Source organism: Cynocephalus volans, chromosome 4, assembly GCF_027409185.1.
Source record: "Cynocephalus volans isolate mCynVol1 chromosome 4, mCynVol1.pri, whole genome shotgun sequence".
NCBI classification, from domain to species: domain Eukaryota; kingdom Metazoa; phylum Chordata; class Mammalia; order Dermoptera; family Cynocephalidae; genus Cynocephalus; species Cynocephalus volans.
Genome location: NC_084463.1, coordinates 155,823,295 through 155,885,276, shown reverse-complemented (window position 1 = coordinate 155,885,276; position 61,982 = coordinate 155,823,295). Strand labels below are relative to the sequence as shown.

The 61,982-nt window shown below is 37.4% G+C and overlaps 2 protein-coding genes across 2 annotated transcripts; both read right to left on the bottom strand.

Annotated features, from left to right (window-relative positions):
- Window positions 1-15,750: 15,750 nt before the first annotated feature.
- Window positions 15,751-36,869, bottom strand: MS4A14 (membrane spanning 4-domains A14). The gene is made up of 5 exons (XM_063095146.1): window positions 36,732-36,869; window positions 35,202-35,330; window positions 30,645-30,794; window positions 28,080-28,178; window positions 15,751-17,853 (listed from the first exon to the last, which is right to left on the bottom strand). Exons 1-5 carry the CDS (start codon window positions 36,867-36,869, stop codon window positions 15,751-15,753), a joined length of 2,619 nt encoding a protein of 872 aa, XP_062951216.1.
- Window positions 36,870-36,930: 61 nt separating this feature from the next.
- Window positions 36,931-55,163, bottom strand: MS4A7 (membrane spanning 4-domains A7). The gene is made up of 7 exons (XM_063095145.1): window positions 55,017-55,163; window positions 50,837-50,971; window positions 48,845-48,901; window positions 46,195-46,401; window positions 43,257-43,358; window positions 42,386-42,447; window positions 36,931-36,994 (listed from the first exon to the last, which is right to left on the bottom strand). Exons 1-7 carry the CDS (start codon window positions 55,161-55,163, stop codon window positions 36,931-36,933), a joined length of 774 nt encoding a protein of 257 aa, XP_062951215.1.
- Between the last annotated feature and the right edge of the window lie 6,819 nt (window positions 55,164-61,982).

Here is a 61,982-nt window from a genome sequence, read left to right as displayed (position 1 = left end):
TGATGCAGTGGAAGACTGAATCTTTGGAGTCTAAAAACTTAGAATTAATTCCAAGTTAGGGGTCTAGGCTAAGTTATTTATTAACTTACATGTGTATTAAAACATTACATTTCTTATTTGGGAATAGTAATTGTTATCTTGTAGGATTATTGTGAAAGAATTATAAAGTATCTGGTATGGAGTAGATGCTAAATAAATTGTATTTAAATAAATAAATAATGAAAACAATAGCAATAAGTATTATTTCTCTTATTCTTTCCATTCTAATCATGGTTCAGATACTTTGTCTTGCTTTATGTTTGCATTATTTCCAGAGTTCACTTTTTTTTAATCAGCTAAATGTATTTCTATGAGCTTAGCCATAAGAACACTGGAAATGTCATACTGAGTTAATCCAAAAGTTATTTTACCCCATGTCTCCATTCCTGGGTGGCTGTTGAATTCCATGGCCACTGGCTAATAAATCCCCTAGCCCAGTTTAGACATCGATGACATGTATCTGTCTGTTACTTCTTAAAATTCCCCTATCTTTAGGTTTCTTCTTATTTTCTCATCTGCCAAAACCTACTTTTTTTCATGGGAATTACTCCAGCCTTAAGGTGGTTTATGGAATAATGTATAACATCCTTGTGTTACTCAGTGCTCCCAAATCAAGCTCTTATTTCAAGCTTCTTATTGCTGGCTATTCCAGGCAAGTTATGATGACCAAGGGATCAAAGTTCTCTGACCCACAGTCAATGGGATTAGGTCTCTCCTTCTCATAGCCTCTCCTCTGATTCCCTTGCTCGATAGTTCCAAGAAAGGCTCTTTGTGTTCTTTCCCTCATCTCTTTCTGCAGCTGAACTTCAATTCTAAAGTTTCTCATCTTCCTCTCTGTTGTGAAATCCCCCCCTTTTAAAAGATTTATATCCATACTCTAGAGAGTACAGCAGTAGCATTAAACTGGTGTGACTGGATGTCACCTGCTTAGGAGTCTTCAGGTTCTCTAGTTTTCTCTTGCTCTTTAAATTATAAATAATAATAATTCTAAATCTTATCCAATAGATGTTGATAAAACCCAGTTTCTCTCTCAATGTCTCCAGATATTTCTTGAAAGAAGAGGAGCCCCTGGGGTTTCTATTTTTGTCTAGAGGTCTCAGGTTCTGATTTTCTACATCTATTGAATTCTTAGTTCTCTCTGTGTATCTGGGCTTCTATGTATGATCACTCTTCCCCTAACTTCATTGTCCTGCTGGTTATCACCCTGATTCTTCACTACCCTAAAGTAGTACTAACACGATATTGCATGTATAACATACTTTCTAAAGATGATAATAGCAAACACTAATACAGCACTTACAAAGGCAGGCACTGGGGATTTCCCGCTGGCTGTAGCTTCTGACATAAACTCTCTAATTCTTATTCTTTGAATTATGCATAGATATTATATATTCCCTTTGTAACTATCCAGGGATTTTGTACTCAAAGAAATAAAAAAAGATACTTTGTTTCATGTGATCAGAGGTATTTTTTTTTTTTTAATGCCCTTACTCTCTTTCTCACCCTCCAAGAATAACAAAGGTATGTATTGGTCTGCTCAGGCGGCCATAACAAAGTACCATAGTCTGGGTGGTTTAAACAACAGAAATTGAATCCCCACAGTTCTGGAGTGTGGGAAGTCCAAGATGAAGTTGTCGACCAATTTGGTTCCTTGTGAAGATGCTTCCTGGCTTTCAGATGGCTGCTTTCTTGTTACATGACCTTTCCTCAGGCACACGCACACACACACACACACACACACACACACACACACACACACACACACACACAGAGAGAGAGAGAGAGAGAGAGAGAGAGAGAGAGAGAGAGAAAGAGAGAGAGAGTACACTGGTGTCTCTTCTTATAAGGTCTGTAATCCCACCATGAGGACTCCATCCTTATACCCTCATCTAAACCTAATACCTTCAAATATCATCACATTGAGAGTTAGGGCTTCCACATATTTTAGGAGGACAAAGTTTAGTCCATAGCATGAAGATAATTTGTATAATTCAAAATAGAGAGAGAGAGACTTTGCTGACATAACATATATGAAATTTATGCCATGAGAAGCAATACCTACAAGTAAAAGAATTAGTTTTATAAATGTTTCATTGTGGAAAAACTTGAACACCTATTGTGTTCCAGATATTTTTAAAATCACTATACAGGCATTAATTAGTCAATCTTCACAGCAATCCTGTTCTGGGTACTATTTCTTTTCATCTTTTATAGACCAGGAGACTAAAGCCCAGGGATTTTTAAAGGAAACTTTCTCAAAGTATTCTAGCTAGTAATGTTGCTGAGTCAGTTATGATCCATTTGGTTTAGATTTAGATTCCAGGGACTCAGTTTAATGCTTCAGTTTGATGCTTTCAATAAAACCTTAAGTTTCTGACCAGCAGCTCCACACTAGGACCCTAGGGGAGGTCAGAGTCAAAGAAAAATATCACAGGAACCCTAGGGAAAGAAAAGTATATGTGTGTGTGTATTAGTGGGGGCAAGCCGAGTGAGAGATGGGAATTCCTAAATGTCCAAAAATACCTTGCAGATTGATGAAGAATCTAAAGAATGGGAGATCTGCACTCTCCTCAGGACTCTTTGTTTTCGTTTGATTCACCAGCAATAAGATTATTCTTCTAGAAATGTAATGTACTTTCATGCCCTTCTAGGAATTATAACCACAAGTGAGGGATTACATAGATAAGGATGATTCTTTTCCAGACAGGATCTCTGTACCATATTAAAAAATAAAACATTTTTGTTCCTTGCTAGTGATATGTTTCTGTGAGGGCTTGGTGGTTATACATCTGTATTTCAGCAACTCCCTTGATTAATGCAGGTGATTTCCACTAAGGCCCTTTCCAGGCTGTGACCCCAAGAGAGTGAGCATAAACTAGATGAGACGGTTAATTTTATGTGTTAACTTGAATAGGCTACAGGGTGCCCAGATATTTGGTTTAGCGTTATCCTGGCTGTGTCTGTGAAGGTGTGTCTGGATGAGATTAACATTTGAAATAGTGAACTGAGTGAAGCAGATTTCTCTCCCCCATGTCGGTGGGCCCCATTTAATTCACTGAGGGCCTGAATAGAACAAAAGGCTGAGCAAGAAAGAATTTGCTTTCTCTGCCTGATGGTTTTTGACGTGGAAAATTGGTTTTCTGCTTTTAGACTCATTTGAAATGGAACTTACAATATTGGCTCTCCTGGTTCTCAGGAATTCAGACTCAGGCTGGAACTGTACCATCAGCTTTCCTGGGTTTTCAGCTAGCAGTTGTTGGGATTTCTCAGCCTGATAATCATGTGAGCCAAATCTTTATAAGAAATTTATCTATCTAACTCCTGTTGGTCTTGTTTTTTTGGAGAAACCTGATTAATACACTAGACGAGGAGGACTGACTAATCCCCTTACTCTTGCTCCAACCTGTGCCTCTTTGTTTTGTTAATGGTAATAACAAAAGAAATCTCTCAAGCTAGAACAGATAGTTTATTCTTTAACTTCCTCAATTCTACACCTCTAATTCCTTCCCCATCCTGACAGTTTTACTTCTGAATTATCTTTCAGTCTCTCCTCTTCTGTAGGTCCCTGGATCAGACACTCAGTACCTGTTCCTTCACTATTTCAGGAGTTTCCTAATTGACTCCCTGCCTCCTTCCTTCACCCTCCTTCCTATCCGTCCTCCACACTACAGTCAGAGTAATCTCTTAAAACACCAATTAAATTAGTTCTTGCTTTAAAAGTCAAATGTGTCTCAAAGAAATTAGTAAAGCAAAAAAAAAAAAAAAAAAAAAAACCCAAAAAACACCTGTGTATTTGTCCAATATGTACTATTTATGGAAAACTACCATCCTTCCTCCAAATCTGAATTTTCAACTGTTATAATTTTTCTTCATTTTAATGAACTTTGTGCAATGTTTCTTGAAATGCATATCTATTGGCAATGAATTCCCTAAAAGCCTTTATTTTTCCATCAGTCTTGAAGGATATCTTGATTGGATATATGCATTAGTCACCCCACTTCTGGTACCACGGCCTATATTAGTTTTCTATTATTGTGTAACCAAATACTATAAACTTGGTAGCTTAAAACAACATATACATTTACAATTCACAGTATATGTGGTCAGGGATCTAGACATGGTTGAAATGGGTCCTCTGCTTAGTGTCTTACAAGGCTGCAATCAATGTGTTAACCTGGCTGTGTTCTTATTTAGAGAAACAGGGAAGCACTCATGCTCTAATCCATATGGCTGTTGGAAGCATTCAGTTCCTTATGGCTGTAGGATTCATGAAAGCTAGCTTCTTCAAAGCCAGCAAAGAAAGACAGAGTGAGTCTGCCAGCAAGATGGAGTCATATCACATAATGTAACCAAGAGAGTGACATCCTATCACCTTTGTCATATTTCACTAGTTAGAAGCAAGTGACAATCAAGAGGAGGGGATTACATAGAGGGGTGAACACCAAAAGATGGTTATCACAAGGGCCACCTTAGAATCTGTCCTGTCTGCCTTGAAATACAATTCTATTTTACATTTATCTTTCTTTTAGAATTTTAGAAATATCGTTTCATTGTTTTCTGGCTTGCAATGTCTTTGCAAGAAGTCAGAAAGTTTTTTGTTTGTTTTAATTTTTTCTTCAGCTGCTTTCAGGATTTTCTCATTATCTTTGGTTCTCAGCTTGACTTTAATTTGCCTATGTATGGTTTTCCTTTTATCTATTGCTGGAGTTCATTGAGGTTCCTGGGGTTGTAGATTTATAGTTTTCATCAAATTTTAGAAGTATTTCTGCCAATAATTCTGTTTTAATTTTAAATTTTAAATTTTTAAATTTTTTTTTAATTGAAGCATAATTGATTATACATATCTTTAGGGCACAGTGTTAACTACCATCACCTGTGTGCAATATGTGATGATCAAATCAATACTATTAATATATTCATCACTACAAATCACAATCATTCTTCGTGCCCCTTACCCAATCTCTCCCCAACCCCCACTCTCCCTCCACCCTCCCACATCTAGAACCAAAAATGCGTTCTCTCCTTCTGAAAGTTCAATGTATTATTGGGGTTCTTCCTTCCTGCCTTGCTTCCCTTTTTTCTTAGCACCCACTTATGAGTGAGGACATGTAATATTTTTCTTTCTGTGCCTGGCTTACTTCACTTAACATTTTCTCCAAGCTCATCCCTGCTGCTGTGAATGGCAGAATTTCATTCTTTTTTTTATGGCACAGTAGTATTCTATTGTGTATATACACCACATTTTCCTTATCCAGTCATCCATCCATGGACATTTAGGTTCATTCCATAGCTTGATTATTGTAAATAGAGCTGTGATGAACATGGGGGTGCAGGTATCCCTTCAACATGATGATTTCCATTCTTTTGGGTATATAACTAGAAGTGGGATTGCTGGATCATATGGTAGTTCTGTCTTTAGCTGTTTGAGAAGCTTCCATACTATTTTACATAATGTCTGTACTATTTTACAGTCCCACTAACAGTGTAGAAGCGTTCCCCTTTCTCTGCATCTTTGCCAGCATCTGTTATTCCTGGTCTTTTTAATACTGGCCAGTTGAACTGGAGTGAGATGACATCTCAATGTGCTTTTGATTTGCCTTTTCCTGGTGATTAGTGATGTTGAACATTTTTTCATGTACCTGTTGACCATTTGTATGTCTTCTTTTGAAAAATATCTATTCATCTCCTTTACCCATTTTTTAATTGGATTATTTATTTATTTATTTACTGCAAAGTTAAGTCCCTTACATATTCTGGATATTAATCCCTTGTCAGATGTATAGTTTGCAAATATTTTCTCCTGTTCTGTAGGCTTTCTTTTTGCTCTGCTGATCATTTCCTTTGCTGTGGAGAACTTTTTAGTTGATATAGTCTCATTTGTTTTTCTTTTGTTGCTTATGTGTTTGGAGTCTTATTTGTAAGGTCTTTGCTCAGTTCCACTTCCTGAAGTGCTTCTCATATGTTTTCCTTCAGTAGTTTTAAGGTTTCAGGTTTATACTTAAGTCTTTAGTCCATATTTAGTTGATTTTGGAATATGGCAAGAAGTATGGGTTTAGTTTCATTCTTTTACAAATGGATACCAGATTTTCCAGTGCCATTTATTGAAGAGATGATCTTTTCCCCAATGTGTTCTCTTGTTGCCTTTGTCAAAGACCAGTTGGCTGTAAGTATGTGGGTTGATGTCCAGGTTCTCTATTCTTTTCCGTTCATCTAAGTGTCTGTTTTTATGCCAGTACCATGCTGTATTAGTTACAATAGCTTTGTAGTATGATTTAAAGTCAGGTAATGTAATGCCTCCAGCTTTATTTATTTTTTTGCTCAAGATTTCTTTGACTATTTGGGGTCTTTTGTTTTTCCATATGAATATTAGGATTTTTTTTTTCTGTAAAAATGTCATTGTACTTTACATTTTTTATGCCACTTTTTCTCTTGTCTTTTTGGGACAATAATGATATGTGCATTTATATTCTTTGAAATTATCCCACAAGTGACAGATACTTGGTTCAATCTTTTTCAACATTTTTTTTTCTTTCGTTTAGAATAATTTTTGATTGCCTTTAAGTTTAGAGTTCCTGTATTCTTTACCTCATATTCTACTGTCAAACCCCTCTAATACATGCTTTTTAAAATTTCAGGTTTTATATTGATCAGATCTGCAGTGTCTATTTAATTGGTTTTTATAGTGTCTGTTTAATTTTTTCCCATTCTTTCCATCTTTTTCTGAAATTCTTCAACTATATTTATAATAGTTTTTTTAAAGCTCTTTTTTTGTTAGTTTCAGTATCCGGGTCACTTATATGATGGTCTCTGTTAATGCTCTTTCTTTAACTATAGTTCTCATATTTATGTCTTTCTATTTATGATTTCATAAGGGATCTTACTTATAGAAAACCGGTGGAGATTGAAGAATATTACATTTTAGATTTGATTTTCCCAGAGAATGACAGTTCTTTTCTAAGCCTAGGGGCTAAAATGAGGAGGTGATTATTCAGATTTTATCAAAATGTTCAGTTGATCTGGAATTGATCTGCCACTTTAGGAAGACTGAGCTCACCACTGGTTGACCAACATGTACCTTACTTAATACTGCTGTGGCCAACACTGGCACTGCTGGTACTGCTGCAGCTACCTGGAAGCTAATATTTTTGTGGTGTCTGAGTCTGAATCTAGGAGAGTGATGGAGTGCAGTACTGACCTTATATTTAGTGGTTCCAAGCTCCATAAGAACCAGGTCTTTTCTCTTTTACCATCCCACCTTTGTCTTTTCTTAGCAAAATTAGAGGAAATATGGGGCAAGAATTAATTGTCATAGAAGAAAAGAAATATTGTTGCATTTGCCTTGTGCTCCAGATTCCAATCTATCTCACTTGCCTCTGCTGAAGCATATAGCTTGGCTAATCTCTTCTTGACTAGGTAAAGTTTTGTGGCCTAGAGCAGTCCTGCCCTTCTGCCCACCTGCACCCAGATTTAGCATTTGTCCCCAAAAGTTGGTGTTACTGGTGATCCCCTAAGAAATGCTTCTATCTCTGGAAATTAGCACATGGACACTTTCTTCCACCTTTTGCTTTCTGATAGTGCATAGCTTTGTGTGATTTAAATATTATTCAAAATTTTCTTTGAGAGAAAATTTCTTCTGTTCGTCATCCTAAATTGAAAGCAGAATCAGTTTCTGATTATTTTAACTCTGGACTAAAAGGGAAAACAAGATCATTATCTAGGACATCACACAGGTAAAAATGTACAATATATCAGAAATTTCAGATTTTTGGTATATTAAATTAGAAAGATAAGTGAAGCTACTGAAAACATTGAAGAAAAGATAAAATATTTGCTAAAACTGGTCTTCAGTTGTTTCAGAATTGTAATTATAGAACTGAAAATCTTAAGATTTTTTTGATCTCTTGGCTGATGAACTGAAGAGTGGTTTAGTCAATATTTTCCCACAGATTAAAGCTGCCATTTTTGTATATAGACAGTTCAAAGAGAAAGCAGAAAACTCTTTAAGTTTGTGAGAAATGCAAGGGGGTTCAGTTAAGATTCCCAATTTAATTTCTTTTCTAATCCGTTGATGTTCCTGGGCTGTACTTAGAATATTTTCTGTGTTTCACCACTCACCTCTATGTAATTCACTGAGGCAGCTTCAAATTTGTATTGGTTCCTGCATTAAGACATGATTTTCTATAGCTGGATCTCCAGGAAAATTTTTGCTGAATGGTCTTATGCTATTCGCACAATATGCCAGATAAGAAAACATATACTGCAATTATGCTTAGCGATATTTATTTCAATAAGTTGTGATTCTTTGTTTGGTATGTGTCTTAAGCACCAACTTATGTGCCCAGTACTTAGGTATTTCACATACAATGAGTAATTTATTTCTTACAGCATCTCTGTGGACTGTGCTTTATATTATAAAGAATCTTTTTTCTTGAAATAATTTTATTCAAACTATTCACATGCATGTTCAGCATTAGTGACTTTATCATTTTTAGAGCTACCTTAACTTTTATTTTATTTTTAATTGACTCTTGATTTGACTTTTGAGAATGCCTAACACATTGAAAACACATGTGTGATTTTATTCTTTCCTGACAACCCAGTAAAACTTCAGGATTTTTATAATAAAGGAATATTCCTATAATCACAGTGAGAATAGAAAATTAGATAAAATAGCAAAATAATTGCTGGAAGACAGATGGATGAGTAACAAACCTGATGAATCTGCATGTGAAACTAGCACTGAGAACACTGAGAACCAAACCAATTTATACTGCAGAGTCCTCAAAAGCCTCAGAAATTGAAGACATTAGTTATTTTGGGAAATAGGGGTTAAGATAAAGGAGTTGCTATGATAAAGAGGATTGGTCTTTTCTACCACTCTGTGCCCACCTGCCAAGTGACTGTCCCTCCCTATCCCTGCAGAAGACAATACATTTATCCTGAAGATGGGGTATTGAAGGGTCTGTGATTGAAAATACAGACATAGTTGAGGGAAGAGGGAACAGATAAAAATAATAATTAAATAAATAATTGCTGTTAAATATTAAAACCTCCTGTCTGCTTACTTGCTATTTGGCCCTTAATCACTAGGCAAAAGAATGGAATAATATCTTTGGGGAAATCTTTGGGGAAGTATCTGAAGATACTGAAATCTAGGGGTTCTTAACCAATAATACAGCGAATTTATTCTATGCTGAAGCTCACAGATGGCAAACCCTGTCTGTGTGCTCAAAGTTTCCAATACAATTTTCTCATATTTTCCCTCTATCATATGAGCAGACAACCACAGATTACTAGACACCTGAGAAAATGTGAAATAGAGACCAAAATAAAAAGAAACTAGAGACTGTGTAGAAGAAGAAAACTTGACTTGAAAAAAAATCCATTACTACATTCAGAAATATAGGAAGAAATACTGCACCCATAAAATGAGAACAGAGCACTTTATTTTTCTAAAAAAAATATTATTTTATGATTATATGTATTTATGGGGTACAGAGTTGACTATCAGTATTTGTATACAGTATCTGATAATCAAGTCAATATTATTAGCATGTTCATCATTACAAATCATAATTATTCTTTGTGTCCCTTACCCAATTACTCCCTAATCCCTCCCCCTCTCTCCTTCCGAAAGTTCAACATTTTATTGTGGTTTTTCTTTCTTTCCTTCTTTTTCTTTCTTATCTCCCACTTATGAGAGGGGACATGCAGTATTTTTCTGTGTCCCTGGCTTATTTTACTTAATGTGATTTTCTCCAAGCTCATCTATGTTGCTGCAAATGGCAGAATTTCATTCTTTTTTTATGGCTGAGTAGTATTCTATTGTGTATAGATACCACATTTCCTTATCCAGTCAAGTGGAAACATACAGAACAAATAGATCTCTTGGAAATAGAAATGAGAGCCAAACAACAAACAAACAAAAAAAACCCCAAACCTCAGTAGAAGGGTTGTAGAAAGGATGTAGAGCAAAAGGGAAAGATGGTAGAAAATAAAAGAAAAAATATAATAATAATAATAACAACAACAGCAACATGATGGCCAGTTCAAGAGGTTCAATAGCTGTTACAGAAACCAAGAAAAAATGGAGTGTAGAAAATAATGAAATTTTACACCTGAGTACCCAGAAAAGTTGATAAAAATATACCAACATGAATACATTTTAGACCAATTGGTACAAAGGAAACATCTTTAAAGATTTTAAGAGGGGGAAAAATCGTCACATTAAATGACTAAAAATCAGGATGGCTTTGGGCTTTTCAACATTTCAACAATGAAGATTTAAACATTCAAAAGAAAAAGTTCTTCTAATCTAGAATTCTCTAGCTAAGACAAACCACCAAACAATTGAGAGGATACAAATTGAAACATTTTCAGACATGCACAATCTCCAAATTTTATCTCCCATGTGCTCCTTCTCAAAAAGCTACTGGAAACATAAAAGGATATTCAACCTCATTAGCCATTAGGGAAATGGAAATTAAAACCACAATGAGATATCACTAAAAAGCTATTAAACAGTTAAAACAGAAAAGGGATAATAACAAATGCTGATGGGGACGCACAGAAACTGAATCTCTTGTTCGTTGCTGGTAGGAAAGTAAAATGGAAAAGGCAGCTTGAAAAATAGTTGGTTGGTCTCCCATAAAACTTTACATGTGCTTACCATATAACCCAACCATTGCCACTCTTGGGTACTTATCTCAGAGAAATAAAACCTCATGTTCACCCAAAATCCTGTACGTGAATGTTTCTAACAGCTTTATTTACAACAGAAAAATCAGGGAACAGCCCAAATATCCTTCAGTAGATGAATGATTAAACTTACTCCGGTACATCCATACAATGGACTACTACTCAGCAGTTGAAAAGAATCAACCTTGTTGTGAGAATATTCAGAATCCTCTCTTCTTGTCTGAGGTGATGGATATGTAAGTTACCCTAATTTGATTATTACACGTTGTATGCAGATGTTGATACATCACACCATATCCCATAAATATGTACAATTATTAGATGTCAATTTAAAATTAATGAATAAATGAAAAAAAAGAAAAAGAAAAAAGACATGGATTGGCCTCAAGGGCATTGTGCTTCTTGAAAAAAGTCAATCTCAAGAGATTAAATGTATGATTCCATTTACATAACATTCTTGAAATGGCAAAACAATGGAGATGGAGAACAGATTAATAGTTGGCAGGGAACAAAGATAGGGTTGGGGTGAGGTGTTAATGCAAAGAAGTAGCAAGAAGGATATTTTTGTTCTAATTTAACAGTTCTGTATCTTGATTGCAGTGATGGTTAAGAAATATACACATAGAAAAAATTGTATAGAACTACACACACATACAGGGGTACTTCAAAACGTTTGTGGAAAAATAGAATTAAAAGATAATACAGATCTTTTCATGAACCTTTTGAGGTACGCTTTTATACATACATACAAATGGATGCAGGGTAAAAAAAATATCAAAAACTGAATAAAGTCTGTTGTCCAGTTAATTGTAATGTACCAATGTCAGTTTTCTGGCTTTGATATTGTACTACAGCTATATAAGATGTCACCATTGGGGAAAGCTGGGTGAAGGGTACACCAGAATATTTCTGTAGCTTTAATGATAGAATTTTAAGTCTACAATTACTTCAAAATGAAAAAAAAAAGCTTTAGAGAGCCTAAAATATAAAAATGTATTGAATTATAGAAAATTTATAAAATAAAATTTGTAAAATTTTATAAAATAAAAATATACACATATATTTATTTTTATTTATATGTTAGAAAATTATCCAGAAAACAGTTCTTAGAAACATTAAAATCAATAAATGTGTTATACTCAGAATGAAGAAAGAGAAAAAAATCTCCTGGGGTATTTTTTTTTTCATATTAAGGGAGGACAGTAAGGGAAATAAATGAGATATAAGACAAAAGAAGGGCCATGAAAAAGTCCCAGGATAATGAAAAAGAGATCCCAGGATGGAAGCTATGTATGTACCAGTAATGAAGGGTGAGGAGGCTGGATGGACATCGCCAGCAGAGACTCCTTCAAGAAGATGAGATTGGATGAGGTTGAATATAATTTGTAAAATGAAACAATGTGTTAAGAGGAGATTTTGAAAACTAGTGGAAAGATTGAGGGTGAAAAGCAAGCAAAAAAAAAAAAAAAGTAAAGAAAAAAAGACAATTTCAGGGAAAAGAAACCCCATGCAGGTGTAAAAAAATAAACTATTAAGTGACTCAGCTCTAATGGCATATTTATTCATAAAGATATAATCAGCATGTGTCTCTCTCTGCCCAAAATTGTAAAACTATATGCAAAGGATGTGAAATATGCATGTGTGTGGTGCTTGGGGGTTAGAAATAGAAAAGGGAGTTAAATCCTGATTTTTCATAGTGAGAAGATAAATGTGTAGAGTATACTAACATTAATAAAGCAAGTGTATTTCACAGGGCCTAGTTTCTGAGGCCCTGTAGTTTCAGGTATAGCCTAACTTTTTAAAATTACAAATAGAAATGTTAAGCTTGTGAAAGACAGGAAACTTTCCATGGACTAAAGTCTCTGTTGTAGATAAAGAATTGTAACACAGCAAAATTGCTGGCTCTAAGGGCAGATGTCCTTGGTGCAGCCAAACCTAATGATTGTTGCCATGACAATTATCTTACTGTTCTTTTGTAATGATCTATGTTCCTTTTCTGTAATTTTCTGGCCTTGAGAATAAATACTGAGAGAAGACCCTAGTTCAGTGTTACTTTCCAAGGAGGAATGCCTCTCTCTTGAGGGTTCCTGGGAAAATTAACCCCTTTGGGGCTTCTCACTGATCAGAAGAAATGGGCTTTGAGTAATCCTTTGTGTCTCCATCACCCTGGAGGAGAGGTGACACAATCCTTCTCAACTTTTTTTTTTTTTTCTCACATATGGAATTCATTGAAAATGGTATTTGTCTGGTGCATGGCAGAACTAGAGGGATTTAGAGTTCCAAATGGGGATATTTACTACTCAAGATAAACGTGTATGATTAGTTGATTCTTTAAACCATGTGAATAAATGTGATGATTGAAATCTTAAAAAAATACTACTTTGGTTGCGTGTGTGACAAGGCAAGTTAACATATTAAAAGGAAAAAATAATATGTTAAAATATGTTGAATTATCTATTTTTTCTCCTGTATCAACCATCAAGGATGTGATAGGAAGAATTATGGTCCCAAAGAAGATTCCATGATCTAATTTCTAGAACTGCAAATATGATGAGGTATCACACCCATGAATATGTTGTCGTTCATGGCAAAAGGGACTTTGCAGATAAATTTCAAGTTACTAATTACTCTTAGAATAGAGAGATTATTTCAGCAATGGGTTGAATCTATGCAGTAATTTATGGATCAGGCTTCACTCTCCAGGGACTTAGCATCTCTTGGAACTGGTCCCAATTTTACTAAAAACAAGCCTAATCGATTCTAGGAAAGACACCTTATATTTGGAATAAGACAGTTTTTAAAAATTAGATTTTAAGTAAATCATAATGCTCCATCTTCCCATAGACTTTTGCATCTTGTCTTATAAAGAGATACTTTATACATTTACATTACCTTGTTGGCTCCTAAACACATTTGACTTTGTCAGCTGGAGACCCAAACTTGTTGATGGAACAGTACTGTGTGTCTCAGAAAGGGGAGGTAAGGGGGAGAATGCCTTTGAAAAGAGAGAAAAGAGGGATTTCTGCAAATTGAAAGGTGACTATGAGTTCTGGGGGCACTTGCAGCTTCTGATTTGCTCCCTAGAATCTCCCTCAGTGGGATACATGGACCTCAGAGAGGATGAATTCTTACATTCTTACATTGTCCCATCAAAAATCTAGACCATAGTCATTGCATTCTTGCAATTTTGGAAAAATTCCTGTGTTTCAAGTGTAGGATGGAAGCAACAGTTCACAGGACACACAGGGTCTATCTGAGCTGGGACAATGAATTTCTCCATGGTAACTGGTATGAACCAGTCACTGATGACAGGAATCACCTCTCCAATGACTTGTCACTATTTAAGACCCCAGAGTCCCTGTGCATATGTGCATGCATGTGTTTGTGTGTATTGGGTAGGTATGGGGCTGAATGGGCAAGAACGACTGCATGAGTTAGACTCTCAAAGAGAGAATTTGAATAAAAATTGTAAATATATACAAGGATACTTCAAAAGGTTCATGGAAAGATTCACATTATTTTTCAATTCTATTTTTCCATGAACTTTTCGAAGTACACTCATATTTCCTGAACACCAGAGTTTGTGGACTTAAAGTTAAACCCATTATACAAGCACTATAGAAATGTGTGCTAATCCAGCTGAATCAAAAAGTGGGAATTATAAGTATTAATCAGAATAAGTCAAATACAAGTTGGTGGTCATTCAGGAACTGGAAGTCAACTCAGGTAGGGACTCTACCTAGATAAAAAAATCCTGAGGAGTTCAGGAAACTAATCCTTACTACAAAGGCAAAGGCAGCAAGGGTCATGTAGACAATCTCTCCTTATCTATACCTCATTATTCTACTACACATAACTTCTTCACTTGCTTCTAGGTAAGGAGTTGAGGCTTCCATTTAAGCTTTTAAAAACAATTTGTTGAATGCCTACTAAAGGCAAGCCTTTGTGCTATATTCTGTAGAAGACACATAAGACCCAGTCTGGATTATTCACAAGAGGGTGAGAGAACTACAATAGTGCATGTGATTTCAAAAAATAAGGAAGTTGGGGAGGAGATCTCTGGAAATATCTGTTTTAGAATTTTTGAAACCGGAAGAGTAAAACACAGAAGCCAGCGAGCATGATGAAAATTGCAGAAACAAGGGTTGGTTTGCAATTCCAAATGTATCAAAGAGATCAAAGAGAAAAAAGATTGAAAAATGGGATTAGGCTTGGAAGGTTAAGAGTAACTGGTGGCTTTTGATAACACAATTTCCTTTGACCACAGAGGATGTAATTATATGTCATAAAGGTTGAGAAATTAGAAGCAGAGAGTGTAGGCATATGGAAGGGAGCTAGAGCTACATTCAATACACGTTTTGACATATTTTCTATTATCCCAACTGCATCTCTGCCATTTCCTGTCTCTAGGAATGTTTTAGTCTCCTCCCTATCCACCACATTCTGTATTTGCTGCTACATTCTACCTCGTTAATAAATGAACAAACCTGATGTACATATCCTTAACATAGATTTGGGGAGGGAAAGTAACTGGAAGGATTGAAAACAGCAAAATGGAAATGGTGGGAGTGATTTTTGTTTTTTGCTGACTCTTTTAGTTCTTGAGCCCTTCGAGAGCCTGCATAGGCTTCTTCCTGGTTAACTCTCTGAGCCCCTATAATGCACAAAGGAGGCGAAAAATATTAGCGCTATAGAAAAGTAGGTCCATTCAAATATTAAGTTGTAAAATGAATTGGTGATCCTAAATTGAAACACTAACTTTGATGACAAAATATTTACCTGTGAGTTATTCTTTCACCCCCAGAAAGTGCTAATATACAGTAACATTTGGTTTGTTGTCATTTTATTTTAATTAAGGACAAATTCTTTGAGTGTTCTGCATGCCCTTCATTTTCTGGTGAGTGAATCGAGTAGCAACCACAGTTGAGAACATAGGTTGGGGGAGACTATATTGTTTTTCCCTAATTTGGTTCCATGACTGGGGGCAGTGTAGTATTTGGTGGATTCTGCATGTTAGTCAGAGTCTTCAGATTGCTGTTGATCTTTTGGACAAAATGAGGTAGAAATAACATTCAGCTTTTCTTCGTACGATTTTGGGCAAACTGTGTTTTGTTGCATATCATGTTCTGAATCTATATCAGACAAATAGGTTAAATATGTGTCTTGTACTGAGCTTTGGCAGAAAGAAGAATGAAAATCCAGCTTCATGTCTTCTGATTTCAGGTCCCTTGGTTTTTGGACTGTATATTTCCTGTCCCTTGGTTCGATGTCTCTTGTTTGCATACTGCTTCCTTGCATATCTTCTTTCTGTTTAACTCTGGATTGAAAGTCTTGTTGGTTCTTATCTTGACCCTTACTTCCTTGAAATAGAACATTTTGTAATTGCTGATGTAGGTTATCTTGGGCTGTGGTGTGCTGGGCTTGGGCTTCTTCGTACAGAGCTTTCTGCTCTAGTACTTCTTTCTCTAATACATCTTGGGTTTGCCAGGCATGGGGTTCCCTGTTCAGGGAATGCTGCATTTCTAATTGACGTTCTTGTGCCTTCCAATTTTTGTTTAACCAGTCTTGAGTTCTCCAGTCTTGACCTCGACTCGCCCAGTATGGAGATAGCTTTTGGGGAGATTGCAAGTCTTGGTTTTGCTGGATTTGGGATTCCCAACCTTTTGTAGCTTTCTCCATTTGAGCTTGCTGTCCTTCAGCTTGCCAATTTTGGGATTGTCCCTTTGGGGATTTCTCCTCTTGGGCTCGCTGATCTTTGGTTTGTTTCTTTGGGGATTGCTCCTCTTCAGCCTCTTGGTCTTCAACTTGCTCTTTTTTGGATTCTTGCTTCGGGAATTGTCCCCCTTTGGACTGCCAATCTTCAACTTGCTGATCTGGAAGTTTCTGTATGGTTTGATTATATTGGGCTTGCTTATCCATGGAGTGCCTCTTTGAGGATACCTGATCTTTGATTTGCTGGTCTAGGGATTTTCTTTTTGGAGATTTCCAGCCTTTGCTTTGCCGGTCTGAGGAATGCCTTCTTGGGGGTTGCCAGTCTTTGGTTTTCTGGTCTAAGGAATGCCGTTTTGGAAATTTCTTGCTGTGGAGTTCCTCTTCAGATTTCCATTCTTGGGTCAGTTCCATGACTTCTGATCGAATGTTTTGATATGATACATATAAAGATTGCTCATTTTGAGGTTGGGGATCTAAGGGTTGTTGAGGTAGGTGTTGTATATTAGGGAACTGTGCTTGATGGACGGCTCGGGCTTCGGATAGAATGGCTTGTGTTGGTATATCTTGGAGTGCATTTTGGTATAGCACGTCTTGGGATTGGATACTTTGGTATGGTGTGTATTGGGATGGTGTACTTTGGTAAGGTGTGTATTGGGATGGTGTACTTTGATATGATGTGTATTGGGATGGCATACTTTGGTATGGTGTGTCTTGGTATACTATGTTTTCAGATGGCATGTCTTGGGATGATGTGTCTTGGCATAGTATATCTTGAGAGGGCAAGTTTTCAGATGTCAGGTCATAAAACTGTTTGACATGGGATTTGGGGGATTTAGATGTTATGGCTTGTTCTGGTTGGGATTTTACTGGCAGAGCTTGGGATGGCAAGTCTCCAGGTGGTAAAGTTTGGAGTGTGTGTACAGAATGGATTGGAAAACCTTGGTCCTGCAGCAATTGAGTTTGTCTTTGGGGAGGTTGTACTATAGCAGATTGCAGGTTTTTGTCTTTTAGTTTTTCAATTGTAGACTCTTGCTGACTGTGCATAATACTTTCTGGGAGTCTTTTCTCTAATATGGGAGGCAAATGTTTCAGCTCAATTTCTTCCTCTGAAAATTTGAAAGGTGAAGTGATCCTTTTCTGTTGTTCATATGGCACAGATGCAGCAGGAGTGTATTGACTGTCTGTACTATAATTACCTGGCTGTGACATGGATTGGGAGCGTAAAGGACTTTTTGATACTCTTAACTTGAAGAAAACATAGCCTCCAAAGAAAACAGTTTGTGCATTTGTTGTTGTATTATCACTGGCAGATTCTTCTTGAAGCTCAAATTGTAATTGATCAATTTCTTCTGGGGCAAGTCGTTCAATATTTTGAGTAACATCCGAAGGCAAGAAAAATACAACCTATAAAACCAAGGGGGAGAACATTAATACAACATAATCATTTTTGATGTTATCTCCTTTTGGTATCCCAAATTATTTTTCATCTCTGACTTAAAACAGAAGATAGGAAGTAACATCCAAATGAAAAATGAGAAAACAAACAACAGTCCTGCCTTTACCATCAACTCATTTGTATTATTTTGGACATTGCCTCTCATTTCCTTGAAAATTGAACAGATGAATTTGATTAATATTTCCTCAAATATTCCTCCCGTACTCAATATCATAAAGCTTCTAAGACATTTTCTATCATTCAGTCAATATTCACATATTCAAGTTTAATCGATAATGATTTATTGGTCATCTAGGCAAACTAAATGCTGGGGATCAAAGATAGTTTTGCCTGCTTCTCACAATTAAAAGTAGACCAACATACAAGTAGGCAACAATAATACAATTCGGCAAATGCTATTCTAGAAATATGAGCAGGTACTAAGTGCTTTAGGGTAATATAGAAGATGACCTAATTCTGAGAGAGCCAAGAAATGCTTTATAGAAGAGGTGGTATTTGGTCTATGTCTTGATCGATGAATAGGAATTCCTCAGGCATAATAGGTAAGATGAAGTAAGATGGGAGTCAAAATCCGTGTAGAGGAAATGGTGGAAACAGTGGGCACAAGAAACAAGGTTATGATACAACATGTTCTGGTAGCAGATGGTAAGAAGTTAGATATCATTACATGGTATGCTATGTTAGGAAATTTAAACTTTCCCTTTCAGATAAGAGAAATCTATTGGAGTTTTGTAAACAGCTAAGTGACAGCATCTGACGTAATCATTTTTTTTAATTAAAAAAATGTTTTAGATAATTTGTTATACATACATGTGGGGAACAACATTGATTTTCAGTAACTGTGTACAATGTGCAATGTATTATGATCCAGCAATCCCACTACTGGGGATATATCCAGAGGATTGGAAAACATCAGGTCTGATGTAATCTTTAGTCTTTACATTCTTTCTTATGTTATTATTATATATTTTTTTAGGGAATTGTCATTACAGCCTAACCTGCTGATTTTTAGCAACCTGTGCCCTTTCTGACTGGTCATTCATACAGTCAGAATAGACTAGTCTATTAATTATGAATGAATGACTTATGCTTACTTCGTTGGTTAATAGCAGGCTTATATTGAGAATCTATACATTCTCTTACACTATACACTGTCTTTCTCCACCCTCTTAATCCGTTTTTCACACCTATATTTTATCCCCATTGGAGGACTATTTATGTGAGAATAAATGGTACTTTGGGGAAAATTTCTGTATTTTTACTCATCCCCCAAATTTGTTTAACTTGAATTGTATTTTATTTGTTAAAGGGAGGGTTGGAGGCATAAATTATAGTTTCTTTCTTTATTCAAGCTCTTACATGCTATGATTTTAAATTTCTTTATTCTTAATGATAACTAAGTGATTACCAGGTGCTAGGCAAAGTTCCAAAGTCATCTCAAGTAATTGTTATAACATCTCTATGAGGTTATTATCCTTGTTTTAGAACTGAGGGAACTGAGGTTCAGAGATGTTAAGTAACCAGAACCATGTCATAGAGATGTTTACTTGCGAAGCTAGGATTAATACCTTGCAGTTGAATACTGGGTCCCGTGCTTTCCTTTCTAATCTATGCTTCCTTGTAATAACCATTTCAGACATTCCTTACTTCAGGGTGGTTATAACAGAAGGCTGTACAAAATAAGGCTTTTCACCACAGTAGCTGTCACAAATAAATTTCTTAGTAAATATAAAGAGTTCACCTTTCCCTTTATTTTCTTGAGATCAAGGTGCATATTGTATTATCTTTGAATACACTGTTGTACTTGGGACATTGCTATGCCATAGTAGATTAAAAAGCTCTACTGAATTCAGTAGAGTAGTTATTTAGTGTGAGTAATTTGCTTTAATATTGCTCCTAAAGGGCTTCCAACAGGGTTTTGTACTCTTCTGTAGTTGTATAATATACAAATAATATAATAAAGATGTAATCATGAGATGAAAAATTATAAAAGCCAATAACTATTCATGATTAGAACCCTCTGCTAAACAAGATGTCATATTTAAGAGTAATGTCATATTTAAGAGTAAAATAATGAACATTTTTCACCCTAAGATAAGGAACAAGGAAAGGTTGGGTATGCTTAACACTTCTTTGAAACATTATACTGGAGAGTCTATGCAGTGTAAGAAGGCAAGAAAAATAAAGCATAAAGTTTGAAAGTAAAAATGTCTTTATTCACAGATAAAGTGGTTATCTAACAAGAAAATTCTAGGAAATTTATTAAAAAGCTACAAGAAGTAATAAGTAAGTTTAGTAATATCATAGTATATAAAAATGTACAATAAATTTACATTTTTAGATGTAGGAATGGACATTTGAAAAATAAAATTTAAAAATACCATATGCAATATCAAGAAAAAACATAAAATAATTAAGGATGCACTTAACAAAAATGTGTAAAACTTATACACTGAAAACTACAAAATATTGCTGAGAAAAATGAAAGGAGATGTAAGAAGATATAGACATATTTCATAGACATGAATCAGAAGACTAAATATTATTAAGAAGTAAATCATTCCTAAATTATCTGTAGGTTCAGCGCAATTTCAACCAAAATTCCAGCAAGACTTTTTTTTAGGAATTGATAAACTGATTGTAAAACTTACATGGAGATTCGTAGGACCTAGAACAGCCAAAACAACTTTGAAAAAGAAGAGCAAAGTTGAAAAACTTATACTACCTGATTTCAAGAATTACTCTATAGTGACCTCAGGAAAAAAGGCAGAAAAGGAAAATCCAGGAATCCTTCTTTTCACCTAAACAACAACTGTGTTGTAAGAAACTGTATAAAGTAAATATTTTGCAACTCTGGAGTCTATGTGAACACTTGCAGCTTTGGGGCAAGAGCTTAGCTAGTAAATTGAGGTTAAGATAAGTCAATTTTAGCTTTTAGCATGGCAGTTACTACCCATCTCGTAACTCCAGCCCTGTGGCAGGCAGCTGGGAAATGGTAGCCCATGTTCCTGGTGTGGTTTGCTGAACCTTGACCTCAAAATATCAACGTTCTGTGTTCTGATTTCCTATCGCTACTTCTGATCAGTGAGGTGCCGTCACCGAGACTGGATGGCATTATTTCAACCCTCACTGGCTAAAGTAGCTTCCCAGGGAAGCTGTTCCAATTTTCACTGTTGTTTGGGTATTTGAAAACAACTGCATATATGAGTGAATGTGGAAAGCTACCATGCACACCCAGGGAAAGATGCAGGCTCAGAAAAGACCCAAGAAGATCTTAAGCTTTCACCTCAGGCTGAACCTTGGCATAGAGACGCTCTGCAACAAACGAAAAAACAAAAAGCCACCAAATCCTGAGGAAGGGGAGAATATGACGTCCAGAGTTAACACATTATAGGATTCAAATGTTCAGTTTTCAACAAAAAAGTACAAAATATGTAAAGAAACAGTAAAATAGGATCCATTCAATGGAACAAAATAAATTGACAAAGCATACCTGAGGAAGCTGAGACTTTGGAACTACTAGGCAAAATCTTAAAAAAAAAAAAAAAAACTGTATTAAGAATGCAAAGAGCTAAAGAAAGTCATGGAAAACCACAGAAAAATGAGGTATGAACAAAATAAGAATATCAATAAAGCGATATAAATTATAAAAAAAGGTGTAAAAAGAAATTCTGGAGCGAAATTCTGGAGCTAAGTTCTGGAGCTAAAATAAAAAATATGCTAGTGGGGTTCAAAAGCAAATTTGAACAGGCAGAAGACAGAATCAGCAAGCTTGAAGACAGGGCAATTGAAATTATTGAGTCTGAAGAATAGAAACAGAAAGGAATGAAGAAAAGTAAACAGAGGCTAAGGGACCTGTGAGACACCATCAACAGACAGCATGCGCGCTGCAGGAATCCCAGAAGAGAAAGAGAAAATGGAAAAAATAATATTTGAAGAAATTAGGGCTGAAAACTCCCCAGATTTGATAAAATACATGAATCTACAAATCCAAGAAGCAGAATAAACTCTAAGTTGGATAAAGTCAGTGACTCACATCGTTACATATTATAGTCAATCTGTTAAAAGCAAAAAACAGAGAACCTTGAAAGTAGTAAGAGAAGAGTGATTCATCACGTACAAGAAATCCTGGAAAAGATTATGAGCCAATTTCTCATCGAAAACCTTGGAGGCCAGAAGGCAGTGAGGTGATATATGCAAAGTGCTGAAAGAGAATTGTTTATCTGGCAACATTGTTGTTGAAGGCAAAAGAAACTAAGACATTTCAAAATAAACAAAATCTGAGGAAGTTCATTACCACTAGAACTGCCTTGCAAGAAATACTAAAGGGAGTATTCTTGAAATGAAAGAAACTAGACAATAACTCAAAGCCATATGAATAAATAAAGATTTCAGTAAGGTAAATGCATGGACAATTATGAAAGCTGCCGTATTGTAATTTTGGATTGTAAATCCACTTTTTATTTTCTACATAATTTAAAGTACAAATGCATAAAAACAATTATTAATTTATACATTGGACATCAAATGTACAGATATAATTTGTGACAACAATAACAAAGTGGGGATGAAGCTATATATGAGCAGAGTTTTTGTATGTTATTAAATTTAAGTTGGTATAAGTTCAAATTAGATTATTATAACTTTAGGGAATTAAATGGTTTCCCAATAGTAACTAAAAAAAAAAAAAAAAAAAAATCTACAGAATATATACAAAAGGAAATGAAGAGGAAGCCAAAATATTTTACTACAAAAATATTAATTGAACACAGTGGAAGGCTGTTATGGAGGAAATGAGGTACAAAAAAAGCTGTAAAACATATGGAAAAAAATAGCAAAATGGCAGAAGTAATTTTCTTCTTAGTATTTATTTGTTAATGGATAAAATTCTTCAATCAAATAACAGGGATTGGCTGAATAAATTAAGGAAAAAAGGCATGATACAGCTATATCCTGTGTAGAGGAGACTCACTTTAGATCCAAAGGCACAAATATGTTGAAAGTGAAATGATGAAAATAATTAGTCCATGCAAATGCAACTAAAAGAGGGCTGGGAGGCTATGCTAATGTCGGATAAAATAGACTTTAAATGAAAAAGATTACAAGAGATGAATAACTTTATATATTAATAAAAATTTCAATAGAGCACAAAGATATAACAATTATAAATTTTATACACCTAAAAACACACCCTTACAATTGATGAAACAAAACTGACAAAATTGAAGGGAAAAACAGGCAGTTTTACAATAATAATTGGAGATGTCAATACTCCCCTGTTCAACAATGGGTAGAACAACCAGACAGATAAGTAAGGAAACAGAGGACTTGAACAGCACAATAAACCAAGTAGACTTAACAAACATATAAAGCACTTCAACCAACAATAGCAAAATGCACATTCTTGCAAAGTGCACCTGATACATTCTCTAGGATAGGCCATATGTTAAGCCACAAAAAAGTCTCAATAGATTTAATACAAAGTATCTTCTCTAGCCACAACAGGAAAAAGTTAAAAATCAGTAACAAAAGGAAAACTGGGAAATTCACAAATATAAGCAAATTAAACGGCACACTCTTAACCAATGGGTCAAAGAAGAAATTACAAAAGAAATTTAAAAATATTTTGATATTAAGGCAAATAAAAACATAACATACCAAAACTTATGGGATGTGGTGAAAGCAGTGCTAAGAGAGAGATTTACAGCAGGAAATGCCTAAATTAAAACAAAAAATCTCAAATCAATAGTCTTACATACTACAAGGAAATAAAAAAGAGCAAACTAAATCCATAGCTAGCAGAAGAAAGGAGATAAAGGTTAGGGCAGAGATAAACAAAACAGAGAATAGAAAAACAATAAAGAAAATCAATGAAACCATATGTTGGTTCTTTGAAAAGATCAACAAAATTGACAGACATTAGCTAGACTAAAAAGGAAAATAAAAACAAGACACAAATAACTAAAACAAAAATGAAAGTGAGGACAGAGATAAAAAGTATTATAAGAGAGCACTATGAACAATTGTATGCCAACAAATTAGATACTATATGAAAAAATGACAAAATTTTTGAAATGAGTTACCTAAAACGATTCAAGAAGAAATAGAAAAACTTGAGATCTATAACAAAATAACCACATACAAAAATTAACTCAAAATGGATAAAAACCTAAACCTAAGAGACGAAACTATAAAATTCATAAGAGAAAAATTGGGAGAGGTCTTGACGACATTGAATTTGCAATAATTTCCTGAACGACACCCAAGTACAGACAACAAAAGAAAAGCATAGATAAATCAGATTTCGTAAAAATCAAGAACTTTTGTGCATCAAAGGATACTGTCAAGAAAGGGAAAGGACAACCTACAGAATGGGAGAAAACATTTACAAGTCATATGTCTAATGAGGGATTAATATCCAGAATAAAAAAAGAACCATGATCCAACAACAACAAAACAAACAATGCAATTCGAAAATGGGCAAGGGACTATAAGAGATGTTTCTCCAAAAAAGAAAACCATATAGAAATGGCCAATAAGCACATGAAAAGATGCTGAACACCCCTAATTATTAGGAAAATGCAAATCAAATCATAATGGGATACCACTTCATACCCATTAAGATGGCTGTTATAAAAACAAACAAAATAAAAAGTGCACTGCTGGTGGGAATGTAAAATGTTACAATCACTGTGGAAAACAGTTTGGCCATTTCTCAAAAGGTTAAACAGAGAGCTACCATATAAACTAGCAATTCCACTCTTAGATACATATCCAAAAGAACTGAAAGCAGGGACTTGAACATGCCAATGTTGATAGCAGCATTATTCCCAATAGGCAAAGGTAGAAATAACCTGTGTCCATAAACAAATGAATGGCTAAACAAAATATTGTATATATACACAATCAATGGAAAACATTTTATTCAGCCAAAAAAGGAATGAAATTTTGATCTATGCTACAACATGGATGGACCTTGAAAACATTATGCTTAGTCAAAAATGCCAGATACAGTGGGACAAATATTGTATAATTTCACTTACATGGGTTATATGGAATAGGCACATTTATGAGACAGAAAATAGGATAGAGGGGGACTGGAGGAAGGAGAAAAGGGTGAGTTACTGTTTCATGGTACAGGGTTTGTGTTGGGCATGATGAAAAAGTTCTGAGCATAGATAGTAGTGAGGATTACACAGCATTATGAATGTATTTAATGCCTTGAATTGTACACTTGCAAATGGTCAAAAAATAAGAGTATATAAAATATTTAAAAATTATGAATATTTTACCACAATAAAAAGAGAATTACTCTTCTTTTCGCATCCTCACTAGCATTTGCTATTTTTTGTCTTTTGATATTATCTGTTCTAATTGGGGTGAGATGATATCTCATTGTGGTTTTGATGTGCATTTCCCTGGTGATTAGTTATGTTGAGCATTTTTTCATGTACCTGTTGTTCATTTGTATATTTTCTTTTGAGACATGTCTATTCAGGTCATTTGCCCATTTTTAAATTAGATTATTTGGTGGTTTTTTTTTTTTTCTGTTGAGTTATTTAAGTTCCTCAAATATTCTGGACAGTAATCCCTTGTCAGATGAATAGTTTGTAAATATTTTTTCCCATTCTTCCAGTTGCCTCTACACTCTGTTGATTGTTTCCTTTGCTGTGCAGAAGGATTTTAGTTTGATGTAATCCTGTTTGTCTATTTTAATGCTGGTGAGGATGCAGAGAAAAGAGAACTCTTATGCACTGCAGGTGGGAGTGTAAATTAGTATAATCATTATGAAAAACATTATGAAGCTTCCTCAAAAAGACTAAAAATAGAACTACCATGTGATTCAGCAATCCCACTACTGGATATATATCCAAAGGAAAGGAAATTAGCACACCAAAGAGAAATCTGCACCACCATGTTTATTGCAGCATTATTCACAATAACCAAGATATGGAATCAACCTAGTAGTCCATTGACAGATGAATGGATAAAAAAAAGATTTGGCATATATGCACAATAAAATACTACTCAGCCATAAAAAAGAATGAAATCCTGTCATTTGTGGTAACATGGATGAGCTTGGAACACATCATGTTAAGTAAAATGCAAGTAAATCAGGCATGGAAAGATAAATACCGCATGTTGTTACTCACATGTGGGAGCTAAAAAAAAGTTGAGCTCATAGAAGTAGAGAGTAGAATTGTGGTTACTAGAGTTTGGGAAGAGGAGGTGGAAGGGAGAAAAGAAAGGTTAAGTGGAGAAAGAGAAAGGCTGATTAATGGATACAAAATTACAGCTAGATAGGAAAAATAAGTTCTAGTTGTCCACAGTAGTGTGAGCCATCTAAAAATAAGAATAATTTATTTTATGTTCTCAAATGGCTAGAAGAGAGGAGCTGAAATGCTCTCATCACAAAGAAATGGTACATCTTTGCAATGATGATTATGTAAATTACCCTGATTTGATCATCACACATTGTATACATGTATTGAAATGTAACTCTGTACCTGGTAAACATGTACAATCAATATATGCCAATTAAAAAATAAATAAATTTAAAAAATAAAACTATAAAACTTCTACAAGAAAATATAGAAGAAAAACTTTATGATCTTGGGGTAGGGAAAGCTTTGTTGGAACACAAAAAGGACTAACCATAAAAACAAAAAATGAAAAACTTCATCAAATTTGTCATTCAAAAGAAACTATTAAAATAAAAGGGCAAGCCACAGACTGGGAAAAAAATTAGCAATACATATATCTGAAGAAAGGACTTGTATTAAAAGTCAGTTAGGCTCTTAAAACTCAATAATAAGATAGTCAATCCAATAAATGTCAGACATATCTCAAAAGAAGATATACAAATGGACAATAAACATATAGCACAAGTCATCAACAATAGTCATTAGGGAAATGCAAATTAAAACTACAATGAGATACCACTACATACCCACTAGAGTGGCTAAATTGTTAATACAACTGGTCATTTCAAGTGTTAGTGATGAGATAGAGCAGTCGTATCTCTTGTATATTGCTGATGAGAATGAAAAATGATACAGCCACTTTGGAGAAATGATTGACAGTTTCTTATAAAGTGAAACATTTATTTACAATGTGATCTAACAATCAAATCCTAGATATAACATTTCAAGAGAAACAAAAACATATGTCCACATAAAAATGTGAACTCAAATGTTCATAGCAATTTATTGATAATAATTCATAACTTTAAACAATCCAAATACCCATCGAGAGGTAAAAGGATAAACAAATTTTGGTATATGCGTACATAAAAGAAATGAATTCTTGATGGAAGCAACAGCATGGATGGATGCATGTTGAGAAACATGTCTCAAAAACATGTTTCTGTGTGAAAGAAGCCAAACACAGAGAATACTTACCCACGTATATGATGTTTGGGAAAGTCAAAACTACTCTAGGTGGCAAGGGCGTTGACTGCAAAGGGTGTTCTAGTGAACCTACTGATGTGATATAGGAAGGTACTAAATCTTGATTGTGGTGGTAGCTAAACAGGTATATATAACTTGTCAAAACTCATCGAACTGTACACTTTAAATGGGTCCATTTTATTGTTTGTACATTATGCTTCTAAAATGTTGAAGTAAAAAAAGAGAAAAGAAGCCCACCGATCACAGGGCCTGGACTGGCATTTGGGTCTTAGGGAGCAGGCTCTGGAGCCATACTGCTTGAGTCAGAATCCTGATGTTATGCAATACTAGAGAGGTTATTTAACCCTTTGTCCTTAATTCCTCTATATGTAAATAAGGATGTTATAAGAGTTGTTAAAATTGAGTAAGTTGGTACTCAGTGATTATAATAACTGACATAGTATGCATTTAATAAATGTAAATCCTAAAGATTATATATAAATGATATTTAATATCACTGTTAATATTTTTTCTCTACTTCCTCTCTGGTAAGGAGACAAAGAGCTGTGTCTGAACAGAGATGACCGAGGATAGCAGATTGGACAAGAAAGGAAAGCATACTTGTCTCAAAGGGTGGGGTGAGCTAAAGCTTGTCCTTCCACGACCTTCCTAAATTTAGAGATTTTAGTTCAGCATCCGGGCATACTGCTTTGCCCACTAACAGACCAGAAGTCACCTTAAAGTGTCCCAGTAGGAATTCATTGTCATAACAACATTGAATGCACCTCATCTGAGCTTGTCCAGCACTTGCTTCTAAAGGATGCAACAGTCACAGAGATGCTGAGTTCCGCTATGCTGATGATCAATAAAATTGACAAAATTCCCTGCAAATAATAAGGAGAAATAAATGGCATCTGGAATGAAAGCTGTATCATTTTAGAGATATAAGCCAAGAATTTCTTCCACTGTATGCCTAGGTATAGGAAAACTCATATTTTAGATGGTTCTGTAGCCATCAGTCATTGCACAATTTTTATCTTATGTATTTCTGATAAGGAAGAGTAACAAACTCAAATGCCTCTAGGGGTCAAGCAACCATCTTGAGCAAAACAGGAAGGGAGACAGGAGAGAGCAACGGTATTCATAGGAGGCGTCCATTACTCAATCTAGACAATTGTTTTCATGTGGGAATATGGGAACCATGATGCCTGGTTTATTTTTCTTCCCTTAAGGAAGGTGAATATTTTTGAGATTAAATTTCCCAGTTATTTTTCACCTGTGTGAACTAAATAGAACATATTGGCAGGCTGGATATAGCCTAAAGATTGCCATTTTGCACACTGTGCTTTAAGGTAATGTTTAGATTGAGAGTCAGCATGGTATAGAATGGTGTCTAAAAAGCCTAAGATCTGGAGACAGAAAAAGCTGGGTGCAACTGGGCCCAAGGTCACACTTAATCGTGGACAAGTAACTGAGTCTCTCTGAATCTCAGTTTTCCTGCAATACATCCAAAAGCTTAGATATTCGTCATTTGTTAGTAAAACTGAAATATGTGAAGACACTACTGTACACAATTTACTGGCTTCAGCCATTAAGCAAGATAGACTTGGTTCTGGTCTTTGTGGCACTTACATTAGAATAGTAAGGGAGGCAGACAGAAACAAATGATCAGATCATGATTTACTTAACTAAATTGCAGTAAACGCTGTGAAGAAGGATTAGGAGTTATGCATTACTATAATGGGAGATCTAACCAAGCCTGGGAATAGAGGTGTGATCAGGAAGGGCTTCCTTAAAGAAGTGATATTTAAATTGAAATTTAAGTATGAGGATGAATTAATTGTGTAAGCAGAAAAGGGTGAGCACTGAGCTGGGACCATTTAAAACAGGAAGAAGCTGGTCTTATGGTCCTGGGGCAGTGGGGACTTGACACATTCAGGGATTCCAGGAAGTGGTTGCAGTGTGGAGTGAGACAAATAAAGTCCTAGAATAATGTTGGAAAGGTAGGCAGGGTAGGTGTTATATAGTTTTGTAAGTCCCTTAAGATTTGGGTGTTAATTCATTATTTAACAGGAAGCCATTAAGTAATGTGCTCAGATTTGTTGATGACTCTGGTTGCAGTGTAGATAATGGATTAGTCTATGGGATAGGGATCAGCCCAAGAGGTGTCTAAAATCTACTGTTCTGGCTTTTTTAGCTTATGATATTTGGGTTATAGCTAGGAATAGTGGAGTTATCTAAGTAAGGCCGAAGAACAGATTGTCTATGATTCCATATGCAGGTAACTAATCCTGTAGCAGAATTTCATATATCTGGAGATTTAATCCTTTTAGTATACAATTTCTTCCTGATATATGCCAACATAATGGACAGTAGTAGGCTCCTGTTTTATCCCTTGTATTGTTTTCTGGCTTTTGTTAGTAACCTGTTATGAGTGTAATTCTGGAATGTACCTCAGAACACGTAAGAAGGTCCCTAGGGCCACTTCAGTGGGTGATTGTGAGGGTTAAATAAAATCTTGTATTCAGTAACTGACAGCTCTTTTCCCTTTCCTTCTTTATTGAGGGAGACATTTTTTCATGATTTCACTTCACTTCCGTGCTAACAGGTTCAAATCTCATTAAATGTCTAGGACCCGAGCCTTTAAGATGCAGCTGGTACAAATAGAATGAAACCCCAGGCCTTGCTTAGGGAACTATAAGGAAAGGCCTATTGGAATCATTTACATGCTTTAAAATAATGTCATTGATTACTTACTAGAAAAATACTTAAAACTATGCCTACAATTATATTTCCTGTTAAAGATATATCTCATCTGCTTTAATGAATAAAATTACTTCAATTATAGAAAATGATTTATGTCCTAAAATTAAGTGGCTTAAACACCTTCTCCCACTGTATTTTGTTTTAGTGTCAGCTGAGCAAACTTGTTAGGTCATTTTGTTCCTCTTTAATGCTGAAAAGGTAAAATTTAATTCAGTCCATGTCAATAATCACAGGAACAGCTAGAACTATTGAATATTTACCCTATGCCAGGTACTGTTTTAATTTAAGTAATCCTCACAACAGCCCAATGAGGTAGGTATTTTTATCCTCATTTTCCACTGAGGCTCAGAGAAAATACAATGTTAGGCCAAGGTCACAAGCTTATATGTGACAAAACCGGGATTCAAATCCAGATGATATGGCTCCTCAGTCATTTCAATCATCACCCTACAACAGGCTTCCCAACCAGCAGTTCAAATCCTGACACAGCTTCACTTAGTGTAATGAAATTAATGAATCATTGCATTATAGACACGGTTCAGATAAGATTATACAGATTCATTGTACAAAATAAGACCACTCACAATGAAAAGTGTTCTACCTAAAGCACATATTCCTTCAAGGGAAGACATCTCGCAGTACTTGTGTTGCTGGCTATAGCTGATAATGGTGAGAGTAATCCCAGCTACTGCAACCAAGGAACTGATAGCATTCATGGCCATGATACCTTGTCCCTGGAAAATAGTTTTTAAAAATAATAAAAAACAAACCAAACCAAAAATACCTATAAGAAATTCTTTGTGATTTTTTCTTTCCAGATACATTTCAGGGATAAGTTACTCCATCGGATCAGAAAAATTGGAAGACTTGATAAATTAAATCCTGATTCATCAAGGTCAGAAGACAAATCAAGTTTTAAAATGGCTCAAGGATACTCTTTGGTTAATGCTAAAGAAAATGTTCATTTTATCTCAATGCACCATCTTTCATAATCTGGAAGCAGTATGGTATGTTAGAAAATATCTTGGCTTGGAAAATCAACCTGATTTTAAGTCCTAGTTTCACTAGGACCTTGTACAAATTACCTGATCTCTTGGATGTACCCTAACTTTAGGATAGTATCCATTTATTCATCTATTTCATAAATACTTAGTGTGCACCAAATATGTGTCAGGCACTGCATCAGGCTCCGGAGACACAAAGATGAATAAAAGAGGTGATGTTCTGCCATTATGTGGCTTACATTTATTCCTCTGGAGGATTCAAACAATAACCAACAAAAACAATAACACATTCAAAGATGGTAACAGATTTGACTGGAATTTAAAGGTGTCCTTTCTTGACCTCAGTGTTCCAGTATGGAAGGCATCAAAAGTTCAAGTTGCCCCACTCAATTTCCTTTATTCATTCCCATTTTTTTTGGTGGGGGAGGGGAGGTTATGTATGTCTGAGCTCCTTCAGAGGAAGGGGGGCATCTGATTTGTTTCTTAATACCCACTCCTAGCACTGATATTGCTCTTCTAAAGGAAGAAAAAGAGGACCTTCCTGTGTCATCAGCAGATATTTACTGTACCTTTATTGTCTGTGGTATGCGTGTTGTGCTGGAAGATGCAATGATATGTTTCCACAGCCCATCCTTCCCAGAGCAGTTTGTGGTTTAGCATGGCAGGACTTGGAAGTATGCTTGTAACTTAATGTTTACCCTAAACCCAGGCCTTTATTACAAACAAGCATTTTGGCAGGAGATGTTCAGAGGCATATAGATAAGCCATCTCTCTCAGTCTTTGGTTCTTTTTTTTTTTTCTCAAGGCTCTGTTTTTGGCTCCACGGGACATTTAATAGACAACGTCTCTAGATAAGCAATCCCTCATGTGTATCGTTCTTTGCAGAACATGCCCAGCCTTAGTCTCATCTGGTTCTCATTGCAGTTTTGTGATGTAGGCAGGACACATCCCTATTTTAGACATGAATGGCGTTCGGGAATTAAGTGATTGTGAGTAACCTCGCAGCTGGGGGAAGAGCTGTGGTGGAAAGCCAGGTCTTCTGATGCCCGGTTCAGTGCTCCTGCCCTTGTACCATGCTGTCTGCCTCCATCTGCATAGCTCTCAGTGAGTCAGGGGTCCACCTCAACCTCAGTATATTTCTCAGCTCTGGAAAGAAGTCAATTCAGAGAGAATGGCATTTGGGGCTTCAGCTGCATTGTTTGTATTTATTTCCACAGGTAGAAATGAGGGCATTTATTCCCCCAGAACTTCTCTATTGTGTGTAACTATTCCTACAGGAAACAGGCAAAGGACCATAAGAATGTAAGAACCATAAGAACAGAGTTAAAATGACTCTGAGAGAAGGCCCACAGCTCCAGGACCTTGAATGAGATCAGAGTGGTTAGAAGGGAGCATGAACGTTTAAGTATCATCATGCCTTTTAAATCTTATTAAATTCTCAACACAACTTTTAGAAGTATGTACTTTTCCCTTCAAGTTGACATGCAATGCGTGTTATCCTTAATTCAATCCTAAAATCATCCAGAATCAATGCCTAGACTCTTTTTCTAGACCTTGGGCAGGCCTCAATGAAAAACTTTTGTTGGTAGTGGAGGTGAGATTGGGGTTGGGGAAAGAGAATTATTGGGATCCTGAGATTGGTTTTGGTTGGAACATGGTTTCTCAACCTTAGTACTATAGACATTTTTGGTCAGATAATTTTTTTGGTGTGGGAGGCTGCCCTGTGCATTTTAGGTTGCTTGGAAACATCCCTTACTTCTACCCACTAGATGCCAATAGCACTTCCCTCCCAGTGTGACAACCAAAAATGTCTTCAGACATTGTCAAATATTCCCTGAGGAGGGAGACATGAAATTAATCCCAATTAAGAACCATTAAATTAGTTGTATGTAGAATGGTTTCCAATTAGTAACTCCTTTTACTGGGCCAGAGAAATAGAACCCAGTCTAAGGATGCAGGGTTAATGGAGACACTGGTCAATAGGAATAATCTGAACTGCAACTTTGATGTGTAAAGATTTTCCTGAGAGATACTTTATTACTAAAGGCTTTATACACAAAGATGCTATAAAGAAAATAGAAGATTTTAAATCACATAGAGGTTACAAAAGTGACTTACCACATTTTTTTTTGATCTCTCATCTATTCCTGTGAGGTATCCTGTGAGAATAAACTGTTAGGAAGACAAAAGTTAACAGGTGATTTGTTTGACTACCTTACACTATAATCACCTTTGGATCCACAAGCTTCACTGTTTGAATTTTCCAAGTCAGCTAGTCTTTCTGGCTGAGCATTAGGAATGAAGGAGGGTAGGTACTGACGCAAGAAGAAATACCACGTTGAACTTGCTCAGCACTAAACTAGAGCTCTCTGCCAGTGTCAGCTGGGAGAGACAGACCCCTCTTTAAGGCCCAGAAAATAATACCCAGATGTTTGGCTTATCTGGGTTTCAAAAAAAAAAAAAAAAAATGAGATTTCTGGGTCTGGACCTGGAAGAGGGGAGGAGGAGCTTTGCCTGTTCTGAGCAAGTACAGGGAGACTTTCTCAGGGAAGACTCCTCTGAAGACTGATGTGGGAACTGACATCTGGTCTAGTCATCTCAGCCACTCCTTTTTCAGGAACATAAAGAGCCTACTACTACCCAGGGAACATGAGAACTCTGGCACCTATTGTGAAGACCCTTACTTTTTAAAATATTCTGCTGATGGGAACGGGTATGGGTATTGGATCTTGGGGACATTTGGGTATCGGAATTTGAGGACCTCAAGTTGATGTGCAGAGATCAGAAAGTTACCTTCAATACCCCTCTCTAGTTCACTGCCCACACTGGATGGCCAGGTCTTATCCGTTCTACCTCCGCATCGTCTCAAAGCTGTCCATCTCTCTTTATCTCCACTGCTGTGCAGCTAGTTCAGAGCACCAGCATCTCTCCCCTGGATTACTGCAGCCTCCTCCCAATTGATTCTCCCAGGTTTGCTGTTATCATCCCTGAATTCATTTCCCACTCAAAAAACACAATGATATTTCAATATAACAAGTCTTCAAATGTCACTACCCTCTTTAAAAGTGTCAGAGAATTACCCTTGCTCTCCTATTGAAGTCCCATCTTCTTTAACATGACTGATGGAGCTTGCATGAACTGCTTTCAACCTGCATTTATGGCCCTCATTTTATGCCATGATCATTGACTCATTGGTCTTCCTTTGGTTGCTCTTTCTCACATCAAGCCCTTCCTCATGTTTTGTCTTTGCCGGGGGATGCTTTCCTTCCACTTCACCCGGCGAGCACCTGTGTGTAAAGTGCTTCCCTGACCTTCCAGGTGAGTCCTCCATTAAACCCTCACAGGGGACCTGAACTCCCCTCTTAGTGCACTTAGAGAGAGTGTAATAACATATCTGTGGAGTCACGTTTTAACTTTAAAAAAATTTCAAGCCACTCTATTAGATGACAAATTTCATCTAATTCTCAGAGAGGGCCTTGCTTACCTGTACTCTCAGCACCTATGACAGTGTCAAAGAAGACATGATATGTGCTGAGTAATGATCTTTTCAATGAAGAGTAGAGTTAAAAAAAGAAGCAGGCCAGAGCCTCATTATGATTCATACATGCAGATTACACAGAGTCACACTGGGAAAATTCTGTTGTGAAATGGGGAAGTGAGGAGTTGGGCTGTTTGATTTTCTACCATGTAGCATGTGTAGTTTGAAAATCATATTCAATATTATGCTATTTGTATTGGGAAAGCAAAAACACTTATTAGTTGCTTTTGAAATGTAAATTATAGGAAAGGCATGGAATATTTATGTTTATAGAAAGAGCATGTGTGTTTTTAATAGTCAGGGACAATGGTCTCATTTATTCATTATTTCATGTATATGTTCATTGATTGATTGATTCAATTATTCATTCATTCATGCATACTATGCCTCAAGCATGATTCTAGGTTCTGAGAATATAATTACAACTTAAACAGACAATATTCTTGTCCTCTTTGGAGTGTATGTCCTAGTGGAGGAGGTACTAACGAGTCTACCCATAAATATGGCCGTATTTATGGAATTCATAATCATAGAACTTGAAACATTTAAAATCAGTCTTTATAGCAATTACTCAAAAGCTCCAAATAGACAGTACTTACAATAAATGCTCCCCAGAATGGATATCCTGAGAGGAAAACGAGGGGAAATTTGTGGGAGAAATTGATGTAATTAAAGGCAAATATGGCTCCGAGGCCCACAATGATTAGAGCAAGCAGGATCTGAACAGCCTGTGAGGAGAGAAATGGGTACATGAGATTATAAGTGCCCCAGCCCCTGGTCTCTGCCGTGACACATGTTTCCTGCCATCTGAATGCCTTCCTCTCCCATTGGCCAACCCCTCTCAGATTGTTAGGAGGCTCAGTTCAAGTGTCTTTTTCCCCATCGTGCTTGCCTGCGTCCTTTGGCTTTGAATCCTTCACTCTTGTCCTTCATTGCTTTCTATGTTTCCTGGTGTTACCAATTTCTCTTGCATCAGACAGCTTGGAGTACATATCTGACCAGCTCTAGATTGTAAGCTTCTTGAGGACAGGACTACAAACTATCCACTATTACATTTTTTCCGTTCTGTAGCACCAGCATCCTATTATCCTATTATTGCATTATCCTCAACCCCCACTCCCCCAACACGCACACATATTTTACACATTCCATATATATGCTTTGGGGATGGGGGTCATCCCAGTTCTCTGAAAGCTTATCAAGTTTGCAGACATAGAGCTGAGAAGCTGGGTGTGGAGGGGGGTGTCTCAATTCCCTTCATCCAAGGGCCTGACTAGAGATGAGAGGTACCCAGTGGGCATATCAGCTTGTTAGGAGTCTTCAGAGAGATAAATAACACAGTGGTCTGCAAGACGGAGTTCTTAGGGCAAAACTTCTTCTCTAGCATTCTAGGTTGTTCCAAAGCCACACCTCTGTGGCACCACACCGCAAGCAGTCATTTTATTGTACTAAAAAATGGAGGCTGTGTTTACAGCTCTCTCCTAGGTATGTTTACAATGGGAAAATTTTTTGTGTGTGTCTATCTTGTGGTTCACTAGGAAGCTTTGAATATGGTTTTCAAAGAACTCCTGATGTCTGTCATAGCACAAAGAGGATGTTTAACTTCTCCTCTGATGGCTTCTCAGTTTTGGTGAGGTGTCACCATACCTCGAGGTCATTTCCTCAATATTAGAAAAAGTTACACCAGTTTCCTGTTTCCCCTCTGCTAGGATTCAAAGACCAGTGTTAACTCCTCATGAGGTAGGCCTAGGATTTCCCCAGGGTTAGGGAAGTCATTAATTAGAATTAAATATCCTATTTCTCATAGTTAAATAAACCCTCAGAAGCATTTTACCTCAGACATGAGGGAAACTCATGTTTCTAAACAGAACTTTCATTTCTCTTGCTTATCAAAATATAGAGAAGTGGTATTACTGACTGGCCCTTGTACTGATAATCCAATTCTTTGTATAAGCAAATGACTTAGTACTGCTTATGATTAATCAAGTACATTGCAGATGAAAGGTAAGGGGGAAAAAGTGGAATCAATTCTCTGAAAATCATTGCACAGTGGTATCTCTGCAGACAAACACAGAGAAATAACTTCTTTTCTCTCCTCCAGGAAGACCCATTGATTGGAGGGGACTTACCCCCAAGAGTTTTGGCTCTCCCTTCAGGAAATCCAGCAGAGAACTATGAGGTCTGTAGGGAAATGCAGTCAATACAGTTTCCTTTGGTTGTACAGTGATGACGTGAGTTGCTCTTTGGTCCTGGGATGATGACTCCATGATTCGATGGCAGAACTTTATTAAGATAATGAGTGAGTAAACATTTTAGCCAAAATCATGGTCAACTTCTCCACCAGTGCCACATGGAGTCCTTGGCAATGAGCCCCTGGCTCCTCAACTCAGTCCTAGAACCACAGAATCACAGTCATTGAGTCATAGAGTCTTAGAATTCTAGAGCACACCCAGCTCCCTCCCTCCTGGGGAAAGATACAGTTATTCAGAGGTCTTACTCTCTTATTAGTTTGTTTATAAACATATGGTAAGCACAAGATAAATACATGGTATATACAAAAACAAGTCCCCATACCTATGTTCGTGATATATAAAGGAACTGAAATTTAGGGAATATCCACTGTGTCAGGCACTGTAGAAGGTATTCTGTTTGTTTTAACATGCATTGACATTTACTTTTTTAATAATTCTACAGCACTGAAACTAAGCAACAGAAAGATTAAGTTGCCCAGTGTCACAAACTAAGGGGACAGGGGAAGGAGGCACACACCTCTTGTCAGTCTCCAATATCTGTGCTTTTTTTCAGCATGCTTTCATCCTCCTTCAATAGGAAATTCCTGCTTTTCATTGATGAGTTTTCTAACTTATTGTTTAACCATATTCCTCTGTAGTATAAAAATCAGTAGTTAACTGTGAATCTCTTAATTTTTCCATCTTTATAAACCAAAGCATCTATTTTGGTCATTAAAGTAAAACAGCTTTGATGATAAAATTATATATATGTATATATATATATATAATATATATTATATATATATATATCAATTTAAGGTATGCAATGGGATGTCTTGACATACTACACATTGTTAAATGATTACCACAATGAAGCTAATTAACATATCCATCACCTCACATAGCCATTTCTTTTCTTGTGATGAGAACATTTAAAATCTACTTTCTTCATATTTTCAAGTTAAAAAAATCAGTAGTAAAGAAAATATAGGACTAGATGTAGTTGCCACTTTAATAGAGGATATTTTAGTTTTCAGGAAGACAAGTAAAACTAATTCTATTCAAGTCCTTCCTGGTTTAAACTATACAAGTACTAATTAAAATAACAAAAAAAAATGCCTTTTGGAATTTGTTTCCACTTTAGTCCTTTATGTTCCTATATTTGTTATTTTAACTATTAAATTATAAAGGTAAATCATTTCACAAAATCAAAAACCATATACAAACAGTATGTTGAGTATTTTCTAGTGTGTGGTGACCATGGATAGCAGAGTTTCTTAACCTTGGCACTGCTGACATTTGGGCCCAATAGTTCTTTTTTAGGAGGAGTTCTATGTATTCTAAGACATTTAGCAGCATCTCTAGCTCATTAGATACTAGTAGCACATCTCTAGTTGTCAAAACCAAAAATTGTCTCCAGACATTGTCAAAAGTTCACCAGGGAAAAAATTACTTCAGGTTGAGAACCACTGATGTATAGAAATATAGACTGTCTACTCCATTAATTTTTTCCTGGTGGAATGCCTCTTTCTTTTTTCACACCCAAACTTCAGAGAAGGTAGGTATTTCTCAAGACAACAGTTCCTGCCAATGTTTATTCAGGTAAATTTTAATTTATGTCTCTAAGGTGCAATGCAACATTTTACACAAAACGAAGTGTGGGGCAAGTTTATATTTAAATTCTAAGCAGAATTGAAAGACCATCAGAATTATGTGAAGTTTTATAAATTAGGCTGTGACAATAAAAGGAAAGCATAACCATGATGGTGCTGCAGCCACATGCTGCAAACAAACCACCTGCTTGTTACCAACCATTGTGATTATTTAGTGATGAAGGAATTACAACATTTTAACCATTTTCCAACCTAACATATTAATTTATTACTCATATATAGATGCTTTATTGCCTTTTGTTTACATTTTAGGAAATGGGATGGGAGTTTAGGTTCACTAATAGCACATATATGTATTTTTTTTTCTTTAAAATGATGGAAAAGAGCTGTCTTCATGAAGAATACCTGATTTTTTAGGATTGAATTGCTGATATTAAGCAGAAGAAGCTCATAATTCTATCTATCTTGGATATTTCAAAATGGACCTCATTTTATCTTTTCAACCAGGTTTTAGTTGTCAGCCTTTGTCTTTTCTTTCTGCTTTTGACTTTTAAGCTCCTCAAAGATAGACCTCCTAATATTTTAATCTATAAAATCAGGCCAGAAGGCAAGAACTAGACTATTCCATAGATAGGTGAAATGGCAGACTCTTCATGGGGCAGCTGTAAGTGATATTCTCTGAGTGGAAAGGGTATTTTATTTTGCTTTCAGCCTTCAGCAGACCACTCTTCCTTAAGGTTGATAAGTTATATTCAGCACTTAGTTTGTGCCAACATGGTTCTAAATAAAATGAGAAATTTACTTCCTCATTAAATTCATTCTTCTTCGTGTGTTACTATGACACCTTCCCAATAAACTTGGGAAATGGGTTCTATTATCATAAGCATTTTAAAGACAAGGAAGCTGAGGACCACCAATACCGCTGGTAAGTGGTAGAGCTGAAATTTGACCTTGGTTAAAAGTTGAACTTGTCTTGTTTTAGATTTCATGCAATAATCCAGTGTGTATTTGTTTTCTGCTGCTATGTAACTAATTACCACAAATTCAGTGGCTGAAAACAATATATTTACTATCTTACAGTTTTTGTGGGTCAGCAATTAAGGCATGACATAGCTGGTACCCTCTGCTCGGAGTCTTATATGACTACAGTCAAGGTATCGGCCAGGCTGTATTTTCATCTGGAGGCTCACTTGGGGCAAACCTAGTTCCAAGCACATTTAGGTTGTTTGCAAAATCTATTTCCTTGTGGTTGTATGACTAAGGGCCCTGGGTTTTGCAGGCTGGAGATAAGAGGCTGTCATCAGATCCTAGAGGACGCCCTCAGTTTCTTGCTTCCTCAGCATGGCTTGCTTGTTTCATCAGGTCAGTAAGGAGAATCTCTTACTTGAGTTGGGAGAGAAGATTGGAGAGAAATTGTGATAATGATCTGAGCATGTGTGGCTCAGCCACTGCTATTGGGTTACCTTTTGGGTTACATTTTTTTTTTAAACCACAAGGCAGAACTTGAAGTTCTAGTATGTATGTTAAATATCTGAAATATCTTCTTGGACTTGGTTCAAACCATCAGTCCCTTTTCTTGCCATGAGTTTATTAGACCTTCCTTTTAATGGTTCTTGCCTAATTGGTTGCCCAAACTAAATGTGGTAGTGTGGCAAAGTAAGGAATAAAGATGACTCCCAAATTTCAGACATTAAAAACTGAGTGAATAGTCATGCCATTTGTGAAAGACAACCTGGCCTGGCTGGGGAGGATCAGGGAATGATGGCAAATAAAGGATGCAGTATTCTTTTTGCATCTTTCATCAGTTCGGTAGACCAGATATATGAAGAACCTTTCTATTAACAGCAGAAAACAAAAAAGAAATAGATCCTGGAAAAAATATAAATTTATTGAATTGCTTGGCTGATGGGAAGGAGGGAAATCTCCAAGGTCCTCCACCCCCATTTAAAATACATGCACATTCTCACATATTTGCAAACAGACAAATAGGAACTGAAATCCTCATCAGGGAGTCATCAGTGTGTGCCCTAATGTAGCTTAAGGACTAGTGGAGGTAGACATACAATAAATAAGCAAAGAAAATATATGGTGTGTCAGATGGTGGTAAGTACTATGAAGAAAAATAAGCAAGCGATGGGAAGGAAGACCGCTATTTTGTGTAGGTTAGTGGGGGAAGAAAGACCTGAAAAAAGTAAGAAGCAAGCAGTGGAAATATTTGCAAGAAAAGCATTCCACATAGAGGAACCTGCAAGTGTAAAATTCCTGAAGAAATAACATGTCAATTGGTAGCAAAAAGATGAGTGTGACTAGAGCAGAAGAAACAGAGAATAGTCAGAAGGTCAGAGAGGAAATGAGGGATGAGATCCTATAGAGACATTTAAGGACGCTGGCTTTTATTTGGAATGAAATGGAATGGGTTCGAGAGACATGATCTGATTTTAGATTTAAAAAGATTCTGCTGTCTTCCATACAGAGAATATACTGAGTGGTGTGGGTGCCCTGCTGGTTGATCAGTTCAATAATGACAGTGTGGAAAGATGGACCAGAGTACTCGAGAAGTGGTGAGAAGCAATCAGCCTCTGGATTGATTTTGAAGTGAGACCTAGAAGGTTTGCATGAGAGGTTAGATAGGGTGTGTAAAAGAAGTCGAAGAGTCAGAATGACTCCAAGGTTTTGGGGAGATGACTTTTTTTTAAAAGAAATTTGACAATGTAGGAGTGACAGATGTGTTCAACAAGTAGACAGGAACAGAGAGACAGGAACAAGAGGTCAAAGGCAACTGTTTTTAAAAAATGTTTTTATTCACTTATAAGTAGAAATAAGAGGCCACAAATCATAACTGTATAGCACCAGCATCCAGATCAAGAAAAAGAACATTGCTGGGAACCCAAAGGCCCCCAGGACCCTTTCTAATTACTACCCCAAAGTTTAACTACTATCCTGGTTCTAATAGCATATATTGGTTTTGCCTGCATTTAAACTTTATGGTCATGGAATCATGCAGTACGTACTCTCTTTTATATGGCTTTTTCCCCCCTCAACATTATATTTGTGAAATTTATGTATATGGCTGCATGTAATTGTAGCTTGTTCATTTGTATTACTGTGCAGTACTTTACTGTCTGAATATACTTGCAGCACAATGTTTATTTGCCTATTCAGCTGTCTGTAGGCACCTGGGTAGTTTTCATTTGGGGACTATTAGTTGTATTACTGCAGTGACCACTTTTGTACGATTGGAAAACATATATATGTATTTCTGTTGCACATTTCCCTCCTGCATGAGACCCAAGGCCTAGACCCAGGGGGCAATATTAGGAATTCATTTACTGGATTGGTCATGTTGTTTTCTCTAATACAGTAATAAAGTTGATATTATTTTTATATGTCTAATTTCTTATTTGGTCTAGAACTTACATGGGGGAAAGCACAGTGATTAATTATAGTCTTTTAATCCAGATATTTAAGAATAAAGTAATTAAATTACACAGGAAGGAGCCATATATTTAAAAATAATTAATTAAAATGTTCTTACAATCCCTAATATCTAATATTTAAACAATATGAGCGTGGAAATAATACAGAAACAGGGGCTGCATAACCACACGACTTAGCCAGTTCTCACTAGCACTGGAGGGCACATTTTCTCTCCGTAGGTAGAGACAGATGAATCACTTTCTGCTCAGTTTACCCAGAGAAGCTTATAAAGTTTATCAGAAAGACTGGCTAATAAAATTTTACTGACCTGGGCTTTCAGGAAATTATTTTCAAGAGAAATAAAAAGACTCATAATGAAACTTCCTTTTCTTTTTTTTTTTTTAAAGTTTATTTCACAGTTTCTAAAATAGCTTAGATTTCAGGAAAGTCTAATTACTTTGTCATGAGCACTGAGTTTATCCTCCTTTTTTCTCTGAGACCAAGAGTTATTCATATCCAGACCTTGAAAAACTCTTTTTGACATGTTGGATATGATCTTGTGATCGAGGTAAGAAAAGTGCACTCTAGAAAAGATAAAATTCATTAGTACTGTTTAATCTTTGATTTTGGAGGGTTTTAAAAAAAATGCTTATTTATAACACTTCCCAAATTTTGTACAGTAGTAGTTCCAAATTTTATGTAGTGGTAGCTCTTCCAACTTTACCATAGCATACAATTGCAGCAATATTGATTCAAACAATGACATTCTCCAGCCTACTAATTGTTATACTGTTTTTAATAGCATCATAGTTAAATCATAATTCATCCAGACCCTATAAAAGTTTCCTTTTTTGCTGTAACTTTTAGAAGAAATAAAAATATTTTAAAACTGTAACATCAAGGGCGAAGAGAAGGTAAGGAAGAGCGCAGGAAAGCATGAACAGAACAGAGAAGTCCTGGTAAAATCTCATCACATTAGTAAGAAAATTTGGCTATGGAGACTGTCAAGGCAGGCAGGTGGCTGTGCTCATGATAAGAGAGGATGCAAGTTTTCATTCTTAGCCCTTTAGTCCATATGATTCTTTCTACATGTAATTTTATCCAAACCTTGGATCTTTCATGAGGGATTAGACTAGGTGGTTTCTAAAGCCAACTAGCTTCATATTAAGCAATTCTCCAATTGGTCTGCTGCCTGATAGAAACCAGCTGATCCCAGATGACCAGAGTATCCTCATAAAGGAGCCATGGAACTCTTTTATCACTATAAAAGTCATCTTCCACATACATCTCATGACCAACAATCGACTCCTCTTTCTGCTCCTTTTTGGTCCTGGATCATCATAGCCCAGACCTGGGACACAGCAGGTATCATGTGACGTATCAGCATACTCACCCCAGGGTTGCTGGAGTAGACCTGTTTCCACCACAGGACAGAAGCGTATGCAGCTAGTAAAAGCTCCAGCACAGTGAAGATAAGCATCACCACCAGAACACCCTGCAAATCAGGGTATGAATGGTTGGTAACTGTACACAAGCTAACCCTTGTGCCTGCCTGAGAGGAAACCGGGAGATGAAGGCTCCAGCAGTGGAGGGAATAAAGGACAGAGAAAATTGTTTAATCCTCTTTTCTTCTTTTTCAGATTTCTTAACAGAAGAAGGGAAATAAGCAGCATCTGTTTTATCTCAGAGCCATAGACATAATGTAATCCCATAGATTACATTATCCCATAGACATAATGGTATCCCAAGACGTAATGAAAAATAGGAGTAATCTGCCATTTATCTCTGGTTGCTTTTATTATTTCCTTTTTGTCTCTGGTGATTTTTATCGTCATGATGGTATTTCAAGGTGTGGATTTGATTTTGTTTATCCTGAAGTGATTGCAGAGCATTCTTTCAGTCTGAAAGCTCATGTCTTTAGTTAAATTCTGAAAATTTCTGGTATTTTATTTTGGCATGCTCTGTCTTTCCCATACTCTCCTACTGGAACTCATTTTAGATGTGTGTTTAATCTTTTCACTTCACTGTATCCTCCATTTCTTTTAATCTCCCATTTATATTTTCCAATTTTTTATCTTTGTGTGTTGTGTTCTGTGTGATTTAATCAGACCTGAATTTCATTTCACTGTTTGTTTCTTTGGATGTATTGAATCTACTGTTTAACTGCTCTGCTCAGTTTTTAATTTCAGAGACTGTAATTTTCACTTCCAATCATGCTATTCAGTTCTTTTTCAAATCCACTTCTTGTTTCTTATTGTACTGTTCTTTCATTTTGGTTTTAATTACTTTTTTATATCTTTAATTATTGAAAATATATTTTCATGATAGCCTTGTTCAAATTATTATCTTCAATTCTTGGGCCACTAACTTCATGTTTGTTATACCATTTTTAACTTTATTCCTTATTATATTTTTATTACTTGATAATTTCAGTGTATAGGTAGTGGTGGTAGTGGGTTCTTTGATATGCAGGACTCTATAGTTGGGTTTATGAATATCTTCCTAAATGGCAGTTCAGGTTTGATTCTGCTAGAACCTTAGGAGTTTCACAGATCCAGGAGCAATTTTTAAGTTAATCCCTTTATTTGAGGATCCCCTATTTTATATGTAATTATGAATTTGGATACCATACCTGAACAAAGCTTAGTGAGCTGATGGCAGGCTTTCTTAAAACTTTTTGGGATGTTGGTCAGAGTCTTCCTTGTCTTATATTTACAAATTTGATAAATATTGTCTCAGATTCCAACATTTTTTGCAGGGTCCTCAATGTGAGCCCCTATGAGATTGAGGAAACTCAAATCCTGTTATGGGCATTAAAACTCCATGATCCTAGCCTCTAATACCAATGCTCCTATCTAGACTTCTCTGGTTTTCTGGTCTCAGCTCTTGTTTGATGATTGGACTTTAGGATCCTTCTTAGCTTCCGGAACCAAAGACTCCTTACTTCCTTGATTTCTTTTTTTTCCACTCCCCTTTCCTCTCTTCTTCCAATCTTGGATATATATTTTTAATTTTTAAAATTTGTTACTTTTGTCCAGGTTATTCCAATGTTAATTAAGAAAGAGTGGCCTTTGGGGTCCACTTGGTCTGCCATGTTGCAACTTGTCTGATGTTGCAGGAGGTCCTTTTTGGCTCTTGTTGTCTAAGAGTGGAAGGCAGTTTGATGTAATGAGATTAGTTTTTCTTAAATTAACCCCCAATATCTCATTGTGGAGGATGTCTTTTCCACCCTCATTACTTTATCTGATGTCTGTCCTGCACAAGGGTTATACTATTTCCTGGGCTCCCTCCTGCTGATTTCTAGCTAGATGGGTCTCTGTGCTCTTACACTTCCTCAAGCTCCTGGATCAAAGGGGTTGCTTTTGGCAACCTCTGGGCTCTATGGAAAGACTCACAGGAGGCTGTGAGTGCAAAAACTGCACACGTTCTCTGAAATTTGTGAGACAGACAGATCCAAGGGAAAGAGAGAGAGATATTGCCTTGTCTTCCCCTTGCTCCTACTAGGAAAAGTCACCCAAAAAGGTCTTTCTTCTTAAAAAGCTACAGGTTTATGGTTTTAACACTGTGATTCTACATTTAGACAATTGACTATGCCAGGGTTGTCATGTTCAGCAGGTGGTGACCATGAAATTTGGGGGAAAAAGGGCAAAAAATGCTGCCCAGAGATGTTGAAATTTCTGCTAGGAGTCAAATCCTTCGGTAAGCTCTCTCCCCCTCCTACCTCCACTTTCTGCCACCTCTTCTGGGCCAAAGTGTGATAATTATATGTTTAGGCTTAAGGTTCAAGTTCTGTGCCTAACTTAATGTAGCATAAGCAGGCATGCACTTGAAGGAATTAAACACCACATGGCTTCTCCCAGTCCCAAATTCACTGATGATAAGAAAACAAGCATTTCCAAGGAGTAGGGGCTTCCAGCCCCAGGAAAGGGAACCAAAAGAGATAATCCCAATCTCAGATAAAATCCAAATAAAGAAAAATATTTCTGCCTGTGTTGAGGAAAAAAAAAAAAATGCCTGTTGAGCAAAGGAGGCACTTTGAGAGTTAAACCCATTGAGATTGGCATATTTGTCATTTAAAAAGACCACTGAAGGGTTAGACTCTCCACTGCCCTTCTTGATTTACTTTTTTGACTTTATACAATGCAACCCTCACATTGTGCAGTCAGCTGACAGGCCTCTTTCAGCCATGTTTTTTTTTTTTTTCTTGTTGTTTTTCTGTCTGCCTCTTGGCATTCAGACTAACAGGACTAAAAACTGCTGAAAAAACAGATCATGCAAAGGAGCTACACTGAGGTTTCACATGACAGGATATTTAATCTGAAATTACTTACTGTTAGACTGGCACCATCCAGGATACAGTCCTTGACTTCATATATTGAATTATAGTACTCTGAATAAGGCAATGAGGACAGAAAATTTTTTTCTGAGTCACAATGTTGAGAGACAGTCCCCAGGTCCACCAGGCTGTCAGTGAGGAGGAAGAAGCCTGCTCCAGCAGCAATGGAACTCATTGCATTTGAGGTCAAGCTGCTCAGAGCCTGAAAGAAAAATTTCATGTTGGGCTCTCATCGCAGAAGCAGCACATGACGCTATTATCTCTCTGACCATAGTACTGCAATGGTGCTTTTTTTGGTCTATTACTGCCTCTGACCCACATGCTCCTAGTGAACAGAGATTGTGTTTTATTCATCTTTGTATCACTCCTCACTATTTAGTTTACCACATGATATAATTAGCAAATGCCTTGTTAAATGAGAGAATGCACAAATAATTCCTCCTGGGGGAGAGAGGTTCTGGCCCCTTGACTCTCTACAGCACTGAAGACAGAGACAGTACTGCTTAGGCCACTGCCAGTACCTCCTGACTTCCTCAACAGCCTTAGAATTATTCTATTGCCTTAAGGACTTTTAGAATATGGCCTTTGGTCCCCTCTGGGAAACCTAATCTATGGCTTTGCCTTAAATAAAGGAGAAGCTTCAGAGGAAAGGTGAAAACAAACTGGAGAAATTGGAATACCTACCTGAAGGGTGATCAAGTCTATGGAAACATAGCATATACCTTCAATAGACAAGTAATTGGCCTTGAATTCACAATCAATTCTTGTTCAATATGAAAATCATATACCTTCAATTTCTTTAAGTAGCAGGGCAAGAAGCAGAGGTGTGTGGGTTAAGACCCTGTGGTTCTCTACTCACTCACAAAAAAATTATCAGACTGTAGCCACTTTCCTCACAAACTTTGTAGGTGTAGGAAGCAGCTAAGGGCTTTGCTCCTCTCAATAGCGACCTTTCCCTTTGCCACACACCCACAAAGGTGACTCAGGGAAAAACCACATCCCGACTCAGGAAGATACAGGGTCTGGCTAGCCACAATGAGGACACATGGATGGTAGATGAGGTTGGCATATGCTCCTGATGATTGAAACTGCAGTTTAAAACCCAGGACTAGGGCACAGGGTTTTGAAGAGTTCACAGCATTGGATGGGGTCAGATTTCTGGGCTTGGAATTAGAAAACCTGAACTCCCCTCCCAGATCTGTCACTGGCCTGTCTGTGTGCTTCAATAATCTCCTCCCTATTCTGGACTTCAGTTTTCTCATTTATAAAATGTGGTAAATGAACATGTTAATTTAAAAAGGAGCTTTCTAAGCACTCTAAATACACAGAAAGGGAAATCTGTGCTTGGGATGACCTGAAAACAACATGGGCCCCACATATGGCCTCTATTGCCCACATGGTAGCTTTGGGCAGAGACACTGCCTGTTCAGGATACTCTTCCTTCAGGGACTCAGCACATGAAGCCATATAGCTACAGGGCCAAGGTAGAAGAGGGCAGGACAACCATCCTTTCCACCATGCAGTATCCTCCAGTGATGCTTGGACAGAAAAGAGCATGTGCTGAGAGCCTGGCCCAGAGCCTGGCATATCAGTCAGTGTCTTTGCAAATGAATCATCATATCCTGGGACAGCCCCTTACCCCCAAACTTAGACTAGGATGCAGGAGATGGTGTGGTGAATGTGGTTCTCATAGGCCTGAACCACCTGCAGGTAGGTATTCCAGCTCTTGCAGTTTGCTTCTGCCTTTCTCTGAAGCTTCCCTTTTATGTAAGAAGCCATAGATTGGGTTTCTCAGGAGGGACCAAAGGCCATACTCTAGAAGCACTTAAGGCAATAGAATGATTCTAAGGCTGTTGAGGAAATCAAGGGAGATATAGAGAGTGGTCCAAGCAGTTCTATCTCTGTGTTCTGTGCTGTGGTCAGTACTAATGTCACACACCTCCCCCTACCCCTCCCGCTCCATGTACCTTCTACAAACTTTTACAGACAGGACTCAAGTTTTGTTACTCTCCACCTTACTTTGAACTGATCTTTTTTTTCTTGGGTGTCCAATTATCAAGAGGGGATTTTTTGGATAGAAATAGTCTCCTCTAGCTCAGAAAGAGATTCCAACATCCTCTTCTGGACAGGAGAGGAGGAGAGAGGATGAATGCCTTCCCACCCTGCTACTTGACTGGATGAGGTTTATTTCAGTTGCTTTGATAGTGGAAATTTAAAAATATATCATGGACTCCTTTCTGATCCTGGTGTTCAACCATTCTGGTCAATGCCTTGATCATTACACATTGAATAGATGTATATCACAGTATATCCCATAAATATGTACAAATGTTGTCAATTAAAAATAATAATAAAATAAATTAAATTTTTTCCCACTTTTTAAATAACTGAGGTAAACCTCTTCCAAGCTTGGAATATGATACAGGAGAACCATTTTGTAGAGGAAGGAGCACTGGTCTAGAAAGCAAGAAATTTAGGTTCTATAATGGTTCTACCAATGGACCAGCCAGGAGAAACTGGGCTCCCTAGACTGTTCCCTAGACTTAATTTCCTCCAACTGTAAAATGAAGATTTTGAAATAGAAGAATTAACTCTGAGGTTCCTTTACTTCCAACCAGCTGAGATTTGATGGTCCTCATACTTACAAAGGGCTTAGTTGATTTTTTCCCAGAGATGATTGAGAGGGATCCGGTAATGGCAAACTGCTCAGAAAAGAGAAATGGTCAGATTGGTTTTCTTGTGGAAATGTGGCCACCATGTTACTGTCAATCACTCAATCAAAAAGTAATGTTGGAAAACTTTTAGGGAAATAACTCCACAGGAGTGGTGTGGGTTCATATGGATAGAGAGGCCCAGTTTCCACCCTTAGGACATTTACACAGACTTTGAAGAATAGGCAGAGGCACAGACAATTTATTTTAGTGGAAATCACTAGGAGCTGAGGAGGCCTGGAGAGATGTACAAGGGAGTAGGAGGGTGTTTATAAATTCAAGGTTGAAAGAGAGAAGGTTGAGACAGAACAATGACTTGAAGGGATAGTGATATGGGAACAGCTGACAGAAAGGAAAGAGACTCTGATGGGGCATGAACTTGAAGCCATTGGTGTAGGCAGCTTGAGTCAGACTGGGGATTGAGGAAAGTGGGAAAAACAGGGTCAGATGTTTAGTTATTATCAAAGAGCCCCAGAAGTCAGTTTTTGAACCTAGTGGTATTAAGGATCCAGCTGATGGAGGGAGGATATTCTGAGAAGCTGAAATGTGTGTTAAGCCTGTAGCTTGGGTATTGGGTAGTCATGGACAAAGAGGGTCTAGCATGAGCTAATGCTAGTTTCCGTAAGGGAATGTGGAGCTCACAACCACTGGTAAGATAGAGAAGTCAAGGACAAATTGTGCTTAAGGACAAATTGTGCTTGAGGGTAGGAGCAGGGCCTACTTGCATGGCTGCTCAGTTTGCGTCCACTCAGGGACTGTATCCATACAGAAGTGGTGACTTGGTATAATTCATCTGCCCAGAATGTATGCCTTTTTCTCCTTTGTACAGGATACTACATGGAAAAGAAATGACCCTTTGTGGGAGCTATGATTCTGCCGTGGCCACTCTCAGAAAAAGATCCATTGGGCCGTTCTTCATGAGCCATTAGGTGGAAGGCAGGAAAAAGAGTTTTTTGAATGCTCCGGATCATCACTGAACATAGCAAGAGTGCCCCTGCTTCCCATGAATCTCACCAGTACTAATCTAAATCCCTGCAAACAAGTGGCATCTACGGGTGTTTCTCACTTTATTGCTTAAAAATGGTCTTCTCACTCTCTACCTGACAAGTGGATTATTCTTAAAATAGAGGGAATCTGCCGTACTTTGAATGTGTCACCTCCAAATCCATGTGTTACAAACTTCATCCCCATTTTAACAGTGTCAAGAGGCTAGGGAATCTCATTATGGTATTTGAAAGGGTGAAGCCTTTAAGAGGTGACTGGATTGTGAGGACTACACTCTCTCGAATAGATTAATCCATTCATGGAGTAATGAGTTATTAAAGGGGTGGACTGGTGGCTTTATAAGGAGAACACGTGGAAGAACGCTTGTCATTCTTGCCATGTGATACCCTGCATTGCCACAGGACTCTGTAGAGAGTTCCCACCCAGAAGAAGTCCCTCACCAGATGTGCCCCCTCTTCTGTGAACTTCCAGCCTCCAAAACTGTAAAAAATGTTTTTTTTTTCCTTATACACCACCCAGTTTTAGGTATTCTGTTATAAGCAATAGAAAACAGACTAATACAGAATCCAATGGCCTTATCAAAGCCCCAAAGAGGGATGTGAAAACAATCTTCCACTTTTCTACAGTTAAAATGTATAATGCCAGGTAAAAAATACTGTACTGGGATACCCATGGTATTACCTTCCTCTCTTGCCTCCTGCCCTAACCAGCCCCTCCCTGGGATGTTCACTCAGGAGAACAGATTGAGTTCCTCTTCTATTCTTCTTGAATGGCAGAGACATGATGTGGGATAGTAACAGAGGGAAGAGGTCTTGGCCATCTACTGCCTCACTGCCTCTTGAGGACTGAGTCACTCCATGACTAAGCACCCTGTTAGCATTTATAAAGCATGGCTGCTCTTAGAGATGCCCCTGTACTCACACAAAGAGCTCCTACAAATGGGTATCCAGACATCAAAATGGTGGAAACTGCTGGGTTGAAGTGGGAGGAATAGGTGGCAGAAACCAAAGTGGCCCCCAAACTTGAAATCAACAGGCAACATAGGATCTGGATAGTCTACAAGAGACAAAAGGGGAAATTACAGGACATATTTTAAATAGATAAAGGGGATCATCTGAATTCACATTATGAATTATAAAGTATAAAAATATGTTATAATTTGTTATATTAAAAAGGAAAGAAAAAAAGGGTTACAAGGAGCCAATAGGCATGCTCTACGAGAAAGTTATATATAACTAACCTCTTTTCTTTTCTGCTAGGATTATTAAACTAGCAAATCAGGAAATGATCATATGCACATTGTATTTTTAAAATAAAAATATTTATTTTATTTGAATGTTTATTTAAATATTTAAAATATTTATCTTGAAAAAATATTTGACAATTTTGTTTGTTTGCTTTTTTATAAAGTAGGTGGAGGAAAGTTGTCTGAGCAAAAATCCAGTTAGGTGCCTTAGAGAGAGAACAAACTTTTCAAGGAGTGTTAATGAAGAGCTCAATTTCAATTAAAATCAAATAAAGTAGGAAGTCCCTAGCGCTGTAATTCATCTTATTTTACTTATCATTAAATTTTAATAAGTATTATTTTTATGACAGCTATTACAATTATATTAGTCTCCATTTGTGGAACAATTTCTATGTTCTGGGCACTTTTCACCTCCTATTTTTTGTGAATGAGAAAAATGATCCTTCCAGTATGAGGTGCTCTCAGTTCCTTGACCTCTTCCCAAGTATCTTGTCCACATTTCCTCAGAAATACACTCCTTGAGTCCTACCTTGGACCTTATCAAAACCAAAGCAGTAAACCCACCTTTTGTCTATGCTTCAATCATTACCTCCCATACTCTAACCACCATTTCTAATCTTTCCATATCACTCTCTACGACTCTACCTTGACTCTGTCTTTAACCTCACCAAGACTCATAGATAACATCCCTTTTTCACAGAACCTTATTTTTTTTCAATACACTCACTTCCTTCCCTACTCAGCCAGGATGCCGTAGTTTACTCTCTCTCATGAGCTCCCTCAACAGTCTTGCCACCATCTCCCTGTAGCATACTTTTCATGCAGACTGAAAGAGTGGTTTACTTGTAACTCTCTGCCCATTTGCCTACTGTATACCTGCATCCAGGCAGCTGACTGAGGCTGGAAACACACATCCTCACCCAACTAGGCTTATGACCATAACCACAAATGGACTGTCAATGCTGCCTAAAAAGTACATGATATTTGTTTCTGCCATTGGAGAGGTCATGCACATTATTCCTTTACAGACAAATTCCATGGAAAGTAAGATGGAGTTAAGAGCAGAGTAATAGGACCTGAGGCCTGTGAAATACTGGAGGCATGATACAAGCTATGTAGGGCTTCGTAGGCTGTTTCTTAAACCGACTTTGCTTTTCATCCTGAACAAAAAGTAAAGATCATTGGATTATTTTTAGCAAAGAGATGACATGATCTAACTTACATTTTTAAAAGATCTCTCTACCTGCTGTGTTGAGGATAGATTGGGAAGAAACAGGTCAAGGAGATCAGTAAGTAGGATATTGCAATAATTCACATGTCAGATGATGCTGACGTGAAAAGGGGTGTTGATAGTAGATGGAATGAGAAGTAGTTGGATTCTAGGAAGTTGAAACCTTCAGGGTTTGCTGACGGTTTGACTGTGGGTATAAAAGAAAAGGATGAAGGTTTCCTTCAAGGGTGTTGGTCCGAGCAACTGAAATGCTGGAGTGGACACTGATCTGAGATGGGGAATATTGTGTGAAGAGTGGGTTTGCGGAGGAAGATCAGGATTCTGATCTGGGACAGGTTAAGAGATGTCCGGCAGACGTCCAAGTGGAGATGCTCATAAGCTGTTGAATATCTGAGTCTTGAGTTGGGAGGAGAGATTCAGGCAAGGAATGTAGTTTACTTTCTCCAAGTCATAGGTGAAGATGATATTTAAAGCCATATTACTAAATGAGATTTCCATTGGGGCAGATATAGAAACAGAATAGAACCAAAGACTGAGCTCTGGAGCACTCCAAGTTTGGAGTCAGAGAAATAAATAGAGAATAGTAAAGAAGGTATAAAGGAGAAGTCAAGGAGGAAGAAGGAAAACCAGAAGAGCATGATGTTCAAGAAGCCAAGTGAATGAAATATTTTAAGTAGGGGAGAATGGTCAATTGAATCAAACACTTCTATTAGTTCAGAAAAGTTAGCAGTCGAGACTTGGATATTGGTTTTGTAATGTGGGACGGGGGACAAATACCATTGATTATGATAAAGAGAGAACATTACTCAAGATAAATTAGAGACATTGAGTTTCTGTTCTTCAGAGGAGTGTTGATAGGAAGATGAGTAGTGAAATGGCGCATTGGCTGGAAGATGTATGAAGTTAAAAGCATTTGTTTTTTGTTTTGATATGGGTGAAATTGCAGTAAGGTTCTGTGCTCATGGAATTGATCAAAAGTAACTGGAGATGTGTGGTAACTTACGGAAAACCTCTCTAGATTGCCTCAATACTCTTAGCATTATAGGAAACAAGGTAGTCGATGAAGAATGAGGACATGGAAGAATCATTATAGGTTTGAAGGAAAAGAAGGTCTGGAATAGTTTTCTGGGGTAGTAGGGAAGTGAATGGCTGATAGAAATATCATGTACTTTTCAGGCTGCATTAACAGTCCATGTGGGATTATGATCAAATCTAGAGGTGTGTGTGTGTGTGTGTGTGTGTGTGCGCGCGCGTGTGCACATGTGTGTGTGTGTTTTTTGCCAGAGTCAGCTGCCTGGATGCAGGTATAGAGTAGGCAAATAGGCAGAGTTACAATTACACCACTGCTTCAGTTTGCATGAAGAGAAGAGGGCAAGACTGTTGAGGGGGTTCCCAAGAGAGTGAACTGTGGGATCTTGGCTGAGTAGGGAAGGAAGTGAGCATATAAAAAAGTAAGGTTTTGTGAAAAAGGGGTTGTTATCAATGAGTCTTGGTGAGGTTAAGGATGGTTAGAGTTAATGTAAAGTCATAGGGAGTAACCTAAAAAGGTTAGAGATGGTTAGAGTATGGGATGCAATGACTGAAACATAGATAAAAGGTGGGTTTACTGCTACTGGTATTGATTAGATCCAGGATAGGACTCAAGAAGTGTGTACCTGAGGAAGGGCAGACAAAATGCTTGGGAAGAGCAGGTCAAGGAACTGAGAGGACCTGGTATTGGAAGGACCTTCAACATGAATATTGAAATAGCCAAGGCTTGTGATAGAGACTGTACTGGAGGGAGTGTCAATGATGTAAGTCAGCATCTTAAGGGGGAAAAGAAGGCAAATGATCTGTGGGAGTTATTCACCTAGTAGGATGGCATGAGATTCTTAAATGGGAGCTTTTAGAGATGAGAGAAAAAGATTGATCTGGAAGTAACCATGAGAAGCAGATGAGATAACCACTTTACTTCCATACCTGGGGGTGAGAGTTAAAGTGCCCTTAGGAAGCAGTGCCCTCAGGAGCTAGATTTCTGTTTGTACAATACATAGAGAGCTCTTTAAAAAACTGGGGGACAAAGAGGATAATGTTGTTTACTGACCCTGAATTCCGGAAGGTACAGTTGGACAGGTTTCCAAAGGTGAGAATGCATAGGACTTGGGTCTAAAAAGGGGGTATTCAGAACCATATGAAGATTAAAGTCCTGGATATGATGGATGATGACCTAGGTCCCTTGGGTGTCTTATAGTTACTCGTGTGAACGGGGAGAAAATGGTAAGATTAGTCCAGATTTTCTCACCTCAAAATGTTTGAAAAATAAGCTCAAATAAGATGTAATTTAATCATACTGAGTAAAATCATACAGTTAAATCAAAAATTTCTGTCGTACTAACGACAAATTGGGAGAGACCAATTTGTTAATTAGGTAGTATTCCCATGGAAAAGATCTAGTGGTTTTAATTAGTTTACAGAAAGGCCTGCGGAGGACATAGTCTTCCCATAAAGCTCTGTGTCGTGTGCCGATTAGCCTGGAGTCAGCCTGAGAAAAGTGAAAGATTTTCCCAGATCTACTGTAGATCTGCAGTCTACATACTTACCCAATGTATTTCCTCAGTGCTCCCCTTACAATCAAATGAACTTACCCCAAGAACTGTGGCTTCTTTTTGCAGACCATTCTGCAGGTTATCTTCTTTTTGGTAGGTATGTTCAGGTTTCTCTTTTTTGGGGATAATGATGCTCTTCAGAGTGCAACTGTCAAAAGCTCCCTTGGCTTTGAGCTGTAATAGCATGATGCTGATGATGCTGGAAGAGGTAGTGAACTCAGTTAGTTCCCAAGGTTTGGCTTAAGGCATAAACCTCCCAGGGACCAGACTTTGCAGGAATTTAAGATTTTTCTTCATTATCCATAGGGTGGCCTGCCCCTTAGGTACAAAACAGAATGTAGGGATCGGGGGAGTGTTGGAAAGCTAGCATGCTTGGCACAGTTCATCCACTGTGGAGAAGAAACACATCACTGGGAGAAAGCTAAACATTTTGAGGAGTCCCACAATTGAGAGGTGAACAATTTGCACAAAACTTGCTTTGCAGCCCTGAGTGTGTATGCCCACTTTCCCTCCAATAGCCCCTACCTCCAGATTCCCTTCCCTACCCACTATGTCTCTGTTTCATCTGTGATACATTCCCACACAGTATCTCCCAGGATTGTACCTTGATGCTATACCTGCACTGCTCAGCCCTCTACTCTAGTCTTCTAGATCCCGTTGAGATGTTTGGTGAATGTTATTTCACTTTCCTTCTCTATAGGAAGAGAACCTGTCCCATTCAGAATATCCTCCCCTTGCTTACATTGGCTTAGTAATTATTACTATGAACACTTATCTTACTCCTGCTAAATTTTAGGCACTAGACCTGTAGCTATAATCCTTACAACAATCCTGCAACTTAGATATTATTAAATTCATTTTACACATTAGAAACTCAGAACTAATAGCTTCAAGTGATTTTCATTAAATGAAAGAGTCACACAATACACTTAGCCTGGCACACAGAATGTGTTTAATGCATAATAGCAAATATAATTATTATTAGTCTGTGTTTGCATAACTGACAAGTACCTGAACTGAGTCTATCTGGCTCGGAAGTTTTGATCTCTTTCTCTACATTAATTCTCCTAATCTTTCTCTTCCTTCCTAACACTGGCAGTTTCAATGTAGACTCATGGAGCAGGTCGTCTGCCATCCACCAGCTCAGCAGCATTGCTAGGACTCTATGGTGTCAGCAGCAAGGCTCAGCTACTGGAATATTACCCAGATTTGCTCTCAGCACATTTTCCCTCCCGAAGGCCATAGTTTGGTTAAAGCTTATGATCATCTGAAGCTACCACGGTTTTGCTCCCTGATGTTTTGCCTCAATGTCTTGGTGTTTTTGGAATGGTTCCGGCTCTCTTGGATGGACTGCGTAACATACAAAGACTGGAAAAGTCACGCAGAATATCATTACTAGTCGGGAGCTGGCAAAGTGTTCTGGTATAGGAGTCTGATGCCTGGACATTAAGGGCATGGTCTTGGAGTCCAGCCCTATGCTTGTATCCTGTATCCACCAGTTACTACTAAACTCACCATAGGCAAGTTAGAGCAGCTACTTCACAGGTTCACAGTGAAGGTTAGATGAGATAATGCATGTAATGGGCTCAACAGAGAGTGGGGCACATGATAGACTCTCAGTGCATACTAGTTATATCTGGTACTCATTGAAAATTCAGCTTTGATAGACTAGCTGGTCATGGGCAGGTTATTTCCCCTCATTCATCCTCAGTTTCATTTTCTGTAAAATAGGGATAATGATACTATCACAGAGGGCTCTTGTGAGGGTTTGAATGAGGTGATTGTCTTTTGTTGTGCTTATCTGAGTTTTATGAGGTGCTCTATAATATTCAATAAATGTTTATGACCTCCACCTTATTTCTACTCCTAGCTCTGTGCCTTAGTTTGGTTTTTCATACTCTCTGGGCATCAAGTACCTTATCTGAAGAATTATTAAAAATAAAAGTCTCTTTGTTTGAGGAGCCAATTTTCTTGGAATTTTGAAATCTGGGCGGAAGTATGGGCGAGGTTACATGAACCAGAAGGGGAATAGTGTTGACATAGAATCCCTGCAGGGGAGCTGGGGTGAGGATGTTAGGCATAGTCCAAGTCCCTTCTGCTGAGCATTTCAGCACATTTTTAAAGCCAGAGAACTGGAAAAAGCATTAGGCTTGGAGAGATTCTAGGTTTAAAAATCAAACAGTAGTTCCTGATAAAATGATAGCAGGTGATAGATTTACTGGGCACTCACTGTGAACATGGAACTTTATTAAGAGCTTTGCATGGAGTCTCATTTAATCTACACAGCAGGTCTCAGAGACAGGTGTGGTTGTTACCTGAATTTTGAAGATAAGAAGAATGAGGCATAGAGAAATGAACTAGTTTGCATGAAATTGCTTATCAAGTATGTAGTAGAGGCAGTATTTGAACTCAGGACATCTAATGCTGGAGCTCTTCTATATCCCCTGTAGGTTTGGGTATGTCCATCTAGCTGTACCTGATCCTCAGCCTCTCTATTCTTCCTGCTTTATAGCTGTAGCATTGGCTGCCACCCATTAGTTCCATATCCACCCCTATGGACATTTCTGACCTTAGGGAACATGGGTTTCCAGAATTGGTCCCATACTGTGGAAACTTGGCTTCCGCCTTGCTCATTGAGGTTTAATAGCCCAAATATGCCAAATGGATGCCTTCATACTCGTCTTAATAATCTCCTCCTTAGTTCTGGATTCCTTCCTGTATTTTTGAGGTCTCATACCCAAGGACTGCAGGATATGCTTGGTTCTAAGCCTGAAGCTAGAATTTGGAAGCCCTGTTGATACTTTCTAGCTGACAGCCTGTCTGATATCATGAACATTTATTTTCTTTTGTTATTTTTTGTTTGTTTTGTTTAAAGGAGTGCGTAAAGTAGCAATTTAGTAACAAAGGGAATAAAAATTTGAAGAAGAGAACAAAAAAGTTTCTTAGCTCTCAACTACCATGCAATAAGTACTGTTTTATACAAGGGTACTTCTAAAGTTAGTGGAAAAATTGAATTAAAAGTTAACATAAATCTTTCCATAAACTTTTTGAAATACTCTCATATATGCATATCTTTTACATTCTTTTTTCTCATTTCTGGTACTTTGTCTCTCTCATGTCCACACACATTTATGACTTTTAAACAGTCATTCTTATCTATGCCATTTAGAACCCTTCTCTTTGCACTCAACATTATTCTGTGAACATCTTTGCCTAATGAATAGATATGATAAAATATCCTAAATTTAAAAGCCAAATGGCAAATGCTGACGTATGCCACCACATATAAGAACCTTGAAGACAATATGCTAGGTGAATTAAGCCAGTCACAAAAGGACAAATATTATATGATTCCACTTGTATGAGGCATCTAGAGTGCTCAAATTCACAGAAAAGAGAATGGTGGTTTCCAGGGGCTCGGGGATAGGGCAATGGGGAACTACTGTTTAATGTGTATGAAGTTTCAACTTGGGAGGATGAAAATGTTCTGGAATCGGACAGTGGTGATGGTTGCACAACAATGTGAATGCACTTAATGTCACTTAAAAATAGTTACAATGCTAAAATTATGTTAAGTATATGAGAGTACTTCAAAAAGTTCATGGGAAGATTTGTATTATCTTTCAATTCTATTTTCTCGTGACCTTTTTGACATATCCTCGTATTTTATCACAACAACAACAACGACAACAACAACAACAATAATAATAATAATAAAAAGCCAAATGACATGTTCAAATGAATAGTTGTTTCTAGATTTATTTAATCACTCTCATATTTATGGCTATTTAGGTTGTCTCTCTCTTTTTTTTAACCACTATGAGCAATACTGCAATGAACATCTTTGCACTTTTGTGGTGCCTTATCTATTCAATTATCTCCTTAGAGTAACATATAGAGGTCGATTTACGGAATTTAAAGCTATGATACTTGAATTTTGACACATATTTCTACATTTTAGGCAGAATTCTGTATAACCAAGATATTTTATGTTTCACAAGAAGTCGTCAGAGTGATGCCATCACCTCCAAACGCCACACTCACAGAGCATGCTTTGACCTTCCATGTCCACCAAGTGGAGATAAACCTGGAGTGCTTCAACTTTTCCAGACATTGGAGACAAGTCATGGCATGGAGGTCAACAGCTCTGCACAGAGTGATTTTCTGTATTACAGAATTAGAATAGGACAACGGGGATCTCAATCCACAATTCAATGTAATTTCACAGTATTTGTTAAGAGCGTATTCTGTATACAACCGACACACCAGGGAAATGCATAGAACTGTAGAAAATTATCACCTCAAATCTTATGTGAAACCTGAGAATTGTTTCATTCAATTTTCTTATTTGGCAAGTGAGTAAACTGAGGCCCAGAAAGGAAAATTGACTCACCTGTTCATGCAGGTACTTAGTCACAGAGACAGGATGAGAAGCTGATTCCCTAACTGTTCAAAAGCACGTAATTGCCTCCAAAAGTCATGATCCAAACCAAAGAGCCTACCTGTTCTCACAGCCTGGTCCTGTGTGTTGTGGCCGGTGAGCCCATCTCACCTCTGGGAAGCTCTCAGCTAGAACCTCCTACTGACTGTTCCTGCCACAACGATCTCACTGCTCTGCTCTCCAACCTCAGAGATTTCCTGTCCCTTTTTGAGAGTAGTATTTATGATTACACAGGATATGACTTTGCTGTAGTTACAGATGGTTGACATATGAAAAGTGCCCCTGCTTCCTCTTTCTAAATTTTGAGATCTGGAAAAGTGACACAAAATAGAAGTAACACATGAGGAAAAAGAGCTTCATGCAAAGTAGCGAGTTGCAAGGTCACCATTAGAATTCACTTCTGCTATTCCCATGCAGAGTTAGATGGGCCAAGTAGTTTCCATTAGCCTGAGTTTTCTTATCTATAAAATGCATAATAATAATCCCACTATATGTTTATTGAGAGAATTATAGAGAAAAGTTGTAAAGAGTTTATGAAAAGCAGTTAGTCAATAGCTATTGATAGCAATAATGTTATTTTTGAATTTGGGAGAATTTATTTTCCTATTTCCTGGTCTCTTGGTAAGCTGAAACTACCTGTGGAAACTCAGTGCCCATTGTTACTTCTTTTGGAGGCCTCTCCCTTCTCCATCTCCAGCTCCGTGTCTTCCTAACTTCATGCTCAGGGAAGTCCAGGCACATCTTGGGAAGGGTGTCAGTGGATTGGAGTCGGAGGTAGAGCCATATTTTAGAAAGCACTGGTTGTTGGCAAAGCAATGCTGTTACCACTTTCACATTCCTTTTCAGGCTTCCTGGAGGACAGCCTTTGTCCAGAAGGGGGTGATGGGATGGGGGGTGGGGGGGGGCTAGGATGGCTCTGCCACGTGTAGCCTGGAAGAGCAGCTGGAAGCCAATGTGATCCAAACTGTCTCAGTTTCCTGAAAGATGGCAAGAATGTCTCCCAAGAGAGGAGCAAATCTAAACTGGGGAGTTTTAAAAAACTCATAAAATACTTGGAGAGCATTTTAGTACAATCCTTTTATTCTTCAAATGAGGTGATATTGCTGAAGGAACATGCCCCAAATCACATGTCAGTTCTATGGAAGGAGTTGGAGTATAATTCAAGTCTCTTGGCACCTAGGTCCGGGCTTGCACCATAGCAGGGATTGGCCATTTTATCAACATCTTAATTCCCATGACCAATATCATCTGCATTTAAGAAAATTTTCATGGTCCAGAACTTCCTCTGGGTCTGTGACCTGCTTTGACCAAATTGTCAAGAAGAACCGTGGTCATTTGGGCTTTCCCATACCTCTTCAGAGTCTGAGAAGGAATTTGTGGGGAAATGGTTTAAATATTCAGTTTTCTTATATATAAAATGATAATAAAAAGGTCTTCAGAGTTGCTGTGAAGATTAAGTCAAATAACATATAAAAGTGCCCAGTATGGAGCCTGATATATATACTAAACATTCAGAAAAATCTGTATTCCCAGTCCTACATCTTCTCCCACTCTTTTGAAAGAAAAGTGTATTTTATCTCTAGATGGATCTCTGCTCTCTACAAGTAGTCTTTCCACATTAATTTTTAATCTATCCTCCTGGGCATTGATTGGAATATCCCAAACCCTTTTCAGAGAGTCCTGGTGCTCTAGACTGGCAAGTGCCTTGTGGTGTCAAGCCTTCTTTAAGGGTGCAATCTCAGAATTTCCCAGTTTCCCACCCTCCCCACCCCAAGCTGACCATTAAGCTAGTAAAGCAGAAGTGCATGTCGGATATCAGAAGACACTCCTGACTGTGGATGGAGGCAACTGAGGCTTTTTTTCTCTAGAAATACATGATGACCAGCTGGGGCTAGGATATAGGGTCCGGTAGTCCAGGGAGATATTCCCCAGAACACAGACCACTGTTTTCCTTAGTGTCTGGTTTGGTTATTTACTCCACCCATGGTGTTTTCTCCCTGATTCATGGAATCTCACATTGTGATGACAGCAGGATGAAAATGAAAGGACTGTTTTTGCCAACCTCAGCAGTTTAGAGATGGGAAAACTAACACACTGAGGTTGCTCAGGGGTTAGTCGTAGTTGGAGTAGTAGATGATTCATGCAGTTTCTTTCACTACAATACATTAGTGTTTTCTTTATGCTTTTTCAGCTCTTTAAGACACAGGTAATGATTCTTTCTAGCAAAATCTCTGCTAAAATAATTGGAGGTTTTTGTCTGTTGAACAGAGAGGTTTCGTAATTTACTCCAGGTCACAGATTTAATAGTGGAGTCTAGAATTGAATCCAGGTGAATCTGTCATCAGGGGCTGTGTTCTTAACTGCTATGCTGTATTATTACTGCCAGGAATTTGCTTTCAGATCCTCTTGAGGTATAGAATCCTAAACCTGGTATGAGACTGTTCCTTCCAAGTGACAGGTGAACAAATGGTTTTGTGCTGATGGCCTTGATATCAGGGTAAAACAAAACTGTTGGGACTGACCATTCAGTGGAGGTGAGTGGCGCAAGTGAACACAAATATGTC

Excerpts from the sequence above, each read along its gene's own strand:
- MS4A14 (XM_063095146.1), bottom strand. The coding sequence starts at position 36,869 with ATGGAGTCATCATCCCAGGACCAAAGAGCAACTCACGTCATCACTGTA. Across the intron at positions 35,331-36,731 it reads GAGAGCCAAAACTCTTGGGG|GCTGTTCAGATCCTGCTTGC; the intron begins GTAAGTCCCCTC and ends CTCTCCTCACAG. Across the intron at positions 28,179-30,644 it reads TAGGTAGAACACTTTTCATT|GGAATTTTGTCAATTTTATT; the intron begins GTGAGTGGTCTT and ends TATTATTTGCAG.
- MS4A7 (XM_063095145.1), bottom strand. The coding sequence starts at position 55,163 with ATGCTATTACAGCTCAAAGCCAAGGGAGCTTTTGACAGTTGCACTCTG. Across the intron at positions 50,972-55,016 it reads AAGAAGCCACAGTTCTTGGG|ACTATCCAGATCCTATGTTG; the intron begins GTAAGTTCATTT and ends TGTCTCTTGTAG. Across the intron at positions 42,448-43,256 it reads TCTACTCCAGCAACCCTGGG|AGTGCACTTTTCTTACCTCG; the intron begins GTGAGTATGCTG and ends TATCTTTTCTAG.